The sequence below is a fragment of the Uloborus diversus genome, chromosome 7 (assembly GCF_026930045.1).
Source record: "Uloborus diversus isolate 005 chromosome 7, Udiv.v.3.1, whole genome shotgun sequence".
Lineage (NCBI taxonomy): Eukaryota > Metazoa > Arthropoda > Arachnida > Araneae > Uloboridae > Uloborus > Uloborus diversus.
Window position 1 is genome coordinate 129,977,876 of NC_072737.1, and position 69,423 is coordinate 130,047,298.

At 33.4% G+C, this 69,423-nt stretch overlaps 1 protein-coding gene across 1 annotated transcript; it reads left to right on the plus strand.

Annotated features, from left to right (window-relative positions):
* Positions 1-7,039: 7,039 nt before the first annotated feature.
* LOC129225892 (beta,beta-carotene 15,15'-dioxygenase-like) lies at positions 7,040-59,667 on the plus strand. The gene is made up of 11 exons (XM_054860422.1): positions 7,040-7,165; positions 32,252-32,388; positions 36,034-36,158; positions 37,135-37,276; positions 40,589-40,739; positions 42,409-42,620; positions 47,883-48,125; positions 50,162-50,270; positions 53,775-53,875; positions 55,778-55,892; positions 59,183-59,667. The coding sequence occupies exons 1-11, from the start codon at positions 7,105-7,107 to the stop codon at positions 59,338-59,340; spliced, it is 1,554 nt and encodes a 517-aa protein (XP_054716397.1). The 5' UTR covers positions 7,040-7,104; the 3' UTR covers positions 59,341-59,667.
* Positions 59,668-69,423: the final 9,756 nt, after the last annotated feature.

The following is a 69,423-nucleotide window of genomic DNA, read 5'->3' on the forward strand; positions in this document are numbered from 1 at the left end:
TTGCTAATCATACATTTGTAAAACAATTTGAAAACTTTGTACTGTCGCAAGAGTTTTTTTTTTTTTTTTTTTTTTTATAAAAACCTCGAGTGCAAACTCAGATAAGTGTGATGCAGTAGAGATGCAACTAATTTTATTGCTATACCGTCGAACGTCAATACAGGAAAACACCCCAATGCCTGATTGAAGTTGGCAACCTAACAAATGAAACCTATAATATATTACCCATCTACAGTGCAACTAATTCTAATATTGTTATAGACAGGTTATCGTTATAGACAGTTCGATTATTTATGCTGACATTTTGCTGGGACCATAGCAAATATCGTTATAGAGAGGTTTATTTTGTCATAGACACAGGTTTCACTGTATTTCCCCAAAAAATGAAGTTTCTTTTATATTAATGTCCTTAATTATTTTACATTGAATTCTACTCCGCAACTACCATAGTATGAATTGCATTCAATAACCTTTTTTTAATTTCATTAAGAGCAAATGTTCAATAATGTTCAAATGTATTGTTTGAGAACAGAATACTGCACGGCGTGTAAAACAATAATTCTTGTATTTCAAGATTAATGCTCTTAATGAAATTAAAAAAAAGTTATTGAATGTAATTCATACTATGGCAATTGCGGAGTAGAATGCAATGTAAAATAATTAACAACTTTAATACAAAATAAACTTAATTTTTTGCGGAAATACAGTGAAACCTGTGTATAACAATACTGTCTATGACAATAAACCTGCCTATAGCGATATTTTTTATGGTCCCAGCAAAATGTCAGCATAAATAATCAAACTGTCTATAACGATAGCCTGTCTATAACAATATATTTTAGGTCCAACAGTATCGTTGTAGACAGGTTTTACTGTATTCAGGTTTTGTTTGATGTGATATAAGAAGATTAAGGAAGTGTTGGTGCAACAAAAAAAATTGTCGGAAAATGGTTAAAAAAAAAAGTCATCAAATAACGTGTCATAGAAGTTTAGTTTCTATGATTGTTTCAATTCTCTATGTGACTGCTGTTACAGGGTCCTCTGCAAGCTTCAATACATTTTTGCTCAGTCGTAATTTGCACTGAGATAAAAAATTCTAATCACTCTTAAATTTAATCAACGGTATGCAGGAGCATTTTTTAAAAATTGATACCTATTCTCATAAATAGTTGTTAAATACAAGTGGAAAATTGAAATTGTTCTTGCAGCTATCTGCTAACTGTCGCATAGAAAGTGTAAATACGACAGTAGTTCCTGAAGAATGTTTTAGTATTTATCAGTGAACCACACAACCATTGTATATAACCAGCAATTGTGCAACTTTCAAATGTATATATGTGTTAAAAAATTTTACTCCATTGGAAATTTGTTAAAGAACTTTACGAAGCTTGGTTCATGCTACATTAAATGTCGTTTTAAATGATCAAAATTCGTACGAAGCTTGAAAATTTACAGTAAAGAATCTATTCAACACATTTGTGTTGTTATTCAACATTCCCCATGCCTGAATACTCATCCTAGAGGTTAACAAGAAAAAGAAAACTAAATATGTTCAAACTTTTTACGGAAAATATTGGTGTTCTAAATTGAATACAATAGAAGAACGGGGTACACAATGAAGAATGTCGTTTGTTTTCTGTTGTTGCCATTCAATGTGTAGTTGAAAGAAACGTTTGCGGCCTTCTTTGGTCCTTTTGTTTGAGGTCAAAGAAAGTTGGTTATCATCGCAGTTGCATGACGACTTTGCGTGTTAAGGTAGACACGTGCAGCCAGGAAGAGAAAACAAAGAAAAATCTTTTGATTTATTCGTTTTAAAATGTATAAAGAGATGGAAAACGGGATACTCTTTGTTGTTGCTTTTATTTATTTACTGTTAAACTGTGATTTCAATCACCTTTATGGTATTCAGCTTAGCACAAATATTTCAAGATTGGAGAGCGTTAAAAAAACTTGCTCTTTTGACGCTTTTGAAAACGATATTTGATTTCTTCCCGATACGTTAAGCATGCATTGTAATTCAATGCTTTTGAGAATTAATGAGATGGCGTGTTGTCGGTTGAAAATCATGATGTGGCGTATGGGCTTTTAAGGTATTTTACAGTCCTATTGGCGTCTCGCAAAGGTTGCGTTGGCAACATCTTTCGTTATGGGTTCTAACTAAAGAAAGCAGCACACGATCTTTTCACTTTCAGACAAAATCCTAATATTAAATTCTTAAATTACTTAAAACGGTGATCCTTTTACGACACCATAACTTCACTGCGAAAGATCACTTTGTAGTGGGAGTTTGCTCAATTCATTTGTACGGGTGCAGGGACGGATACCAGGGAGGGGCGATGGGGCGATTGCCCCTCCCTTGAGGGTCTCTCCACCTGTAATTTTTCGAAATTGAAGTTCAAAAAACGCAAATTTAGACGAGTTTCATTCATGCTTGGAGAAGGGAGGTTCGGGTTTGGGACCATATCTCGGAGCTGTTTTGGAATGTAAGTTCAAAACCTTTGTGATCAATATTTTAAAATCAGAACACCTAGTGAAAAGTAAGTAATAAAAATCAATCGCTCCTCCCTTGAAAAACTTCCAGATCCGACCTTGTAAGGATGAGACATTTTTTCTTTTATATTTGTACTTTTTTCTCAGAATTTTAAACTGTGGCTCCTACTTTTAATATGTTTCAATAAAGGAACCATTATGTATCATCATATAAGTTACCACTTTCTAAAATTTCTTGCTGAATTTAAAAAATAGTGATTTGTACATGTTGCCTCTGGCAATCAAGTTCAAGCAACACAAATCATAATTCTTTAAATGCAAATTTATTTTTGCCAGAAAAATTAATACTGTACATTATGATACATAATTGTTCCTAATATTCAAATACGTAAAAGTTAAATGCCACAGTTTAAGATTCTGTGAATAAAGAGCAAATATATGCGTGAAAACGTCACACCCGTGTAAAAATATTCACCAAGTTAGAATTTTTTTACGAAACTTGGTAACCGACAAAAAAAATATTGTTATGATTCCGTTTTAGGGAAAAAATATATCTACTTAATTATATAAGTATTGCAAACTAAAAACTTTGCTTATTTTAGTATTATTGCAAGCTAAAAATTTCTGCTCATTTCAGTACTGCAAACAAAAAAATCTGCTTATTTTTGTATATCTGCTTATTTTAGAAATGCAATGCAAACTAAAAATATCTATTTTTTTTGTTGCATTGAAAAAAAATCTAATTACCAGTTTTAAAACGTGTTCCAGATGCAAACAACATGTGGACGAATCCTGAGGACAATAGTAGTTTAGTTTTATTAAAAGAAAAATGCCAAAGATTTGAAATTTGGCAAAGTCCGTAAGTTGGAAGTTCTGGTCTAAAGGTATTCAAACTTCGAACTTACCTCTGTACTGAATTCGTAAACATTTTAACTTTTCGAATATTAAGGAATTTATATATTTTAAACAGTAATGAGCACAATTGATCTATGTGTATGCGTATTTGTATATGGATGAAAATATTTTTTACTCTGGTTTTTAGCTGAAAAAGTAAGGCATGATATCAAAGGAACTACAGATACAGAAGAATCTTGATAGATACTCTGTATGATTATTTTGCATAAAAAATTGCTCAAAAAGCATGTCAAAATCAAATAATTTCTCAGTAAAATTGATTGCAGCATCTGAAGAAGTAGTACTAGGAATCAAATAAAAGTTTGTGCGAGAGTGAACTCGGATAAGAACCATATAATTAGCAAATGAAAGATCTAGGGAAAAATTTTGTACTGACTACAAATACACAAGCTTAATTACATCCAGAAAATTTTACCAAAACAGATTTAGATGGAAGCATAGCATTTGGAAGAAAATCAAAACAATTAAAGAAGTAGATTGTAATTGTATTTGTTTGTTATATTAATCGTTGGTCTTCTCTATTCAACTCCTTCTGAGGATTCGCAGTTCAAATAAACCATAGAAGGTACATTAATCTCTGTCTAATGGCTGAGAATGAAAGTAGTAAAACCAAGACCGCTCCGCTTGCGTAGGGTTTGACCATTGAGAAAAGATAAAATGGAGGGAATGAAGACTTTCATTCTGGAAGGAAATACCCCAAGTCAACTTGATAGATTTTAATGCGAAGCAGTGGAAGAAATCAGATTTCTTTCGCTAGTCTCACGCAAAACGTGTCAACTATTCGTCGTAGTTGAGTCATGTGACTTGAGGTCTTCGCCTCAGCTTTTGCTAAGCCACTGATTGGACTTGCTTTCTCCATTTATTAATGCCTGCTCTAAAGGTTTGACCTGTCCAACGTGACATCTTAGAAGCGCAAAGTTGAAATGTCTTACCTCTTTGGCTACCTATTAAAACCAACACAAGGTTGGCGTACTCAAGGCCTGTAACTGCAAACATCATTTACTTATGACTTGGACACGTTTTTTGGGATTTTACGGAACTCCTTTTTCAATGCAGAAAAGTGAACTCTTGGATGTAAAGACATTCACTCCCAAAAGCATTCTATTTTGCATTGAAAAAGAGGTTCCTTGAAATTCCGAAAAACGTGTCCACAGTTTCCTAATTTTGTGCTACAAAACATTGGTTTTTACTTTTTACTTCTCAGCACAGAGGTTTTTATTAAAATGAAATCTTTCTTTTTTTAGAAACTCTATCTTTTCAATCCTCATATATATATATACCAGCGAAATCACTGATCGAGTAACGCTCCTGACGTCACCAACAAAGAAACTCGTTCCACGGCATGATAATTTGATACTACTTTTTAGTAATGTTTGACACGCAAGGAAATGCTTTATTTTGACAAGGCTGAACTGGATCCGATAATTTAACTGTTTTACTGGTATAACTGTCATTTCAGGAGTGTGAAGAAACGAAAAACTGGTCAACAATGAACGCTATCTACTATAGTTTAGGGTTAATCCAGTGGAGTTAGTGTTAAATTTTCAACCATCAAAATATCAACAAACAGGCAATTGCTTCGCTCAAATGTAAAATCAGTTTTCACTCGTCATACCTAAACGGGCGATTTATAGTAATTATTAAAACTGAAGTTAGTGCTTTTATCGATTTCAAAGTAAAAAGAACAAAACAAAAAAAAAAAAAACGATTTTTTTCTGAAAAATTGAAGTTTTTGCAATAAAAGATCAGAGCTAGGTTTCAAAGCAATGCTCTCTCTCTCTCTCTCTTTTTTTTTTTTTTTTTTGCAATGGTCTTTTTTTTTTTCTTTTTGACATTCAATGTTCTACAGTTGATTGCTCTGTTCTATAAATGGTTATGATTTTGCAACAATTCCTGTCTATCGTTTCACAGTTTTTATTCATAATAATGTATTTATTTGTTTATGCAGAAGCTTCACATACGTAAAGGACTGCGGTATGAAGCGCTTTGCCTTTCGGGTACAGGAAATATTTTCAGCACAAGAGAAAGAAAAAAACATCCAAGGTACTATCGGGAATCGAACCCACGACCTTCAGCTTAGAAACTGAAACTTCTATCACGAAGCCATGGAAACCCCTAATCACCCTATTATAATAGGTCAATATCTATAATAAGCATCATACAAAAATTACACAAAAAAAAAATCGTTATTTTATAAAGGTCAGAAAAAAATTCTATGCAGAAAAAAATTTCCGCAATTATATTCTTAAAAAACGGAAGATATTGCTAAAAATTTAACGACAAAAAAAAAACTGTTTATTTTACTGTTACGAAGAACTTGAACAATTGCACCGTGCCTCCGAGTAACTACACAGGAAAAATAAATATCCCTCCACACACACAAAAAAAAGTAATTCACAGGATACCGATAGGAATTGAGCCCATGATCAACTTTACTATGTTGAGGCAGCTGTCAGAACAAGCACTTTCCGCCGCTTGACCTCAGAGGTTCAATACTTACTTTAAAATGGGGGAGGGGAGAAAGAAAAAGAAAATGAGAAAAATATTCTTAATGAATTCACTTATATACTCGTACATTTGACATAAAAAATTGTTAAGCTAGTCACGGTTTGAAGAATAATCGTTCATAATAACCGCAACTAAATTGAAAGTAAAATTATGTTCCAAAAATATACAGAAATAAATAACAAAAAAAGAAAAAAAATCTATTAAAAAAAATAAGTTAATAAAAACACTATTTGTTACCTACGAAAAAAGCAGATGATAATACTTTTTAGGGCTCGCTTTCCCCTCCCAATTTAGCTCCCATGAATTTCATTCGTCATGAGGGACAAAAATCGTTCGCAGATGATCCAGGAAAGCTTCTGAAAATATTTTTCCAATCAGTGACCATAGATGATGTCACTCTCTATCTACCTAGCGAATGAAAGAAGCGAAAGTCACCCGGTGTATAGTAAAAAACAATAAGCTACCTTGATAGCTGAAAAAAAAAAAACATTTTAAAGAAATTATCAAAAATGAAAACTTCTGTAAAGGAGCCTCCGTGGCTGAGCGTTTTTATCATTTGTTATGGAGGTGAGGATCCCAAGTGCCTCACAGATCCCAAGTCACGTGACTCAACAACGACGAATGGATGATACGTTTACGTGAAGCTAACGAAAGAAACCTGATTTCTTCCAATGCTTTGTTTTAAAATCAATCACGTGACTTGGGATCATTGCTCCATGAATGAAAGTCTTCACTCCCTCCGTTTTATCTCTTCTCAATTGCAGCAAAAGCTTCTGTATGAAACCTAAAATTTAAATATATTCGTAAAAGCTTCCAAAACCAAAATTTGCTTTCGAAAAAAATAAATAAATGAATAAATTAAAAAAAAAATGAATAAATTTTAAAAAGTTTAAAAAAATGAAATAAATAAAAATAAATAAATAATTTAAAAAAATCATTGGGTTCATATGATATTAAATCACAGTGACTATTATACAAAAAATACATCACCCTTCGAAACATTTTTTTTTCGATCCGTCGTAACAAAAGGTCAGTTTTGCAATGTTTGGATGCTGGGAGAATGCGCGCGCGTGCGTCTTTCGACCTGGTTTTCCATTTGAAAGAGAGATTAGCACGTGTTACTATCACTTTCGCTCTCGGTCGAGGTCTCCTCTGCACACTTGCTGGTACCGTGCCGACAGAGACTGAGGGATGGAGAATCTCTTTAGGACCATCGAACACAACCCCCAGCCACAGAAGGCACAAATTACAGGTTAGCTTCTTTTGAATTATCAGATCATATTGCTTTTTATTTTGTCTTGCGGCATAGTTTTAATTAAATTTAAATTTTTGAAAATAAGCCAGTAATATTTGAAGGACTCGGGGCAAGAATGTGATATGCCACATGATAGAAATTTTCAGTAAGCCCATTTCCAACTTATAAAAAGTATTTATAGAAAGTTTTCAAATGTATTATTCATTCTGTTCTGCAATACTAAAACCAGATATGTTTTCCCCTAAATGACATCATCCGTTGTCATGTTTATTTCGATTTCAGTTAAGAGAAACAAAAACTGTAATCGAAAAGTCACTCCATGTGGCTTGTCGCATTTCTGCTCCGAGCTTTCATTTATATTTAAAACAGATAGCAGTGCATATTATGTTAATGCGCAGGTTTTTTCTATAAGCAATATTTTACATATTAAATAGCGAGAAAATTCATCCTGAAAAATATATATTCTAAATGGAAAAACATATATGCATTTCTAAAAATTTAAGGTTCGCAAAAGATAAAATGGGTGATTCTCAAAAAAAAAAAAAAAAAAATGTCCCGTGCGTAACGCTAAGTTTTTAATTTTTTCCAGCTAACCAAGCCTTCAAAAAATAATGCTGTTGGGGAATAATACATGCTTTAATATACTATCAAAGCATTCCAGTTAAAACCATATTTTGTTAGTAGTTAATTGAATAAAATAAAAAAAAAAACTTAGCGGTACGCACGGGACATTTTTTTCGAGAACCGGCCTCAATAATATTTGAAGGGCTCGGGGCAAGAATGTGATGATAGAATTTTTCACTAAGCCCATTTCCAACTTATAAAAAACACTTGCAAAATTTTTCAAAGGTATTATTCATTCTATATTCTGCAATACTAAAACCAGATATATTTTCCCCCAAACGACATTCCATTGTCATGTTTATTTCAATTTCTGTTATGAGAAACAAAAACTTTGATCGAAAAGTCACTCCATGTGGCTGGTCACGTTTCTGCTTCGAGCCCTTCATTTATATTTTAATCAGATTGCAGTACATGCGTTAATGCGCAGGTTTTTCTACAAGCAATATTTTTGATAATATCAAACGGCGAGAAATTCAGCCTGAAAAAAATTATATTATAAATGAAAACATTTCGAAATAAAATGTGAGGTTCCCAGAAGATAAAATATGCATTAATTCGAAACCCGTTTCTGGCGAGATGATTTTTTTTTTTTTGTAATTAAAGTGATGAGATAAATTGAGGTTACATACAACCCATCTATTTCACAAAATTAAAACGGAAAAGTTTGCAATGGTTTTTGTATTTATATAAATGATTGAAACAACACCGTAAGTGACACTTACATGAAAAAGCCACTTGTCGTTGTCAATGGATTTGTTTTTATTTTGATAAATATGACTGAAACAGTACCAGAAGTGACATACATTTACATGCAAAAACACATGTCGTTGTCAATGATTTGATTTTATAAATATGACTGAAACAGTACCATAAAGGACATACATTTAGATAAAAAGCTGCATGCCGTTGTCAATGGTTTTTATTTTGATAAATATGGCTGAAACAACGACAAACCATAAGTGACATACATTTACATGCAAAGCCAAATGCTGTTGTTGGCAGTTTTTCTTTTCATAGCAGTTTTTATTTGAAAATTTCAGGCCCACAGCATTTTTTATTTTTTGCAACCACAGTTTACCGTATAATATAGTTACAAAGCAGTTTGCACGAAACTTTAGTTAATAAACTGTTCATAATAGTCCTAATGTCACAATCTCAAAAAAAAAAAAAAAAAAAACGCACAAAGGCGATATTGACTTGACGACGGCGATATGTAAGCAATCTAAAACGGTTGAATGCAAAAGTCCAGTTCTTACTAGATGCAAGATACATCATTTGTTCAATTACTATGTAAATACGCGAGGGCAAACAAATTATTTATCGCTCTCTTTTCTCTTTAAGTCGCGTTGGTAGCGGATAGCTGTACTTGCTAATGAATATGCTGGTATAAAAAGTTTTTCTGCTCTTTCTAATGCCAAAGGGAAAAAAACAGATTTGGACGCGAGCTCTGCATTTAGCGAATTTAAAAGTGTAGTCGTGAAATATTGAGCACGTGCACTAATGGCATAGGTGCTTTCAGTAGTATGTGGCATCTCTACATAGTATAAAATGAAGTCTCCAAAAAAACGTCTGTTTATATCTGTAAAACTAAACGACCCGGGCGATTTCGTTGAAACTTTCACATTATCTTTTAGCATCGGAAAAATTTGAAGCCCGGTTCGGAAAAAAAAAAAAAAAAAACGATGAGTCGTTCTTTTTTATTCCAATTTAGGCCCAATTTTCACTTAAATTCCAAAATGTGGGGGTGAAAAATTACTTGCACATAGTAATATTGCATATCTTTGAAAAAGGTAGAATTTACCGCGTTCTACGCAATTTGTTTCAATGCTCCAACTTAATTACGGCGGAAGTTATTTGCGTTTATAACTCGAATTTTTTAGACTTAGCTGAAATTTAGGTACTAATTTCTTCATTAAATCTATCAATGAAAAGTGAAGGAATTGTCCCACAGTTTTCTTTTTGACACCATTTAAAAAGATTTTTTTTTCCAGAGTAAGTAAAGTTCAAAAAAATCTCATTTCCATTCAAATTGTTAACCATTTTCTTTCGCACTTTAATTCCTTAAACTTATTTTATTTTGTGTTTCCTTGGTTACGCTTTTTAAATCTTTCTCTATTTAATTTCTTAAAAGCATTTTAATATCAGCCGTCATTGTTTGGAAGGGAAATTTTGTATTAGGTTTTTATTCATTTATTTAAGCCTGATTGAAGAAAATACGTCACTTGACACAATTTTTATTTTCAAGGTGAACCGGGCAAAGTCGGGCAACGCAGCTAGGTTTTCAAAATAATTAGAATCAAAATTTCAGTTTTAGTGTACAAATGTAGTAGATTTAGAGTACAATGTGTTATTGTACAGGAATGAACGTTGAATTGCTTTTCTCGTCCATAACAGCTACTTTGAATGATTAAGGTGAAAAAACAACGTAAATAAAGCCCAAATATTGGAGAAAAAATATTTTTCTCCAATATTTGCTTTATTTACGTTGTTTTTTCACCTTAATCATATTGTAGCACAAAGCTTATATGATAATTTTTCATTTAGCTACTTTGAATATTTAATTTCCTTTCGAGAAGAAGGCAGAATTTTTTAAAAATCTGGGCATGACATTTACTGTATCGGACCTAGTTTATGGTCCTCAAAGGCTCTATTGGTGGAGGGGGCGATCAACAGAGATGTGCCCTTAAAGGTAGGTTTGCCAGATTTCTAAAATGTTCAACCGGAACACCAGAATGCCCCCCCCCCCCATCCGCCCAACTTCACTGGTGTTCAAAATTTTACACCTGTGTTTGCAGTGTTTATAGGGCAGTTTATTTTTAATGCTTTGAATAAATGCTTTCTTATTCTGAACCTAAAACAGGTGTTGTCAAAAAAGACAAGCAGACGAAATTTGAATATTTCACTTTAAAAAAAAAAAAATTTGCAATTCATTTTAGTTAGAAAAAACACTTTGAATGAACAACAAGAAATGGAACAGTATTTAGATGTTCTTTTTATTTTATAGGACTTCTTTAAATAGTCTTTTTTTTTTTTTTTTAATATTGTAAGTTTTCACAAGCGAATCCGGTATTAATTTTACAGATCCAATGTTACAAAAAAGTAATTATCTTTAAAAGTGGAGTTGATTTTTAAGTGGTTTCGTTGTCACTTTTCTGGAGCCCCGTTCTTGCGGAGGTTGTGCTTCTTGGCTTTTGAGGGAATTACGCCATCGTCCTTGGGGGAATGAGCACCCCTGGGCGGCTGGGCTCATATGCATTTAAAACGTTATCTTGCAGCATTCAAATCTGCCTGTGTAAGAAATTCCTCAGATGCAGATCTAATTTCAAAAGAAGAAATAGCGGGAAGTATAACGGAAAGAGACCCTGGGCTGAGTTGACCTTCAGAAGGCTCTTTTTTGATCTGCTAGTTTTATCGTCTCGTACTTCCGTGCAGAGCAAGTTGTAAATCTACCCCAATTCTCGAAAGAAGAGTGTGTGTGGGGAGGGGGGGGGATGTGAAAGGTAGTTATTGACATCTGACATTAGTTTCAGAACATGTCTTCTCTGTCCCGCGAGAAGCGCTGCGTTAAAGCACTCCGACGCAAATGGACTCAAGCCTGAAATTTTCGGGCGTTTATAGCGTCCGTATAAAGGAAATTGCATAATGTTCTGCAAAAACTTCAAAAAATATAAAATATTTTACTTGCAATACACTAAACATAAATGTTTAGTAGATATATGGAGAGAAATTGAATATCACACCGAAATCCACCTTTTAATCTTGGGTTAAAAAAACCATCTTAAAGTGAAGCGCATTAAGAACAGTTTGAATGCATGTATTTTGTAAAAACAAACGCTTTAACGCCTGAACAGCAAACATTCAACTAGGTTCACAAAATTTAACTGCATAAATTGTTTTTTTTTTTTTTTTGTAAAATTTTGTGAATTCTGAAATAATTTATAGACGTATTTTAGAAAATAACGAATCCTTGCTTTGCTGAGCAGCAAAATACTTTAATCGTCACTTTAAAAATCACTGGATTATGAAAGCATCGGCATTTTAAAATCAAACTAGGACAGAATAATTACAACACTAAAATATGTTAAAAATATCCTTTAATAAAATCGGTATCACCGTGTCATAAAATTTTGCTTTTGAAAAGCATATATTAAGAGTTGAAAAAGACTGTTATAATGTATTAACGATTACAGCAAATTTGATAAGTCTGTTATGTCATACGAAAGAAGTAAGGGGCCATTCATTAATTACGTAAGGGTCCCGAAGGGGAGGGGGTTTGTAAAATATCTACATACCCTTACTGGGGGGGGGGATTTCAATTCCATTCTTCCGTAATATTTTCAAAGTCGACATTTTATATTAGAAATCGCGCGGTTAAGTGGTTTGGCAAGAGATCCTATTTCATTTGAATCAAAAAGGTAAAAAACGTGTCAGGACGAGCTGTTTTTTACTTGTTTTACAAAGAATGAATGCTGTAAAATATGATAAAAGAATCGCACTATGTATGTCATTTTGTATTTTAATTAGTATCGCATCATATACAAAAAATGTCGATAACATTCAATCTAGATTCCAACTTTTTAGTAAATATTTTACCCAAAAAGTTTTTTAAAAATTTAATATCCATTCCAGTGATGTAAGATTCGTTATTTTATTACTTTGAAAAACAAAGTGGAATCTTATGTAAGAATAGGGGGGGGGGGGTGAAAAATCTTACGTCCATTACATGGAGGTAGGGGCGGTCGAAAATTGCCAAATTCATCCTTTATGAAATTAATGAATGTCCCCTTAAAGGAATCTGTCTCGTAAGATCGCAGTGCCAAATTTGAAAAAAAAAAGCTTGATTTCATACGAAGGCATTAGAGCAAAGAGTGTTGAAAGTTACAAAATTGAAAATGTCAACTGTAATTGTAAACACTTAAACTTTTAATGTGGAATTAATTTCTTTGAACCACTTGAAATTCAAAACATTTTCCGTTAAAGTGTAGGTATACCGGTTAAAAAATCAGTCGCAATATAAAAAAAATCTTCTCAGATCGACTGTGGTCTTGATAAGCGGCGTGCACCGTACTTTATCCTAAAATCTGGTTTTCCTAAATGTAAACAGACAATGAAAATATTTTTCAAGCAGTGACGATGTCGATATCAATTTAAAAATCTAATTTTTAAATTGATATCGACGGTCGAACGGTTAAATTGATTCGTCGGTCGAACTTTGAATTATTTAAAATGGTTGACATTTATGATTTCTGTTAAAGACAAGCGTTATCTTGTCTTTGAATAAATTGTCGACAGTTCGTAATGTTTTGAAAATCCTTAGAGGTATCTTTAGGAAAGATAAATAAATATTAAATAAATATTAGAGATCAAGCTTGATTTTTGCAACTTTTTCGATTTTTTTAAAAAAAAATTTAGATAGTTGCAAAGTTTGCTTTGCAAAATTTTGTGAGTTTGGTGACCAAATTATTTTTTCCCCCGAGTGTGAGTCGGAAATTTTTCCAAAACTTTTCAGCTCATTTTCTTAAACTGTAAAAAATTTCTAATGGTAGCAGTTTGGCGTTAAAACAAAGGAAAAACATCCCAAACTTGCAAAAATAATTTAAATAGCACTGAAGTTTATAGAGTTTAAAAAAGTTTTTACTTTCTGGGGTTTCTCAAGATTTTATGACCATAAGGGGTTTTAAACATGGAAAAATCCAAGGAACCTAATAGTGTGGAGATGTTAATAAAAAAGAGGATTGTTTTCTAAATGTAATTAGTTTTACTGTGTGCATAACATAGATCATTGAAACTGAAGCGAGATTTGAAATTAATTAAAAAATGGGATTGTTCTATTAAATTTCTTTTGCATTGTTTCAAAAGTAAATTGCTTTTATTTTCGTCCAATGCGAATTGAGAACTTCCTGATTGCTAAGTTATATTACAAGAGTTTTCATCCGGAGTGCAGCGATTTCAAATGGAAATGAGAAATATTTCCTGGGCCGCTGCATCTGACTACTTTAGCATTATAATAGGTTGAAACTTGGGACTACTCACATTAAGTATACATTATAATGCATTGATTTTATAAACTAGTTTTAAATTTTGGAGAAATGTATTGTGTTTTGCGTTTATGGAAATGATTCATTTAAAGTAAACAAAAAAGTCGAAATAAGATAATGCGAAAATTAATGTAATAACGCGTGTAGACACGAATGAAAAATCTCATATTATTCGGTATTTGAATGAAAATATTTGTTAATGGATGGGCTAAAATATTCAACCACAGCTGTTTAAAAAAAATCAAATGTATGTAATTAGTCTTACGCAGAGAGGAAAACCTCACAAGAATGTTATTTTGCGAGAAATGTATTGAATAGGTTTGGGAATACAACGTGTTTCGAAAAGAATGACACGATTTCAAAAAATCATAACTATTCTGATTTTAATCAGTTTCATTAAACTATCGTTAGAATAAGGAAAATTTCGAGTTTCACGGAGTTGCAGACAGGTAGCGTTAATTCTTTCTCCGCCAGCCATTTCAGTGTTTGTGAAAATGGCGACTGCACGACAAAAATCGTATTTTGTTCTACGTTTCGTGAAGTCCAAATCCGTAACAAGTGTTCAGAGTGATTTTCGTCGAGAATACCCTGATGTTGGACCACCTGCCCCAAAGAGCATTAGAAGATGGTATAAACACTTGAAAGACACGGGTTGTTTGTGTAAGCAGTCGATGCCGACATGCTTGCAAAAGTTTGAGACGAATTTGACCACTGTGTAGATATATGCCGTGCACCCAAAGGTGGACACAAGGAGCACCTTTAATTTTGTATGTAAAAAAACTATATCATAAATGTGATATAAAATTAATCTGAAGTGTCTTTTTCCCATAGTTTTCATAATATACGCATTTCAAATCGGGTAATTCTTTTTGAAACACCCTGTATTTTAAGATCCGGAAAATTTCAATGTCAGAAATTGAATTGCGCATAGAAAACAAACTTAAATACCACTGTAGTTATTGATTAATCATTATTGTTTGACAAAAAAAAACTGAAGTTATCTGTAAAAATGTTTGTATTTCTCTTATGGTTAGACAAGCGATTTAACTTCGTTAGCTATCATCCGAAGTAGAAGTTATCAAGGCTAGATTACGAACACATGGGTTTCCTAATTACGTAAGACCGATTTCAAACTGATAAATGCGGTGTTCTAAAACTAATTTTCTAAAGAACGTATCTGTGATTTATATTAAGACAATGGATTATTTTTGATTCGTTATTTTAGTTTTCTAAAGCAGTATTACAGTAAAAGTTAAATACATTTTGGTTAGGGCCTGTCCATAGATATCACACTTTTTCTAACATATTTGGCTCCCCTTCCCTTTTGTTACAAAGTGTCACACCTCACCTCCTCTTCCTCTTGTCATGTCACGACTTCTTATATAAGAGATATGATGATATATTGTTATTGAAAAAATGTGCTTCGCATTTCTTGCAACTCTCTCCCTTCCTTCCCTTAAGTCGCAAACTATCTCAATTTTACGAACCTTCTTCCACCTTAAAAGAGTGACATTATTTGTAGACGACCCCTTGCTGCAAAATTTGATTCTGCTTCAAAAATATTCCTATAATTTACTCATGATTATTTTATTTTTGAGTACTTCCGAATAAAGACTGCTCGAAAATATGCATTTTTATTCACGTCAGGTACGATGTTTCAAAATATGCTGAAATTTACTTTCAACCTACAAAATGGATATACAAAATTATTTAAACTAATTTGCTAACTAAAACACAATTTTTAGAGAAATAAATATGTGGAAGAAATTATTTTACACTTGCAATATATCCATCTAAAATAGTTATGAAATAGAATACGAATTTGGAAAAATATAGATTTTTTTCTTCAATTAAATATTTTCAATTTTAGCCGTAGATCAAATGAAGAGTTTTTGTTAAAAATCAGGCAAACTTTTAAATGGGCGAGACATTTTTTACTGCTGATATAGGGTGAATAATTAGGTCTTTTAAAATTTGGATTGTTGAACTATGATGCTGCAGTTCTAGGTTCATGGAAAAAACTAATTTTCAGGGTGTTGGAGCAAAGATATTGCACATTTATAGACATGAAAGTTTAATTTTCAACTATGCTTTGTATTTTTTGAAATAAACTGGAATACATTGATTTTACCGCACGCTTAGTTCTAGACATACTAAAAACTAGTAATGCTCATGCTAGCAAAATTTAATTGTTTTCAAGAAATACACACACACACGCACAAACAAAGCATTCAATTATATTAAATACTTATTTTTCTTAAAATACAATCAAACTTCAACTAATAGATTCGAACAACATAAAAAAAATAGATACCTGACAAACCGCTTTTGAAAGGTTCGTCTGAACAGTAACAAAAGCAAAATAGAAATATTCTATTGCTGTATTTTTTACATGTAGTTTGCCAAATTTAGCTTATAGTTTATAAATTTTAAATAATTTTCAGTAAGAATGGTCAAAATATTAATCATGGTCATGCCTGCTCACAACTAAATTGCTTTCTTTTACTTAACTTACGGGCCTATTAGCTTGAAAGGTTTTTAAGTATCGTAATAAATGGCAAAAATATAATGATACAAAAAAAAAGCTAAGGAAGGAGTACATACCAATATGATTGCGGTTTGATAAAAAAAAAACAACAATTTGATGGGGTCCTGAAGAAGAGAGTTAAACTAAAGGTAAACTTATGTTTGGATAACATTTAATGGGATTATTCTAAAGAGATGCAATTTTCAGAAACCCCTGATGGTGTTTCTAGAATATCAGTTACAAACTTGATATTGACAATACAAGACAAACCTGCCCATTTCTAGTTGGGTGCCTATAACTAGTCGTTTGCCAAAATGGAAAGAAAGATTTTAACTTCTAAACATGCGACAAAATCCTTTTTATGGTGTCTTGAGAGTCATAGGTTTTTGAACTTTTTGTGCATATATTTTACGCAAATTAAATGTTTATTTTACATGAATTCAAGAAAATATTGAATGCTTTTGCATCCAACTTTTTTGGAATTGAGAAAAGGGTTCCTCGTTAGTGCAATATAGTCCATAAAGTAAAGTTCGGGTTTTTTCTGACATTGTTAATATTTTAAATTATACGTGTCTCCAGGAATTCATTTAAATTAATATCACTATACATTCAAATGCATAAAAAAATTATAACATTGTTTTACATTACACCGAATAAAAAAGCACAAGAAAAATTGCCTTGTTGATCTTGAAGAATACTCGAGATCAAGCAATAGACATAAATGTGCATTTTGTGCAAAAAAAAAAAAAAAAGAAAATTCATAATGTATTAACAAATATTAAAAGATTCACAAGGAGACACGTGTACATAAAAGATTAATTTTTACACCCGAAGTGGTAAAAAAGGAAAAACATTTCACACAATCTTACATACACAGCTTAGCTGCAATGTCAGTTCATTAATGCATGATAGATTAAATATTCTGACAAACATGTCTTTCTGGCAGAATAAGAAGACGCTTGAACTGACAGTGTTTTCTATAAATACAAAAACTTCATTGTTCTCATTTCCTTGCTAAATTGTAGAAGCAAATATAACCTGGGATTTTCCTTTTCAAATTTATGTAACAATAAAGTTACTGACAAGTTAAGTAGAAATTGAAGGTCATTGTTTAAACTATTTGAATAGGAGATATTTAGCAGCATTTTTATTACGTGCTATCGTTTAATGGGATAAGAACACGCGTTTTGGAAGCTACTTTTGAGTTTGTAACTGAAATAAAAGTTTGAAAAACAAAATAATCGCTCTTGTTGACAGCAGAAGAATAGTGTATCAGGATTTCAGTGTCTTTCGAAATACGATTAACAATTATTCACCGTTATTTTTACACATTTTACATCAGTCTTGTTTTTTCTCTTTTTAAATTCAGACATAACTTTCCTTTCGAACTTCGTATGAGGTAGCAATTTTGTTTTGAGGCTGCTAGTGTCTAATCATGTAATTTTGATATTCAAAAAGGTTTTACTAGAATCATCCAAAATCTCGTTTGCTGCTGCCATTAAGAAACTTTTTGTCTTATCTTTCTTAAAACTGTTTCGATTTTACGAAGTTATTTCTCAGTTTAAGACAATGCCATAGTTTTGTCAATAATTAATCCAACTTGAAAGGTGAGGCACCACTTGTAAGATTCTTTTTTTACCGCTTAAGAAGGACAAAACACAAATATATCTTCACAAATACAATTTCGTAAACGAGATCCATATTCACTATGCAGTTGAAAGCAATTTTCATGCTAAAAATTTTTACAGTCTTAAAATGTTTTCAAATTTGCGTTTTTATATTTGCATATATATATTGCGGTAGTGACTTGCTGTGTCACCTGGCTTTGCACGGTTTACCTCGAAACTAAGTTATGTCAAGTAACGTGTGTTTAACAATGGGGCTTGAACAAACAAAAAAAAATATTTCCCCGACAGATTGCGGAAAAATAACTAAAAAGGAAAAAATTTCTTTTCCCCGATTACAGGAAAATCCTCAAAACAAAAGCCAGAATTCTCTTTGTTCATATTCGGAAAAAAAATGGCAGCAGATCTTGATTATTTTCTTCACGCTATCCTTATATTGCTCATTTTGAACAACAGTGCCACAATACGAAGAAATAAAATTTTACAGGGGAAGCGTTTGAAGTTGCTCTTTAGGAAATTTACATTAAGAAAAGTACGTTTGCTGTGCTTTCCTGTGGTTATTACTCGAACAAAAAAATCTTTTCTTGCCAAAATAAAGCATTTTTCCGCACGTCAAGTCTGAACTAGATCCGGTAACTTAACTGTTTAACTGATAACACTGTTATTTTAGAAGGAAAAGAAAAAGTGGTCAGCTATTAACGCTATCTACTGGAGTTTGGGTTAAAATGTCAACTAACAATATATCACTAAACAGGCAATTACTTCGTTCAAATGTAGAAGCAATTTTCACCCGTCATACCTTGAGGGGCGATTTTCTAGTAAATTTAAAGCATTTTTCAACAATGATTGTGATCAACAGTGAATATCTAAGGATTACTTACATTTTAGCATGCAATTAGTTGAAAACAGTTATAATTCACATTTTAATTACATTGGAACGAATTTTATCTGATACAGAAAAACCAAGGATTTCTATAAACATTTTCTTCTAATTATTGCGATCATTTTTTTTTTGCCCTCATATTAGAAAAATGCCATTTATTGGTACTAAAATAAAAATTCGAACGGTTTAGTACATTTTTGGCGTTTGAAAACTCCCCTACGTTCCTTCTCGTGCGCTGTATACAAATTCAAACACTTGCTTTGTGATTTTTATTTCTGTACATTATCAAAGAGGTTAGTTAATATGCTTTGAATTGTCTTATTGTCTCTTTCTAGCTTTACTGTTTTTCGAGAACTGCTCATGGCTCTAAAAACAGTCATTTGAGCCCCTGACTTCCAAAATAGTTTGAGGCTTTACTGCGTGTCAAAAGCCATCGACTATGTTGAGCGTGGTTCATCTTGAAATTCCTCACATTTGCTGATATCGTTTTCATATTTTTTTTTCTTCTGCTTTAGTTTGAATTTCAGCTACAAAAAAAATCTGAAGTGAATATAACATTAAGGTCAGCAAATATTTCTCAAACGCTCCTCTACTGCACAAATTTAAGTGCAAAACCACCTGTTCTCAGGATTTCTGGCTCATCACTAACTTTCGGTTCACTTCGGAAAATTAAAGGAATTTTTCCAAGAAAAGATAAAGTAAGCTGAAAGTCAATAGAAATTTTATAAATAAAAAATTACTGCTCACAGTAAGCGGGGTCAGGGGTGTTCACAGGGGGGGGGGGAAGGTACTTTAAATTTATTTAAATTTATTTTTAAATTCATTTTATTTTACTGTTTTTTAGCCTGTTCTACTTTATTTAGTTTGTGTCATTGGCGTAGCACAACTTTTCTAAAAAAATAATGATTATTAAAAATATATAAATTTTTTTAAAAAAATAAAAATATTAAAAAATGAAATAAAAGAGCTAAAAATAAAATTTGAACTTGGAGTGGGGGGGGAGCACCCCAGAGCGGGGTTTATTCGTTAGAAGCGAGTTATTCTCCCATTGACTTAACATTGTACCAACCAATTCTGATTTCTTCATTAAATCCGGGTTCGGGGGGGGGGGGGACGTTTAATCAATGCTTGTTTTACGAGTTTGACTGTATTATCACAAAAGAGAAATTGATCCAAAATATAACTCCGTGTTTCGCTATAATCTCTGCTAGTCATAGGAAAAGAATGAAGGACACAATGCACGTAACCATCCTTGTTCTTGATATTTTCTTGAATTAGAAAATGAAGGCTGATCTTTTTATTCTTTTAAGTGCAGAAAGTTTTAATGCAACTGAAACATTCCCGATTTTATTCTTAGTAGGTGCTTGTTCTATAAGCAGTTCCAACCTTGGAAATCTTAGGCAAATACTTTTATCGTCAATTAGTATCCGAGGATTTAGCATAATAGAGTTGCTGAAGTTCAAGACTACATTTTTTCCTCATAAAAGAAACTTCACAAGCGCTGAAGGAGAAAAGTAAATGTGGACTAATTAACGTATAAAAGCAAGTGAAGTGACCTCTTTCTCAAAAGATAATGAGGAATAAAACAATGAGCTAAAACTTCTCACTTAGACAATATATAGGCTCTTTTATTTTGCTTGTCCAGAAAGACTTTCGATATATCGCCAAGTGTCCGCCAAATTATAACACCACTTGCGTATGCATCGAAATTAATAACGATTTCCCCCCAAAAAGGGGCAAAAGACCCTTTTAGAAACACCCGAATGCAACCAAAAGAGGAGGGGCACAACTAGACCCCACTAGGAGTCTATGTACCAAATTTCAACTTTCTAGGACATACCGTCCTTGAGTTATGCGACGTACATACAGACGTCACGAGAAAAGTCGTTGTAATTAACTCGGGGAATGTCAAAATGGATATTTTGGGTGTTTATACGTTCTTTGGCACTTATCCGTGTGTAGTTGGATTGAAAAAAAAACTAAACATTAATTCGGGGGTGAGTAAAATGGAAATTAAGGCCGAATTTCGAGTAAATTTTTTTTGCGAACATAATACTTTTTTTTGTAAAAAGAAGTAAAAAATTAAATGAAAGTCTATCTATGATATCTTTAAACGCGTTTTTTACTCAAAACTTGAAAATGTCCCCTTACATCCCTTAGCTTCTCGCTGCCTCATTTGGCTCACTCTTTTCAACAACGTCATACTTCAAAATCGTGATTTTCAGGAGAGCGATTTTAAAAATTAAAAGCAAGATCATATAGTAAAACTATTTCAAGCCACTGATTGAACTTTTTCTTACTCATAAGGTCTTTTTTTGAAAAAAAATCTGGTGTTTCTTCTGCTGCAAGAAGAAATGTAAAAAGTGCAAGTTTAAAAAAAATGCATTTTGTTTATGACGTTTTGGCACTAAATTTCAAAGATACTATTTGGAATGTCTCAAAATGTCATTACTGTTACTAAATGTTCTCTTTACAATACCGATGCAAATAGTGCGTTTTTGATTAAACAATGAATGTTTTTTTGCTATGTGCAATTATAATCTTGCTCTAAACAACACAGATGTTTCATGCATAAGGGATTAAGCACAACCCAAAATGTGACCTTCTTGAAAAAAACATTCCGAAAATACTTGAAAATGCAAATGCGACACTTTTGCTCTCTAACGGCGAAATATTAAGTTATAGAAATGCGGGTCTTTCAGACATAGGCTACTCATTCATGGCAGTTCAAAAAAAAAAAAAAAAAGGCATAACTCAAAATCGCTAATTTTTTGAGGTACAAGCGTCCCTCGTGTAACACGGTACTTGTAAAACATGGTTTCGATATTACACAGTACGAATCTTGAATTTAATGCTTCATGTTTTGATACAGCATAAATGTTATATTTAAAAAAGATAGAATTTCTTGTTTAATGCATTCTGTCAATTTTTGGTAATAACTCGAATTCTTTACTTTGGTTTTATGAAACTTGGTTTCGATACAACACGGTACACTGTTTCGATACAACACGATAAATATTGACATGATTTTTACTAAATACATGATTAATTAGTGTAAAAAAGTTGTTTAAAAAAAGTCTTGTATAACACGGTTTCGGTACTACACGGAACGAATCATACAGGCTTCCCTCGTATAACACTGTTAACATTTTTTACAGGAGTGAGCGATATGCGGCAATTAAAAATACTTCAATCTGTTCAATTATTCTACGCAACTCATTTTCCATAACGTCTCAACACGGGGCAGTATTAAACTGAGTATGGATTGAATGTTTCACAGTGAAACCTGTAAAGTTGACCACCTGTCAAGCCGCTTTTGTCAGGCACGGAATTGTTGTCCACCTGTCTAAGTTGACCACTAAAGCATTTCATCACAAGTGCTCAACTTATATACAGTTTTTACTGTATGCCGAAAGAACTACAGAATGAGCATGGTGACCATGCTTTATCAGTAGATATACGGAAAAGCGTAGTTAACATTTCGATGCACCATTAGCAAATCCAAAAGTTCCCCTTTTGTGAGGGAGTGGGTGGTGGACAATAACGAGCCAGAATCATTTTTTCTGGAAGAGGAATAGCACATCTTACGTGCATATATATATGTATATATTGCCATACTGGGATAGGCGATATAGCAAAAAACAATGGCTCTGTGGTGCGAGGGATTTAACCTTTAAATCTATGTGCCAATGTGAAAAACAATAATGCAACACTTTATTAAGGTAAATTTTGAAGAGAAACATTCAAATTTTTACTGTAAATGCGATACATTAGTAACTGGGCGGTTTTCAAAATGGGGGAGAATTTTTGTCTTTAAACGTTCGAAATAATTTCGCAGTTTCTGGAATTTAAAATTTAGATATGTATGATTAGTTTTTACTCGTGACTTGAACCAAAGACATTGCTCACTTTAGTTAAAAACACTTTAAAACAACAAATTAATGTTTGAGATATCATTAGCATGATTGTTGACAAGAGTGCGAAAAATCCAAATTTTGCAAACAAAGTGAAAACACATCAAAGAATTGGATAATATTTTCCTCAAAAAAAGAAACTACTAATGAAATTGTTAGTCCCGGCTACTGACGATTAAAAAGTTTCTCCAGTTTTGCCCATTTCCTTACGCTACTTATGCAGTGTCAATGTCTGTTGTGTTAATTACTTTCCAATTAAGATTCATACTTTAAGTTCCGGTAGCGATTACAAAAACAGACTTTCGATTGAAGTGAAGTTGACCTCTGGAATAAGTTCGCTTTCATTTCCTGGTCCACTTTTTCAGAAGTAAACAGGCTGTCATTAACAAGCAAGTATTTTTTTCATATTAGCAATGAAGAGGTCGTCAAGCTTTCGGGGGAGGGGAGAATGAACACAAATTCCAGAATTTATGGAATTGGAACAAGAGTTGGGAGGAGGGACGAAACCCGAAATGTCCAATTTGCCGTTTCTGCGTTACACAGAATGTCAACAAATGTTTAATGAAACCATTATGTAAAACAGTATGAGTGTACCTAACAAATTCCAACCATATTGGCTTGTTTTGGAAAACTGAACAGGTTTTTGGCGCATTAATGAAACAATACGCCACTCTTGATACATTGAAACTGGTTTAAGTCACTGCGTGCTTGTTAGCTTCTTATTGCATTCAAAGTTTTCTAGATATTTCGCAATGGTTTATAATAATTCATGTAATATTTGAAGCCTCCCGTTCAAGATGGAGGCAGCTCCATATTTTAAAAGCTTGCAGAAATCACAAGTACGTTTTCAAAAGTTTTTTAAAAGGATTTTGTTTAAAATTTAAGAATGTTAGTGTTTGCCTCTATGAAACCAATTACAAGAATATTTTAAAGTATATAATGCAACCCATGTATAATTTTTTTGTGTTTGAGCTGTATCGTTCTGACTCCAAACATCTAAAACGAATACATTTTATGTTTTTAAAAATTTTCGAAAATGTATCTTCCTAATAAGAAAATAATGCAGATCTTTTGATAAAAAGTTACTTTGGTTTCAGAATTATTGGTGGTTTATTGAAGAGTTTAGCGGTGTTCTTCTGCGTCGTACTGTTAGGCTTCTTACATAATAATAAAAAAAATGTTTATATATATATTATATCAATAAAACACAAAGGTGGCAAAAATGGAGCTGACTTCTTCGTACCCCGAGGTCTTCATTTGTTTCATTGATTATAACAAAATATCGATAGTTTTTTCTGGTTTTATTATGATTCTATCTTGCCTTAACTCATTTGTTATTCAGGGATGTATTGGGGCCAGAATAAACCGGAACACCGTTCCAGCACATTATTGCTAGTTTTACTCTGTTCAAATATGAAATCTTCCTAAAGACATTTAAAATAAATAGAAACACCTTTTCAAACCATATTATAAACAACGTTGTTTAGAAATGCTTAAACCGAATTTGTTTACGGAGAAAAATAGAATGTCTTACTTAGCCGCTTATCCATTTTTTAGCATGACGTCATTTTTCATTTCAATATTCTTTAGTCAAAATAATGAGCATTATTTTGATGTATAAATGTTCAAAGAAAAAAAATATTGAAATTTCACACAATTTTGTGTGTAAGATTTAAACCTCTTATGACCCCCCCCCCCCTCTCAAACGATAGCTGATCAAAGCATGCCAACAACGACTGTTTAATTTATGCACCCCACCCCCTTCCATTCCTGCGTTCCAGTGAGGAAAAAAATCTCGACAGCACATGATATCTTATATAAATCTTAATAACTGGAACAATCTTACTTATGTTTCATTTGCAATTAAAACCACAAAGCTCTGTCTGGGGGGAAAAAAAACCCCGGAAAGACGCGGTCGCACGTCGGAAAAAGAGAGCAGAGCTGATATTCTGTTGCATCATGTTTGGAAAGAGTCCAACAATTATTCATATGGCTTCTCTGTCAGATTTAATCCCTAGTCTTTCAAATGTTTTCGCTATTGATTTTGTTCACATGACTATTCATGAATGAACATTGAGATGATGAAATAAGTCAGCGATTCTCAACCGGCGGACCGGTACCGGTCCGCAGAAACATTTGACCGGTCCTCAGGTAATTTTACTTCTAAACTTAAAAAAAAATCTACCAAAAAAAGTGAAAACACCATGTTAATCCTATACTATATCTTTTACGTGAATTTTATGAATATTTTTAGTAGTTCTCTGATTTTTTAACAATGCTTATTTTTTTATGTATAATGGGGTTGTTTCCATCAAAGGTACTAATTTTAGTCACTGAAGTTGATAGAATGGAAAAAAAAAAAAGAACATGGAGCATTTTCCAAACGTTTAATTTTTAGTTTAATGTCCAATTTTTGAAAAAATGGCGTTGGTCTTTCTGACGTCACAGCCGATTCACTTTGGCGCCTACTCCTCTGGTGCGGTTGAATGCTTAAGCTTGCTGTCTACAGCGGTTGCCACGACACGATAATTCAAAACCGAATTAAATGTTGTCCTCCATGCTTGCTATCAACCATATCGTTGCCAGTACATGTGAGTAAAGAAGCAAATTAAACATTCCGCTCTGCGCTAATTGCATCAGTGAATGGCATTTCATCACTTGCGATGTCATAGCCAAAAGCGTAAAAAATGAAATTGAATCTGCGAAGCGATTAAAATAATTGCTAAAAAATATTAAAATTTGTCAAATTATTAAAAGAAAAGTCCTATGTTTTTAAGCATGCTCTTTCAGAAAAAAAGTGGTTTTTAAATTTCGGAAGAGACACCATTACCAGGGCCGCAGAGAGCCAAGACGGGCCCCTTGTCAGTTATATCGCCGGACCCCTCGCGAACCCTCTCGGAAAAAAGGGGGGAAAAGGAGAAAAAACGGGAGAGACAAAAAAAGTGTAACTATTTAAACAGTAAATAACAAAATAGTAAATTTCGCTTAATCTTTACGTTTTTTTCTTATTCGGAGTCCCCCCCCCCCCTTAATTTTTTTTCTTTTCTTTCTTTTTTCGCGACAGTATTGCCGTGCCCCCCCCCCCCCCCAAGGCCCGGACCCCTGGTTTGACTTAGGCTGGCATGGCCTCTCAACGGGGCCTGCCCATTACATTGCCATAATTACTTATTTTATTCTTAACATTCAAATATTTTGTAACTGTACTTTAACAACAAGAAATGTTTTATTTATTTTATGCAGTTACTATTAATTTGTAAAAAAAAAAAACCCTCAGCCGATCCCAAAATTTTATTTCAAATGTTTAACGGTCCCCGAGAGGAAAGTTTTTTTTCCCGCAAACAAAAAAGAGGAAGGGAAAAACCTGACCGGTTTGAAAAAAAAATCATGTTTTAGCTGTCTACGTGAGTTTTTTTACACACACTAAAAAAAAAAAAATCACTGGTCCAAAAGTTAAAGCTTTTGCCGGTCCACGGGTCAAAGGTTGAGAAAAGCTAAAATAATCAATTTTTGGAGTTCAGTGATGGGAGAAGCAGAGGGTTCTCTTGAGTAATTCATATACAGCCGAATATTCGTGAGTGAAAGTAAATATTCTTGAATTTCGCAGTTGCGAAGTGCAATTCTCAAAAGAAGTCCATTGTGCTGTATTCAATGAATTTAAACATGGTTGAATGTACACATAGAATTTCGTCAATCCGACCCCCGTTTATCCGAATCTCTTTTTTATCCGGATCAAATATGCAGAATTAAAAAAATTAAATTACAAGAACGGAACTATAAATACGCCGAAAATTTGCATTTAATGTTGATTAAATGCACAACTCCTGCATAGAACGTACAATAAAGTATAATACTAATCTAAAGCAAAATATGGCGTTGGAGCGTCAATCCGACACTACTGCAACTGAACTATCACGGGACGCGGGAGAGTCTCGTCCCGCCAAGGAAACCTAACATCAGCAGCCAATTAAAGCAAATCCACCGCCAAAGACGAAAGAAAATAAAAGCGATCAAGAACAAGTTCACACGACAGAACAAGTTGGGGTTTTTGGGCTTTTCACCCCTTTGTATCTCAGCCCCATGAAGACTCCCCGGAGTTGAATTTTGGTATATTCAATCTCTAGTGGCCCCTGACGAAGGAAAACCAAAATACAATCCCCTGGACCATCAGGGGGAGGAGGTATTAAAGTTATAAAATCGCTGTTCAAAAAAGCTTTCGCTTTCTTTGACAGGGCTACAGCCCAGACGAAATAATAGATCCTTTAAATTGTCTTATCTGGTTTGGCGGGAAGCATTTTTACTCACCAAGCAACCACCTCAACTAGAAAAGCTTCCCGCCAAACAAAATATACAATTTAAAGGATCTATCCATATTTTTGAGGAGTTGAAGGTGGGAGGAGGATCTAACTGAAATAGGTGTGATGAAAGAAGAGAACAGGGAGGATGATAGTTTGGCAGATACTTGGCGGGCAAACTAGATATCATGACTTTTTAAGGCTGAGGTTTTTTTTTTTGGTTTAGGATGAGTGCTTTCTTTTTGTGGGGAAGAGTTAAAGGTTTTCTTGGCAGGGAAATTTTTACAACAGGTTTGGTTTTGCTGACTTTTGCTTTAGTGAGATAAATGATAAAGCATTTGAAAGTCCGATGTAGTTTTATTACAAAGCATTGTTCCTTGCAGGAATTAAAGAACGTCTGCTTACAAAGGGTAACACAAAATAACTTGGACACTACACATGATAAATCATAACTTTAATGCTAATGAAAATATTACGACCTAACTTCAAAATATGAGTACATTATTTCGTCTGCGCCGGGTTCGTTGACGCCGTTTAATTATGCAAGAAGGTCTCGGAGACAAGGTTCTGTACCATACCTCATTAAACTTTGGTATCCCTAAAGAAATCCTTATGCAAGGAATGGGATAAAATACCAGTAAGTGGGTTGCGGCGCATAGCCGAAAAATTTGTGACACGTTTAAAGTTTTTGTATTAAGGCTAAAGGCAGCCACTTTGTAAATACATTAGACGAAATAATATATTCATATTAATTTTAAAGTTTGATCTTAATATTTTCACTAGCACTAAAATTTCAATGTTTTATGTGTGTCCAAGTTAATTCTTGTCTTCCTGTATAATTAGTTTTGCTTATTTTCCAAATCATCCGAATTTTTTTGATCATCCGAATCGCCTTTGGAAACGCTTTAAATCCCGGGATTACAGGAAAAGCCTCAAAGTAAAACCCTGACTTTTATTTGTTTATAGTCGAGAAAAAAGTCAATAGATCCTAATGATTTTCTTCACGCTATAAATTATAATAAAAGCATGGTTACAGAAAGTTGAGATGAAGCACTGAATAATTTGAATAAAGGAAAGCCCTCGAAAAATGATTTTATGTCGAAATCGAAGGGTCATAATTAATAATTTTAAATTTATCTCCGCTAATTATCGGAGGATTATGTTAAATAGCCAAACATAGACTAGAAGATTGCGAATTCATCGATACCTGGTTCGATGGTCAGTTCACTATCGTTCGGGAGAAGTAATTTAGACCTAGGTACATACGCTCAGTTTTTAATTATATAAGATTAAACAAAAACATTATTTTTATAGACTATTTAAATTTTTGCAGATACAAAAAAAAGCAATCTACGGGTTTTAGTGGGAGCCGACGAGCAAGGGGCGGAGCCCCCTATTAAAATAAACAAATAGATAAAAAGTTTGCTTTTTTGTAATTCCACTAAGTTTTAGCGTAAAAAAAAATTAAAATACAAAAAGTTCAAATTACTGTATTTTTGAGATTTGTTTTAGAAAATACAGTATTGATAACTATAAGCATGTAAATTAGTCACTTTTTTTGATACAAAGATAATCGGCGTTTTCTTTTCTTAGTAAAAATTCAATAGTTAGCTGATAAGAACAAGTTTAACAATAGATATTCAATTCGTAGAAAAGTCAAATTATCGATATTCACATTGGCAAATATGCTTATTTTTTCATAAACTTTTAAAATATTAAATTTTCATATTTGACAGCAGGTTATCAAGTTTAACTAGGTAGAATACAGGAGAAATTATCAGTTTGCTTGCTGCAAGTTTATGGAAAACGGTACTTCACTGTTTTTTCACGGTTTTTTTCACTCATGTCGCCACCACTTCAGTGTTAATTTATAATTAATATATCATTTGGGGTGGGGACCCTAAATGTGCACGAACCTAACGTCATCACAGTTGGCTCCAAATTTCGTTTTTAGACATTTCTGAGGAAAGACCTTAAAGCCTTCTTTTTTCAGTGGCGAAAAGCTTAAAATGAGCAACAGTTACAAAAAAGATTTCGGGTGGGAAACCCCCCTCCGAACTCTCTTTTATGACGTTGTCCGTCAAACAACGGCTGAAGTCGCGTTTTTAGGACGTCATTTTCTAAAACTTTCCAAAGGAGACGGGGAAATTAACGATGGATCCAGAAATGTTTCAAAGTGGGTGCGGTTTTATTTTTGACTCACACCTTACTACGTATCTGATTTATACATGCTTGAAAGAGGGGGGAGGCCACCACAGCATTTTTATCTGAAGCAAAATAAAGTAAAAAAAATAAAATAGTGAAGGAGGTCCCTGGACATATTCCTTTCTTTTTCGTTTGAAAGAGGTATCCCAAAATTGAGTTTTTGGAACTTCAATTTCGTATAATTTCGTTGGGATGTTTTGAAATTCTCTCCTCCTAGCATCATTGAAGTTAGTATAAAATTGAATTTTATAGACTTCTGTTTCGAAAAATTACGAGAGGAAAGTCGCCGAACCCATTCTTTCCCCTAGAACAACCGGAGCTGTCTACAATTGCGTTTTTAAGACTTAAGTTTTGCTACGTGGCTATGAGAAGTCCCCCTCCCCTATTATCGCTGAAGATAGTCTAAAACTGCCTTTTTGAAACTTCAATGGCGAAAAGTTTCCGGGAGGAAGATTCAAACCACCTCCCTTTCCTTATTATGATTCCTTTATTATCCCTTTCCTTATTCCTTAATGTCATTAAAAACAACTTACACTAGCGTTTCAGGACTTCAATTGCCAAAAATTGCCGGTGCAAGGTCCTTCAAGGGAGAGGCGATCGCCCCCCCCCCCCCTCTCTTGCATCCATCCCTGCAGGAAAACTATCTGACAACATTTTTGTAGAAACTTATGCCGTCAAGGATAGCTTACAGTTGCGTTTTTTTAAAATTCGGCATCGGAAAATTTATAGAGAGCTTGCGTACGTTCCCTATTCCCTTTAACGTCATCACAGACTAAAATTTTCAAGTTTGAAAATATTTCGGAAAGAAAATCCAGTCTTTGTTGGAGTTAGAGGAGGCCCTTACACCACTATATACAGCCTACATTTACGTGCTTTTCAGTTTAGTTGAAAAGCTTTCGTGACAGTGCCGCTGAACCTTCCCCAATATCTTCACGTATCCAAGGATAACCTAAAATTTCTTTTTTAAGACTTAAATTTCGGAAAATTTTCTTGCGAACTCTCAATCCTCCTAACGTCACCAAAGAAAGCATAAAACGGATTTTAATTCTGGAAAAAAAATCTGGAGGGAGCTCAAAGCTTTTTTTCCATAAACCATTACCAAAAATTGCCTAAAATTCCGAACTTTGACTTAACTTTTGGAATTTTCCGGTGGAGCTCTGAATTTCTTTTTTTTCCTTCTGCAATAAGGAATTTTTTTTCATTATTAAAATCTTATTAAAACACTTTTGACTCTTTTTCCTATCAAAAGGGCGCAAGTTGAGGAACCGCCCCGGGCGACAGAAAGCGTAGCTACGCCACTGAATGTACGTAAAAAATGAAGTTTTTTCGAAGCTTTTTTAGTATAAAAATATTTATTTCCTTACGAAAAACGCACAAATCTACCGAGTAAAATTTGCATATATAAAACAAGTGTAAAACATATATAAAAATAAAAGTTTTTTCTTTTTTCATAGCTCATGTTGATCTCCGTAATTGGTTCAAAATCCGTAACATTGCGCCATATAACTGTATAGATTTTTAAATTGTATTGGAAAAAAAGAAAGTTATGTAATAGTAACTATCGCTGATAGGTAACAATAGTGGCATGTCTCAAGGGAGGGGGGAGAAGGAGTAAATGGCAAAATATAGGTTTTTTTCGTGATACTACTTTTAACTGGTACATTCTCCAATCGGTATGCTTCCCTAGGAAAGTAAACAGGAGTATCTGCAAATTTTTCATTTTTTTCCCTTGCATTTTTGTCATAAATTATACTTTAGCGTTACTGTTCAAACTTGTGTATTGGGTTTCTTCTGAAAATAAATCGCAAAAAGAACGTCAAATATTTTACTATAGTTGAGGGGAATCAAAACTGGTTTCTACAAATATCTCCTTCTTTTTGTTGATAAAGCGTGCCACTGATGCGCCACTATTCATCATATCGGGTTATACGAAACCACACACCTGAGTTATGTAAACTTTGTGCCAGTTAAAGGTGGATCCAGCTTCTGGTTTTGCAGGGATTCACTTCCAGAGAGGAAGGTGGGGGTCATAATTGTTATTTTTAGGCATAACTAGGGTGCTGGTGGGGGGGGGGGTATTTCTCGAAATGTCCCCAAAATGCAGTTGTAGGCCATCTTTGGTCATTTAAACTGGCATCAGGCACGGATCTAACGCAGGTCATGACACCATGTTCCCCCGTCTCTGACTACGCGTCTGGTGCTAGTAGTGTGGCAAGAAAGAACATTAACTTCAGGTTTTAAGTCATTAAATATTTTTGACAATATGCTTTTAATGCCACCTGTGAGCGATGTCATAGATAACGACTTTAAGATCACTCGGAAGAATTAGATGTTTCTAACTTTTGAAAAGTTATAAACTAAAAATTGACTGTGAATACAACGAAGCATACTCGCTGATTCTGAAGAATCTGATTTAATGGATTAACAGGCCATATTTGTCAGTAGATTCGAACCTCTGCCAGACACTCTAACCGCTCATTGAAGCCTTTATCAACCGATAGGAATGCTTTATTCGGCGATTCGAGTCAGTCTGGTGAATAAAGGCTGTACGAATCTTCTGGTATCAGCTTTCAACTTAGTTATATTGCTACAAGAGCCGGACCAAGAAAATTTCGGAAATACAACTATCATTGTCTGGGAGGGGGGAGAAAAGCAAAACAGTAGATCAAAAACAATGATTGTGTGCATTTGAAAATTTTTCATATCTATAAAGAGGATTGATTTAAGTACTTTTTGTTTCTTGTTGCATATTTTAAAGTGATTTACAATGAAGTAATTTCTTTTTCTGCCGGTCAGCAAATTCCATGTTTACTTAACGGTACCATCTTTCTGCTTCATATCTGAACTAAAAATTTAAAGACAATTCGAATGATATGTAACAATTCTTTATCATTGTTTCTTAAAACAACTATTAATGTAAAGAAAATTCTCCAATATCTTGATTGTAATATGTGTTTTTCCATCTTGAAATGCAGGTAGCTTTCCAGAATGGGTAGAAGGTCAGTTATTTCGACTTGGACCAGCAAAATGGGATTTGGATGACGGTTTTTCAATGAATCATTGGCTGGATGGATGTGCCTTGATGTACAAATTCACCATCAAAAAGGGTCATGTAAGTAAATGCACTTCTTATTGTGTTTATTAAATTCAGGCCATGTTTAAAACCCTCACTTTACCATAAACTATGCCATTAATATTTTGTAATACATATTACTTGACATTTAAGTGCCTCTGGGTCAGACTAGCGTAAATCCAAAACTGTCGATTTCAGGTTATTAGTGCATTGTATGTAGTTATTCCATAGCTATGCCTACGTAAACGCAGAAAAAAATGCCTTCATAATTTTTTTCTGGTGTTATAAGTGCGGTACCAACTTTTGTAAGCTCCAGTCAAAAGTTCTTGCGCCCAAGTAGTGCAGGTTAGAGTGCAGGTGTGACTTACGTTAGTCTGATTTTGAGGTATATATTTTATCTTTAGTGGTTTTATTTTGCTCCGAGTTTAATTTTATTTCGGATTTTGATATGCATGTATTATTTCTGCTTGTAATTACGCGATTCGTAACTTGACAGTTTTCATATACCAACATAAACGTAGAGTGGAACCAAATTATAATTAACTTAAACAGGTTGTAGGGATACATTTATCAACAAATGGAAATGAGTTCCTAAAAATGGTTCAGAAATTAAGTGGGGTATAGGGGTGTTTAGAATGATACACAAATTAAATTGCATAAAGGTTCTTCCACCGTGGAAGAATATTTGTTACATAAATTAATGCATTAGGGTCACTCTAAGAAACGAGGCAGAGACTATAAAACAAATTTTATTCGATATTCTTCAAAAATACTGACCGAAATTGTTTAAACACTTATTCCTCTGGAAATTAGTCGCAAAATTCAGTGTTCATAAGTCTTTTAGCAGCTGGAACAAATTACGCACGCACACCTTTACTTCATCCTCCGAATGAAATCGTTGTCTCTGAAGTGCCTTCTTGAGCTCCTCAAAGTGGTGGGATCATATGAAGGAATGAGAAGCAAAAGGATGTAAGTGGATATTTTCAACTTTTGAGCAAAATGTGTTTAAAGTTGTTGATCTAGGTAGGCTTCTATTGAAAAGTTTTGTTAAACCATGATGCGTAACAGAACCTACCAGGGCTACTATTACTGTCTCTTGCCCAAAGACAGAAGTTCACTTACCATTTGTACCGGTTATCTCCTAGTTTTTAATTTTGCCACTTACATCCCTTTGCTTCTCATTGTTTCATATGGGGATAGATCTTGACTATAAGGGGGTGGTGCAAGATTTCCCACTTAAATTTCCGCAAAAGTTCGTTTTTTGCACTGATTGTGTGTGGTTCCGGTAAACTTTCATGTACTGTCATCCTGTTGCATGATAACGCTAGACCACGGACAGGCAATGAAACTGAGGAACGTTTGCGGAAATTCAAGTGGGAGGTTTTGCAACCCCCCTCTTATAGTCCAAATATATCCTCATATTATCCCACATCTTTCAGGAGCTCAGGAAGGTACTTCGGGGACAACGATTTCATTCGGAGGATGAAGTAAAGGAGTGCGTGCGCAGTTGGTTTTAGCTGCAGCTGCCAAAAGACTTTTATGAGCACGGAATTTTGCGACTAATTTAACAGAGGGATAAGTGTTTAAATAAGTTCGGTCAGTACTTTTGAAGAATGTCGAATCAAGTCTGTTTTATAGCCTCTGCCTTGTTTTTATTGACTGACTTTCATAATATGATCTCTTAACAATTACTCAGATTCAGAACAATTAGTACCATTTCTTTATCAGAACATACGTATAAGATTTGTTTAGTATCAAAACCAGTTCAATTCACTTTTCTAAAATTTAATGGGACAGAGATTGAATTGCATATGTTTCTTGTCTAAAAACAAACAAACTTAAACAGATCAGATTGAGCTGTAAAAAAAAAAAAAGACAGCAGTTTTCAACCAATATTGGTATATTGCTGGATGTGTTCCAAATCGCGTTTTAGCATAATATCTACCGAGACGCACTAACTTACGGGAAAAAGCAACTAATGAAAATTCATGGATTACGCTGGTTTTGATGCAAAAGATTTCATGTCTCTCAGTTAGAATATATTTAACTGATCGCGTTATCAAAACAAATGAATGCCATGAAATGATTAGAATCACCAGAACGCTTTAGAACTTCAAATTTAGAAAAATTTAACCCTTCGACTGCTCAATTCTATTAAGTTAGAAATTGCGATTTGTATGATACAGCTTGTAACCAAGTTCAAGGAAAAGTTCTACTTTATTCTTCAAACCAATATCGAATTTCATTAAGATTTTTTCCAATTTTTTGAGTTACTAATAGCACACTTTCGGTGGAATAGTTTCTTTTGTAAGTTACGAAGTTATGTTTCAAAATGGACGAGCGATCAGTGTAAATACTTCATAAAATGCTTTACTGATATTTAAACTATGAAATGGCGGTGTAAAATTTCAAAATTACGACATGCACGTGGAAATGAGCAAATTTCATTACTTCTATGCTGCCTGTGGAAATTGCGGGATGAACAGCGAGAGGGTTCCAAGTAATAACAGTATATTTTTACTTGAAACATTGCGATTAGCAGTGGAGCCTTCAATTCCTTATGATCATTCCTTATTCATTTCTTTCATTTTCCACACGTTCTTTAGAGCTTTTTAGTTACATTTTAAATGTCTCAAGATCAGCTATTAATACCTCGACTTCGAGTTCAGTTATCAAGTTTCTTCTGTAATTTTTAAGGGTTCAAGTAAGTTTAAGAGCGATCCTGATATTCTAAAAAGTTTAATCAAAAGACTAAATTTTGCTCATTAAGTAACACTGCATCCAAATCTGCTCCATTATTTTTTTTTAAATTTCAATATTTATCCATTAACATTTTATTGAGAAAAATAGCGAAGTCTTAACAATATCATCTAAACTCGCTTTTAAAGTAAAATTTTCAACTTGTTCAATAATACCTTGTATTTGTTAGTCAGTAGAGTTGAAAACTATAAAAATCTGAACTTTCATAGAGGCTGCTAATAATTTTATCTTTAAATTGCTATTGTATCTATAACACGCACATTATTTAAGAACTACTTAAAGTCGAGAGGTCACTTCCGAACTCCGTTTGAAAGTTAGTTCCTTTCACCTGCCAGCGAATTGCCATTAAACAAAATTTTTTCCCTTCGTTCTGGTCTCTTAACTGATTTTTCTGATGTAACAAAGTCCGAAACAATGGGGTTGTTTAGAAAATTTTAAGTTTTTTTAATGAAGGAGCATGCTTAAAAGCATAGGATCTGACCATTTTTTAAATAATATGACTAAGTTTACGCTTCTGCCAATGACATCACAAATGATGAAACATTCACTGTTGCCATTCAAAAGAGCACTATTTAATTCTCATCTTTACTCACGTGTACTGGCAACGATAGGGTTGATAGCAAGCGTAGAGCGCAATATTTAATTCGCTTGATTATCATAACGTGGAAACGTGATTGACAGATGCGGCACAGAGTACATCATTTGTGACGTCATAAAGACCACGCGTTATTTTCAAAATCGGACATTTAAAAAAATGAATTAAAAATAAAGCGTTGCTGAAAATAAGTTTTTTTTTTCTCGCCCCAAGTTATTATTTTGCTTATTCTATCCATTTCAGTGACTAAAAGTAGCACTTTTTATTGAAGGAAACAACCGCATTGCTATTAAAAAAAAATGAAATTGATACTCAGGTTTATGTTTTAGGTGGACGTTATGTCTCGGTTCCTGGACACCGTCGCCTTCCAGAAACTCACCCAAGTCAAAAGGCCCGTTTATACAGAATTTGGAACTAAGTCATTCCCAGATCCTTGCAAAAACGTGTTCTCTAGGTATTCCTCTAAAAACTATTTCAGTATTAAACTGTCGTAAAATATTGACATGTTATTGATTCTGTGTTTATCCATTCAAACCATCTCCTAGTTGGTCACATTTGTGATAGTTGTCATATCGTTGCTTCAGAGCAACAGTAAGATTTAATCCCAGGAATAACAGTAGGATATTGTAGCGGAATATGGGGCTAAGTGAAATGGTGAAATATTTGCTTGTTTTTCAGCACCACATAATCTGGTAATATTTCAAGTACGTAGTAACACATGTAGTGCATCCCAGTCAGGAAAAATTACCTCTGAAGATCAAAGCATATATCACAAGAAATTTTCAAAAATTGATACTCAAATTGTAATGTTTTGTTGCACGTTAAAAATTATTTTTGGTATTATTGAATGATGAAGTTCTTGTTAATATTTTAAATATTCAGACCTACTAATATTCAATGACATATATATTTAGTTACTATCCAACTTATTTGTATTTTAATTATCTTGTGCAATTAGTCAAGTGCGTGTGGGGCAAAGTGAAATAGTTTATTTCGTTTACTTATTCAATCATTTACTAAATTACTTACGTATTCATTTATTAGTTGATTCACTTACCTTCCTTCATTTAATAATCCACTTATTTATTTGTTCATCCTTTCATTTATTTGATCAAATATTTTTCGCAATCAAATAAAGATTTCATTAGAAAAATATTTGATTTTCCACTTTGCCCCCATGGAAAAAAAGTGAAATCTCCACTTTTTGAAAGCGCAAATTTACTGCAAAAAATAACGTTTTCAAGCACGTTTTATTACAAAATAGTGTTCTTTATGCAATATAATTTTCAAAACAGAATTCCAATTTGTTCATTTCGAAAAATCTAAGGCATCGCAAGTATTGCACTTTGTCCCACATTCCCCTACTGTTGCTTTCAGGCGACAATATTTCCAAAATAAAATATTTATTTACGTCTGTAATTTTATCCAAGGTACTTTTCGCAACTGGTTCCTTTGGAGTTGACTGACAACGTCATTGGAAACGTATATACAGTAGATGACGAACTTTACGCCAGTTCAGAAACAAGTCTGCTGTGGAAAATAAACCAAAAAGATCTGAAGTGTGTGAAGAGGGTAAGTTTTGTAATTTTTAAATATTTTGATTATTTTTAAACGATTATGATACGGTTGAAATTATAGTACATATTTGAGAACATATTTCACACGCATTTTTCTAGACAGCAAGGAAGCAATTTTTAATGAGAGTTTTGAGCTTGACACCAAGCAGTATTAATAAAGAAAACTTTGTTGTGACTGGCAATTTGACTTAAATTTCTGCTTTATTAACCCTAGCGTCAATGACCAAACTTTTCCCGTACTCTCAATAACCGGATATCCATTTTGAAGATGTAGGGCAGGAAAATATTTTTTTTTCTGGCGCCTCTTCTGTTTAAATGGTATTTTTTCTTCCACCCTCATCTTGGGAAATGTGTATATTCTGTTTTTACTGAATAGCCGTATGACTTATTGTTTTTTCTGCATTTTATGCTTACGTTTCAATCTGAATGGTCTATTAGAAAAATGGTTTTTCTCCAGTGTTATTGTAATACTGGATGTATTAGGTTGTGCGCTTTGGTATTTCATAGTGAATCCGTAATATTTTAATTATTTGTTCCAGTGATGTTCAACTTACGGCCTGCGAACCATATGGGGAAGCACATGTGGCCCGTTGCATCGACCAATATTACTTGTAATTTTTATCCTCACTTTCATTTGCTCAACCTTTGCCGCTATGGCGTCTGACCTTCGTAGGTATACTCAAGAAAAAGAAAAAAAGACAGGCCATATCTAACTGAAATATTATCTACATCACGAGAGACACAAAGTTCCCAATTCGGTATCACTGACGATGTAACAATATGTTCGTACATCAATAAAAAAAAACCGTACTGTTGCTTTTCTCCTCACATCATAACAGACGCAACTCTGGAGCAACCAAAAAAAAAAAAAAAAAAAAATACGGTGTTGATACAATTGATCAAATGTTTCGATAATTTCGAAGTATTTGATCGAAAGGTGATTAACGATGGGTGATATATTTAAATATACATTAATGCATATGAGTGTACTTAATTTCATTTAAAATCTTAATTATATCTGTAAATGTAATTTGAATAAATGCCAATAATACGGTAAGTTTCTTTGCGTCTAAGATCTGCAGTGTGACTCGTATGTAATATGCAATGTTTTCAAGTGTTTATTTATTTTTTCACAGCGTGAAACATTTTTCGGACATGGAATGGTTTTGCCCGTCCCCTCCCCCTAAAAAGTGAAAAAATGTAAAACGAAGTTATATAAAAAAAATCTGCTTGTTATGGTGTTTTTGATATTTAAGGGTGGGGGGGGGGGACTCGCTTGAGGGTGTCCCAACTTGCTACAAATGTTCATGATTTTGAACTATACTCTTCTCTAACCTTTCAGAGGAACATTAATGGTGACTACAACGCTATTTTCCCTATCAAATATAAATAATTGCTACGAAACTGCCGAAAACTGAAAACTAGGGGGCACAATATCAAGGGGGGTAGAGTGATGGGGAAAACGATGGTCATTTTTGAATCAAAGGCTTATTTTACATGAGAATCATAAAGAATGATCTTAGAAGCGTTTTCAAGGGGTATTTTTTGATGGCCAGTGTAATGGGTATTCGGTTAAAAAATTTTAAATGCTGAAAAACTCCCCCCAAAAACGTTTCTAAAAACATGGTTACAACTTTAGTTCAGATTCAACTAAATAACAAGTATTGAAAGCAATTTTACTAAAAGTTAAAGGGTAAAATTTATGATAAAAGTTGCAAAAGGTACCCGATCATTGACACTAGGGTTAACGTTCGCTTTATTATTTGTTGATTTAAATGTTTTTTAATCCCAATCTTCCCTAATTATTTCCTGTTTAAAATATTTATGTGAACAGAATGTTAAAGAACAATATATTTAACCACTTAACACATTTGCTTTTGTCTGAGATTGACGAAAGCTATAGGCAAACACTTTTTATACCATTTTCTTCAAAATAACGATTACTTCACCTCTATCTTTACGGTCACAATCTCCCATACAATTAAAATTGTAAAACAATACCTGAGATACTTAACTTTTGGGCTAATCCTCATAATATAATAGCCGATGATCGAGTAACGCGCGTGTTTCAACGATGAAACTCGCGCCACGGCATTAAAATTTGATAATATGTTTTGGTAATGTTTAACATGCAGGGGAAGGCTTTATTATGACACGGCTGAACTCGATCCGGTAACTTAACGGATTTACTGGTAAGACTGTCATTTCAGGGGAACGAAAAAATGGTCAATGAACGCTCCCTACTGGAGTTTTGGGTTAATCCACTGGAGTTAGGGTTAAAATTTCAACCATCAAAATATCAGCAAACAGGAAATGGCTTCGTTACAATGTAAAAGAAAAGCAATTTTCTCCCGTCATACCTTGACGGGCGACTTTCTAGTAATTAATAAAATCATTTTTTGCCAGTTTTTCTGACCAGAAATTCGTGCCTTGAGTTAAGACATATAAGGTGGATTTTTGTGTTCAATTTTCTATACTTTCAAAATAAGTTTTTGAATTTGGGACTGAAATATCAATTTGTGTTACAACTTTTACATGTAAAGCCGCAATATTGCACCACACAAGCTACACTGATCAACAAAGGAATAACGCTTCATTGGGAAATATAATGAATTTCGATGTGACTTCAAAGCCAGCGATAACAGTAGATAGCTAAAAGCTTTAAAGCAGTGCCATGGGTTTCATATGAGAAGCTAAGAATTTGATACCGTAAAATAAAGTTGGCATTTAATCTGCGAGCACTTTTATTGAAAGTTAAATTTTCTGGATTTGGATCCTCGGTTACTAGCTCTGCGCTGCTGGACCAGTTTTTTTTTAGCAGTAAACTTGTTTTGTTTGTTAATTTGTTTATTTTACTGAAAAAAATAAATTTTAAGAGGGCGCAACATCAAAAACATTTATCAGCAAGGCTGTCTTTTGTAAGTTTTTCAAACACTTTACTTCCCTCCTCCCTTCCAAATATTACTAAGCTTGTTCTAGTTTACGTTGTGTATAGATAAAATTCTAAGTGCTTCATAAATTCATTTAATGATATGAATGAAATTATAATGTATATCAATAATTGGTTTTAGGTTAAAACTTCATTACTTATATCATAGTAGTTGACAACACTATAAAGTTACATTATATATCACAAATCTTTTTCAGTTTATAAGTGGATTTTTAAGTTCTTTACATTTCAAAACAGTTATTGACTTTTCCTAAAAGATTTATTGTTTAAATAATGATGAAGAATATTATCTAATAAATAAACCTTGATTTTTTTTGTACAATCTAATCTTGTATTTTGATATAATTTCACTTCCAGACCGATTTGAAGGAGATTTTGTCGGTAAATCTGGCCAGTTCTCACCCTCATAAATGCTTAGATGGTGCTATTTACAATCTGGGAGCAAGTTTTATGTCTGGTCTAAAGTATCATATTATGAAGCTTCCTCCATCTCAAGAAATTAGTCAAGGTAGGTTAAAAATTTATAACGCAATGCAACTATTCTGTGGCTTTATTGTATCACAGACAAACTGCTCCACTTTTTTCTTGAAATTTCCCTTTCGTCATTAAAAACAGTCTATGGTAGGCTTTTGAACTCACATAGTATAGTTAAATGTAAATTTTGAAGTCTATACAGTCGACTCCCGCTACAACGCGATTCGACTTACGCGAAATGGCTATAACGCGATGTTCTTCCCCAGTAAAGAATTTTAGACCTAAAAACACGAATTATTCGCAAGGAAGATGAAAATTTTCGGAAGAGAATCGTGGTGCGTAAGTATCAACTTTGTTATTGGTTACTAAAAATATTTTTTCGCAAATAAACCTTCATCCCGTTTAGCATCACTGACAGCGGAAGTTCTCGCAGCGTACTAGTCTGAACATCGCTTTGTTAGTGCATACAAATCTACTCCTCATTTTCCATTTATTTTTTTCGTTCTAAATGCAAAAGTTAAATGTAATAACACATATGATCGCTCTTTTGTAACACGACAATTGGGTATGAGTCACTCTTCCATACGCACAATTAAAGAAACCTAGAAGAGGGGTGTTGACATAGATGGAAACGTTATAAAAGAATTAGCGATGCAACTGTATTTAAAAAATGTATTCGAATGATGGTTTGATCAGGCAGCATATATCATCATGATCTTCATTTTTTAAGTTACAAATATCATAACTGGATATACTGTACAGTACAAAATAGTGCATTATTTTATTAGTATACTGTGCGTGCCGTATTAGTTTATTTTATGTCCCTCTTTCCCACTGATCATTGATTTCGCATCGTAACAGTATTTTACGTCGAATAAAACAGCTTTTAAAAAAATACAGATAAAAATTCCGCTCGACGTAAGAAATGGTAATGTATAGTTAGGGAATGGTTTAAAACAGATTGAGGTGGTGTTTACAATTGTCTAAAATAATTGGGTATGTTTATAAAAGTTTTTACGCGTACCTTTTTCCACAACGCTAAATTTCGACTTACGCGATCGGTCTTGGAACGCATCCCTCGCGTAAGTCGGGAGTCGACTGTAAATAGGACAAGAAATAAACGTTCTAATCCAACCGTCAGGAGTTGGTACGTGGTTTGGTCCTTTTCAGAAGAGTTCAATTTCATGAAGGTGCGTTAGAAAAAGGAAAACTGAAGAGCATAATGGGAAAATAGAGTTACTTTGAAGAACTGTAGAGCAATCTTTTTTTTCGCGAACAAAAAGCTGTTTTTTTTGCAGCTTGAAAAGTTCATTAGTAAAGAATCCCGTAAGGAAAAATATTAGACGTAATTGGTCAATTTTTCAAATCAGAGAAACCTTTTGAGTATCAATCTTTACAATTACGTACGTTAAGTCTTAATAATATACATATGCCATCTTCAATCAATAAACTACAAATTGGTAATGAAGTGTTGTCGCTAAACTTGCAGCAGTTCTTATTGAAATAAATGATGCAATAAAATAAGTACTGCAGACGATAATTTTGTTTTATAAACTTCGTAAAAGATGCATTCAAAAAGCACAAAAATGTCTCTAAATTCATTAACAGTCGTTCTACACTTTGCCTGTGCTTCATTTAAGAAAATTTTCATACACGTTCCGATTTTGTTTGATGTACTTTAGAACAACTATTTATTTTTATAGATGGCAAAGTAGGCTTTGAACGTTCCTCCATTTTGACAACAATAAGCTCGAATCACAAAACCAGCTTCAGTTACTATCATAGCTTTGGCCTCACCGAACACTACGTACTGTTCTTAGAACAGCCACTTCTAGTCAATACTGTGCGGATGGCAGCTTCTGGCATTAAAGGGTATTCCCTCAAAGAATGCTTTGACTGGTGTCCGAAGGAAAAGGCAAGTTAATTTATTTCATACTAAGAACTTCTTTCCAAATATTAATGTTGACGATTTAAGGAATGTTAATGTTTTTGGTTAACGTGTGATAATGTAAACCAAAAACATTATGGTTTTACATTATTATGTTATTGGAGAATAACAATAGTTTGTGACTGTAATCGTGAAAATCATCATGAATTTAATGTGTTCCAGTCACGCAAGCATTACTATATGTAAATTCATGAAATCTCTGAATGAGCTGCGCGGATACACTATATGACCAAAAGTGTTGTGTATTTTCAAAAATTCACATTTTTACGGATTTCACAAGAAATAAGGCCAATAACTCCGCAATTTTTTTTCACAAGGTATACTCCAGTTGTCATTTTCCAAGAAAAAATAAGGTTGCATTTCACTTACAGGACCCGCTGCAAATTGAGAAAACAAAAAATTGGTTTTTGATCATCCTTCATTGTAAATAGCTGCAAATAAGCTATAAATTTCCGAAATAAGTTAATGAACTATGTAGAATTTATTTTCATATTTTCGCGATATTGTCTTATATCCACGGAGATATAAGCTTTTCTTTCAAAAGTAAAAATTTTATTTGTATGTTTTCGGCTCATAACACGCAGTTTTCTATCAAACGTTACGAAAGTTTCAGAATGTTTGACAGCATATCATAGAAACATAACAAAATTTGAAGTTAAAAGATTGAAAATTTAATGAAATATGAACGTTTAAAGCAATTGCGTTTTCACTGCGCATGCGAGAAAGATAGAAATTTATAACCTTCATAATTCAAAGTTCAGATAGATTCTACAACTCATAACAAAATTCCAGCTCGATATCTTTAAAATTTAAAAAGCTATCGGCGATCTAATTAGCCGAATTTCAATAATTCTTGGATAGGTGACGAATCGTAAGGGGTCGTTCGCAAACCTGCAACACTTTACTGTTATCGTGCAGAATGATTCATGATAAAAACGGATTATTTGCGAACGAACCCTCTCGATTCGTCGCCTATCCAAGAATTATTGAAATTCGGTTTTGGTTAGAACACTGATAACTATTTGTTTTAAAGATATCCAGCTAGAATTTTGGTATGAGTTGTGCAGGTTCAATCTGAGCGTTGGATTGTGAAAGTTATAAATTGCTATCTATCGCGCATGCGTAATGAAAAATTTAATTGCTTTAAACATTCATATTTCATCAAATTTTCAATCTTTCAGCTGTAACTTTTATCATTATGTTTCTCTTGTATGCTGTCAAATATTCTGAAAGTTTTGTAATGTTTGACGGAAAACTCGGCGTGTTATGAGCCGAAAACCTTCACATAAAATTTGTATTTTTGAAAGAAATGCTTATATCCTTGTGGGTATTGGAGAATTTCACGAAAATACAAAAATAAATTCTACGTAGTTAACTTATTTCTGAAATTTATCTTATTCCCAGCTGTTTACAGTGAAGGATCATCAAAAACCTTTTATTTTCTCCGTTTGTTGGTCCCTTAAATGATTAGTAGATTCAATTTTTATTGGAAAATGACATCTAGAGTTTTTCTTTTTATGTGAAAAAGAAAAACAGCAATTGGCCACTTATTTCTTAAAGTCCGTAAAAATATGAATTTTTGAAAGTGTCCCAAAACACATTCATTTCCAACTTTGCGTCGCTGGAATAAATTTAAGTCGGGATTTATTTCTCGATTATAGTCTGAAAGTGATGTAGGCCCTATAGTTTCGCATCATTCTGAACTTGGAGAAAACTCGAACGTAGGACATCCATGAGTTTTCTCAAAGGTCACAATGACATCTCACTGGAGTGCGAGACTATTACACACTTCGAAACTATAATGGTGAATGGTATCACGAATTTAATGCATTCCAGTAAACGCAAAAGTTGAAGTTTGTAATAATTTATCTGTAGAACTCACTGAATATGCTGCCCACAATCTGATACATATGCATCTAATCCCCAAAACAAGTGACTTAGACATTTTTTTTTTCGTTCTTTATTTATGCATTGTCTCAGGGGTGGTAAATTTGTATGTAACCGAGATGAACTTTATAAGTTGATAAACAGTCGCGATGTAGCCTCGAAACTTTTGTTTTACCTTGAGAAAAGAATAGAAATGAATGGCTATTAGGTATACTTTTTCTGTAATACACAAAAGAAAACTAATTTAACAATCACTATGCAAATGATCCAAACTGTTCAATGAGGGAAATGCGAATGTCAATCCATGAGCCTTTTCCATTGGAACAGTGGTCCCCACTTTTGTCCACAGTAACTCTCGGGGGAAAAATACCTGCAAAAAAAATCATGCCAACGAAAGAAAACGCCAGATTTAACAAGAAATTCACAAGATGAAATCCCATATAAGCAGGTCATCCCCCACATTTTACAGATGTACTTACATAATGCTCATATATACATAATAATATGCATGAAATTTAACTTAAGCTTTAAATATATTTTATTAACCTGCGTTGTTATGTATTATCTGTCTTTGGAACTTGTAAAAACTTTCACATTTAGTATCAGTAACAAGGAGCCTGCTCCTTTCACCTAGAAATTTGGAACATTAAAGTGATATTTTACATGATAGCAAAAAGGAGTTTAGAAAAATTCTTGTTTCTTATGAGTTTTCATATAGTTTACTTTCAACTGACTGTTTTATAACGGCTTAGGTTAAACTTTAACTCTGTTTCACATTTCTGGGTTTTAAAAATAGTTAAAATACCCTACCTGAATTCTTTTGGAACGATTCATTAGATTAAGTCTGAAATGATTGGAAAAATAGGCAGGTGCATCACCTCGGACAAAAAAAATAATGAGAATCTCTGCATTAAAAGTTCATACCGTGATGTACAGGGCGTCCTAGGGAATTACGGCACCCGAGACTAATATTTTTTGGCGCCCCCCTCCGCATAAAAATGAAGTAAATTATAAACGTTTCATTACAGTGTAAGATTAATGCATTATCATAATATGAAAAGTAAGCCTTCTTTTGAAAACTCCAAAATCGCGCTACAAAACTGTGGCGAGGGTGTAATAGACACTTACTAAACATTTTCAGGTTTGGATTTTTTTACATGCAATTTAAAATTAGTGTATCTTATGACAGGATTTAAAGCAAATACGATAGCATTTCAAAAACTTGTTTTTTCAACAAAACAAGGGAGTTCCGTCTAGAACTAAACGAGCCTACTTTCCCGTATATCAATATCGACTTCCTAGCATCTGATCAATATTCTCAATTACCTAAATTTGCAAATTATTTCAAACGTAACTTTTTAATATTTTAACCTTTATTTATTGAGAAAATTTGCCTCACTCATCTGAAGAAATAGATGTGTAAAAAATAAACGAACAAATAAAGTAGTAGTCCCTTTCAAACAAAGCAGCTAATTTATTTTTGCATTAAAAAAAATTCTACCCGCTTTCAAAAAGGAAAACAAAAGAATGAAAAATAAGCTCATTAAAATATGCCAGAAATTTTTTTTTGCCCTGTTGCCAAAAAATAATTAAAAAATAATAATAAATGTACTTTCAAAATGGATAAAAAGCAGCAGGTCTAACTTAAAGAAATAATTTTTATTAAAAAAAAAAAAACAGACCCCTTCCCCTTTTTCCCACCTCCCAAAATCTTGTGAACCCAAAAGACAGATTTAGGTTCATATCGTCAGTACTTAGACCTAGTGGTGATTGGGACTTCCTCTTTTTCCAAAGTACTGAACCCCATTATCTTACCCTGTGTTTGAGATACGTTTGAGATAATCAAGGGGCCATCAATTTCATAACCGCCCTTACTTTTTTGACCTCTCGACGGAATGCTCATTTGCGTCTAGGCAAAATCTAAATCTCGTTCATAGTTTTTTTTTTTTTTTTTTGTCTTTAGACTTTAGCCCACTTCAAATTTCTTAATAACGCAAATAGTTTAACGTTAAATACAAAAGTAGTTGTTTCTAAAAATTGTCTGGATTTCCTGTTTTATCTTTACAGAAATAAAAGTAAGGTTTCTAAGAAACTCTGGAAGGAAGTCTGTGGCAGGCCTGCGTCCAGGAGACCCCATAGCACCTACTGCGTTGAAATTTCGTACAAAATTACTTCGTGCCCCGGGAGTGTGCACCTTGGATTTTATTTTTTAAAATTCGAATGTTTTTTGTAATTTTTTTAAGCTCAAATTTCGCGTAAATTTACTATTACTGCCTATTAAAGAGGTGAAAAGTTACTTGCACATATTAATAGTATACATCTTTGGAAAGGATAGAATTTTCCGCGTTCTACGCAATTTGTTTCAATGCTCTAACTTAAATACGGCGAGAGTTATTTGCGTTTTTAGCTCTAACTGTTTTAGACTTGCCTAAAATTTAGGCACTACTTGCTTTATTAAATCTATCGGTAAAAAACGAAGGAATTGTTCCAGTTTTCTTTTTGACACTACTGGAAAGAGCGACTTTTTATTCCAAATCTAACTCGACCTATGGTCGAAAATCTAAGATTCTATCTCCAAAGGAAAAAGTTACAAGCTAATAAAAATAAAGTTCGAATAATCTCACATCCATTAAAATTATTGATGTTTTATTTGGCGTTGCCATAGTTACGTCTTTTCTCTTTTTGATTCGCATGTTTCTTATTCACAAATTTAAGGGTTTCGATTTTAACGGAAAATCTTAGGCTCAACTCAATTCAAGCCCCGAGCTAAAGAGCAAAATATATTACTAGAGACCACGAATATAAAAGCGTCTTTTCAAACGTACAAAACTGCAGTTTTCCAATGCTCAGGAGCTTATTTTGAAACCCGGGGAAGGGGTGCTCTTTATTCCAAAGGGAGAGCTCATAATGCGTTTTCAATCTGTTTTTCTAATTAACGATTTAAATCTTTTTGAATCGAAATTACGAAGCAATCTTTGGGGGTTGGTGAGCGTCAGCGAGCAGGGGGCAGAGCCCTCTGCTTGCAACTGTCCAAACTTTTTGAATTTAAGTGTTTAAATTTAATTGTGTTTAATAAGTTAATTGTGTTTAAAAAGTTTCATAAATGCACACCACACCGGTTCTGAGAAAAAGAGCAATGAGAGACGTTACAAAACCCTTTTCCTGCATTTAAGAGTTATTTGTTGCATTTATGATACAATCTTATTAGTTTTATGTTTATTTTCGTTTTCACGTGAGAAAGAGATACTGCTTTTTATCTTTTTCTCTCTTGCACTAATTACCTATGTTATGAGAATTTTGCTATATTTCAAGCTTGCCAGCTGAAATGTTGATCTTTTTCAGACGCGTTTTCATCTGATTGACAGAGTATCAGGCCAGGAGTTGAAAGTCAAGTTCCAATCGGAGGCTTTCTTTTTCTTCCATCACGTCAACACTTACGAAGATGATGGCCACATAGTAGCAGACATCATGGCATTTCCAGGACCGGAAGTCATGGATAAATTCTACCTCAACAAGCTAAGACTAGGGCAGTTTGACACCACATGCCAACCCGTCCTAACACGCTATGTGCTTCCACTGAAAACTGTGAGAATTTGGAATTTTTGATTTTATGCGAAAACCTAGGTGGTGTTCCTTTCGTTTCTTCTCATTCGTTATGGTTTGTGCTTGGCAGTGGCACACAGAAGGGAAGGGTCCAGGGGGTCAGGACCCCTTTCATAGCTTCTGCATTTCCCCCCTCCCAATTGATTATGATTCTATGTATCTTGAATGTAAAATATTTCCAATTCAAGATTACAATTTCAGTTTTTGTAAATGAAAAAAAAAAAAACTCTTAGTAGATTTTTTTAATGTGCGCTTTTCCTTTAACGAATTTCACCAGAGAGATTGTCTCGACTTCACAAGGCTACAAACATACTTAAGAAGTACTATGTACGTAATGAACGTTTAATGTGTTCTTGCATTGCTGAATTCAAACAATGTCACTCTGAGAAAGTTATAAATAAAATCGAAAAAAGAACAAGAAAACTAGATTTTATTCTACGATATTTTTTAAGCCTATAAAGGTCTGACTGGTGACCGTAAATGAATACGGTGTAATAATCATGCTTTTAGTTTTGTAATCAGATTGAAATGAGTTTTTTTTTTTTTTGGTCTTTAGACTTGGTACCTCTTATACTTTAATTTGCTTCGCTGTTTTCATTTTTTGAAAAAAAGTAAATGCATAAACTCTTTTTTTATGTGTTCTGGTAATTTAAGTATCTTATATATTTTTTATTAATTGGTGCTAATTATTTATTCAATAACTTTTTACTGTTTTTTGTTCTCGAGAATCGATAAAATCAAGTGAATATGTTTGACGGAATATTGGTGGTATGATATGAAAATCGAACTTAACTCTGGACCCTCCCCTTGCAAAATTTCTGTGTGTGCCACTGGTGCTTGGCATTAGAAAACACTTTACTCCTCTAGAAACACAACCGTTATGAGAATACAAGTCGTAGTCGGTAATTATTGTGTAGAGAAAAAAAAAGGCTAGTGAAATATATCTCCCCCCCTTAACCGAAATTTTGAAAAGAGTGAATTGGAATGATTCTTAAACATTAATTATTTTTAAACTTTAATTTTATTACCGATGTTAAGTTTACCGTGCTATTCGTAACAAAATTAAGTAGATTAGGTATCTTGTGTTTAAGTCTTCCTATAGATTTTGTGTGAGGAGGAGAGAATGCCGATTTGAGCCAAACTTTGATTGCATTTTCACTAGTTAGTTGGCTTGTTAGTACACGGTTCTCTTCAAAATTTGAACTTCCAACTGGTGAATTGTATTTAAATTTGGAAGCTTTTGTAGTGATTCTTTGGTTCTTGAAATGTATTTTTTGCTTTAACAGGTTGCCACTTGCTTTTAGGAATAAAAATATCCAATCTAAGTCTTAGTTATTGATCACGACATTTGGCCCAAACGTTTTGCTAATGACTAGTGCTTTGCACAATTGCTTTCTGGCAAAAATTTTCGCTATTTATTTTTCAAGTGTTAATCAAGTACTAATTGTCTCAGATAACAAAAAAATAAATTGAATTGAAATAGAATTTAATTATTTTCACGATTTCGAGTGATATATAGATGGCTCAATTGCTAAATCGATTAACTCCACTTTAAAAAAATCCCCATTTCAGCTTTAATAGTGCTTTTTCAGTGTTTAGCATGCTAATTTATATTAAAATTTTGGTTCAGTATATTTCTGGCCATGTGATGGCAGAAAATGTAACACGAGGGCCTATTTATTCCTATGGATTGCACAATCTTCTTCATAACTATTCCCTACTTTTTGTTTTATGGAGTTAATGGATTTGGCAAGTGACGCATTCATAAAGTAATTCTTAGCAATTCCGTAATCCTTTCAAAATAGTTCTGCGTTTACGGTAAAATATCGTAATTTAATATTAAACTTGATACACTTTAAGCATCAAATATAACTCAATATATATAAAGCTATTTTTCACGCAATAACGTTATTCTGGAATGGGGCATTTGTCCCGAGAGACCTCTCTTCGTTATTGCTCACATTGTATGCAAGTTTAAATCGAAGAGTTTTTAAAAATTGCTTTTTATTGACTTTCAGGATGGTAAAAAAGGCACTAACTTAGTGACTTTAAAGAATACTCGTGCTACTGCTGTAAAACAAGACAATGGAGTAGTTATCTTAGAGGGAGAAACAATAGGAGACCAAGGTAAATGTTTTCTTTTCAGAAAATAGTGGAAGTTAAAAAAACATTGGAATTCAAAATTATGAATGCTCTAGCATGTAATGTATTGAATCATATGAAAGGAATTTAAGTTTTAACATCTAAAATTCAATTTCTAATTTTGTATTGCATATAGCCAATTTTACTAAATTTTATGGGTAGCGCGTCACTTTTATGGAAATCAATACAAAATGGGAATAGTATGATTTAAATATATGCTTGTATTAATAAATCTTTCATTAACTTTTCAATCTCGAAGGTAAATCTTATTTATACCATTATTTTTTACCTTTCTGTAATGGAAAATGAACTATTACATTACACCGTGGAACAGTAATTTCGTAGTCCTAAGTCTGAGACTTGTTTTCAACTAACTTTTGGCCTCTGAATCCAAAAATAATCGCCGTTTTTGTCTATCACGTCAACTTTTCAAGCTACAGGATGCCCTAAAAAGTCATTCAAATTAGGTAAAATAAAAACTAACCAAATGCACTGTTTACAACGAATAATTTTTTTCATACAAAGGCTATAATAGTTACCGCAAGTAAAATTATGTATTTATACATATTAGAGTAAAATGTTCGCTTATAGTTTCTTCTGCAGTGTTTAATCTGAACATTCTTGCTTAATGCTCCAGCAAGAGTCAGTTATCATATATGCATAAAATCTACATTGATATCGGGTCTCTATGACATTCAAATCTTGTTGGAATCTCTTACCCTGTTCATCACGGACTGAACCAAGATTTTTCAGGAAGTTTGCAAAAGGGCTATGTACGAGTAAAAAAAATGCAATTTGATGCTCATGTGGGAACCAAGCATTTGGTAGCTCTCCACAAGTTGTTGGACAATTTCGGCGTAATTCTGGGCTCGTATATTTCCAAGAAAATCTTGAACAATGTTTTTGAATGCCTACCAAGCATTCTTTTGAATTTCTAAATTGGTCCGAGGAAAGTTTCATCCTTAATAAGCTGCCGAATCTGCGGACTATCAAAAACACCAGCCTACATCTTTTCAAATGACAGACTAGGAAATGCGGAAATGAGATACTTAGAACAATGTGCTTCCTATGATCCATGCAGGCGCGGATCTGCGTAACCGCAGACCCCACAAAAAGTATGGGGGGGGGCACGGCCTAAAAAACCCCAACGGCCCAAGAAATTGACAAAAGAAGTTGAAAAAAACTAGCACTAAGACTTATTAACGTAGCAAATATACACTGCTGGCCTCTGGGAAAGGGCCCTACAGGCTTTGTTGCAGGGTTGCCCAAAATTTATAGATCCGGGCCTTGATCCATGCTCAATTCCGCGGAGGGTTGTCACATTCTCTTAAGGTGTAGAGAAAAAAACTTGACATGATAGCAGAAAACTAAATAAAATTTTGAAATCAGCACGCCTAATTTACTATAAAACAGCTCGAAAACCAAACTCAACAGAAATTATTTTTCAAATTGTTCCCCCGTGTTATTTATTCAGGGTTGTCAGGCGGCGAGAGACTGCGCCAATGATTTTTTCCTTGAGGGTTTTTTGGAGTCTTTCTCCATTAAAGGAGTCTCGTTCTTGGTAAAAATGTTCGGCAGTCAACCAAAATTCAGCTTAATTGTCGTACTTGCAAATCTTAGGAAAATACACTGGAAGATGGTCTCTGATATTTTTCCTTTTTTATCATTACGAGACACATCATTTTTTACCACTTTACTAAGTAAATTGATTACGAATATGTGGTACCATGTAATTTGTGAAATAGATCTTGAACAGAAAAGTAGGAGTTTAGAACAGTAGATGCAAAAGTATAATTTATTTAGAACTTATTGAAACATACGAATGGGTTTAAAAAATAAGATAACAAGACCTCTGACGGGTGTGCAGAATCTCTGTATGCATAAAAATAGCACTGAAGATTGAGAAGATGATCAGGGCTTTCAAACAGTACCAATGGATATGGCTGGGGGTCCACTAACAGGGCTAGTTGTCAGTTAGAAGATGGCTACATTGACGAACACATGTCCCGCCAATGAAACAAGAAGTGCGATAAGATTTTTGCGTTGGGAGGTATTGGACCACCCTCCTTACAATCTCAAATTAGCACCAGTGATTTTAATCTCTTTGGACCTAAAAAAAAACAAACAAACTTGAGAGGTCAGCAGTTCAGAACAGATTCTGCGGTTCAGCAATCCATCTTGATGTGGTTTCATTCTTGGTCGGAGATCTCTTCTACACCGGACCCACAAGTGTTCGTTAACAGTCCAATGAGATGGAAGTCACTTGGTGCATGGTCGGGACTGTAAGAAGAGTAGTCCAATACTTTCCAACGCAAAAAACTTATAACAAATCTTGTTCCATTAGCAGAACATGTGTCGTCAATGTAGCCATCTTCTGATATTTTGTCTTGTCAGTGGACACCCAATTCTCTCCACCGGTACCATTTAAAAGCTCTGATAATCTTCGTTATCTTCAGCATGATTTTTTTACTCTTACATAGAATCTGCACATCCGTCAGAACTGTTCTTACCTACCTTTTTAAAATCTTAAGTACTTTACAATTTGATGAATCCAGTCTTAAGAAAGTTCACTTTCCTAAATAGTAATTTAGACGTTTAAGTCTGTATTTATGCATTTCATTTAAAAAGTATGATCAGAGAGATACCCTGACGTAAAGCTTTTCTCTATTTAAACAATTTATTTGCTATTGACTAGCTTTTCCAAAACTTATTTTTATACATATTTTAATGTATTTAGATTTCTTAATTTTGAGTGATAAGGAATTAAATTTCAGTTATTTTTCTATTTCAACTAAAAAAGATTTGAATTTTCGTGAAATGTTTGTTTCTCTCCAACATTTAAGGAGAGTAAAGTAAGAAATAACGCTAAAGCACAAATTGCAGATTACTGCAGACACGTGTTTCGGCGTTACAAAGAACGCCTTTTTCAATGCAAAAGAAATGAGCTTCTGGATGAAAAGACATCGGACAAAAGCCAGTTCTAAATTCCTATTTTTCTGTTCAAGATCTTCTATTTCACGAGTTATATGGTACCACGTAATCGTAATTAATTTACTTAGAGTAAAGTGGTAAAAAGTGGTGTGTCTCGTAATGATCAAAGAAGGAAAATCTCGGTGACCATATTCCAGCGCAAGACCCTTTTGTCGGATGTCTTCATCAATAAGCTCATTTCTTTTCATTGAAAAAGGCGTTCATTGTAAAGCCGAAACACGTGTCTGCAGTAATCTGCAATTTGTGTTTTTTGACGTTGTTATTTCTTACTTTAATTTTCAGCACTAAGGTATTTATCTTATTCAAGATGTACTTTAACGAACTTTCAGAACAAAACCATTTTCTCACGACTATAGTTTGAATAATTTAAGTTGGTTTCAAAATATTTTTTTAAAAAATAAAATTAGGAAATGTAACACATTATTTTCATTGAATGTATTTCTTAAGGCAAGTATAGTGATATGCGGGCAACATTTGAAAATTCTCTTCTTTTTTCAGGTTACGAAATGCCAACAATCAATTACTCTATGTTCAACACCAGGAAGTACAGATATGTTTATGGAAGTGGAGTATTTGAAACGGGGAAATACAAAAACTCGGTAAATTTTTTCCAACTCTTCTATTGATGTTGGTACGGCAGTAAATAAGTAATGTTGGTATTGAAATTTATAATGTATAAGCAATATGTTAGTTAAGTCTTTTTGCATTTGTAAACAATTTCTCTTTGTAAGAAGTTTAAAACATCTAATAATTTTTTCACACAGATATTCAATTAAAATTTTCACTTTAAGTGGATACAAATGGAGATATAATTTGTTTTAGAGTGTATTATCATATACTAGTATGTTTCAATATTGGAAAAAAAAACCCAATTCTTCCTGGTGATTTATATTGAAAAGATGTGCAGCGGGTATGAATATATGTGCTAAAATTAGTTTATTCAAAATGTTTTTTTTTTTCGGATGTAACGCAAGAGAATTTGTAGCATCTCTTGCGCAATAAAATAATAAAATTTCAACGTTTTTCCATCCCATATTCAAACTGTAACGCCAGCCAGTTGACTAGAAAATTCTAAATTTGCCTCTTTTTTTTTTCTTTCGTTGAAACGCTTGAGATTTTCTACTTTTTCGTTCTTTGTAAATTGTCTCCAATTTCTGTAAATAAGTATTGAATTTAAGTTGTTACTTTGAAATTTGTTTAAAGCACTTGGTCCTTGTACAGTTCGATTTCTCACTACTTGATATCATTAGAAATAACTCTGAAAGCTCGAAAACCTTTATAAAAGAAGCATTTTATGATCAAAACACCATATTGATGCTCGAATTCACAGTAAAAGTCGAATACGGATTTAGAGTACGGATTAAGTATACTCGAAATTTAGCTGGTAGTTCACTAAAATTTTTGCGCTTGGAAATCTTTTTCTAACGGCGCACAGTGGGGGAAAACGCCAAAAAACGGTTTAAAATGTCCCCCCCTGTGTATTCAACTAATTGAGGACTAATAAATTAGCACAGCTCTTAGGGAATCAGTTTTAATTTTAGAGCCCTTCGTCCACTACAAAGCGAAAGGGAGCCTTTAGACGTTGAAGAACCATTAGAAAGGGAATTAAAAAAAAAAAAAATAAGCAGCCTATACATTTTTTTCTTATAAAAGGCGGGTATATTTAATTTCTTTCGTGTTCAACGATAGTAACAGGAGGAAATAATGAATACTTGAATATTCAAGCAGAAAGTTGGTTTTGATCAGCACCTAAAACTAGGAAAATCGAGGTTTTTTTTTAACTCTACGAAAAATTTACTCTTATGTATTATTTGAAATTAATATTAATTGTTCATCAATGGTATGTATGAAGACCCTGAAAGGGAATTAACTGCTTAAACCTGCGAACTTTTGCGCATAAGGCAGCACACTACCCTAAATAACGTATGTTCTGTTTTTCGTCTTTGTTAAATCATCACAGCCATGGCTAGTCCCTGTGTTAATAATGCAATATGAAGGTCTTTTTTTTTTTTGGATTCGATAGAAGTCCTATAATGTCGTAATATTATTAAACACAAATTAGGTTTTTAACTTTTAATATAAAATGCGTTTACGAATAATATTCATATTACTTAGAATTGAATTATTTTTATAATTGAAGCGCTCGGGGCAAGAATGAGATGTGGCACATGATGTGAATTTTTCAGTAGGCCAACTTCCAATTTATAAAAAAAAATATTTGTAGAAGTTTTCAAAGGTATTTTAAATTCTATATTTTTCCAAACGAAAATCAAATATTTTTCTCCAAATGACATAATTCATTGTCATGTTTATTTCAATTTCTTTTTTGAGAACCACAACTTTTGATCGAAAAGTCGCTCCTGGTGGCTTATCACATTTCTGCCCCGAGCCCTTCAATTGTTTCATTTCAGTTGCTTTAATTGAACTGTAAAATAGTCTAATAAGTTTTGCTCAATAATTTAGCCATTTTGAGTGCTGATACTTTAAATTTTTACACACAGCTTATTAAACTGGACAACATTACTGGAGATATGATTGTCTGGAAGGAGAAGGAAACTATGTACCCCGGAGAACTAATATACGTGCCACGTCCTGGGTCTACCGAAGAAGATGACGGTTTGTATAAAGTGTCTGATAGTTAACCGATTTAAACACTGACAGTGTTGTGTGTTAACAGAGTTTGTGTCGACATTTAGTAAGATGAGCTCAGACCTTGAAATAGTTCATTCCATCCTGAAGCGATAAGCGAGAAAGACTTTGTATTGGGGCGTATTTAAGTTAGAATACTGTCTAAGTACAGTCGAACCTCCATATATAGAACTTCCACACATTGAAATTTTCTAAATATCGAAATCCCAGTAAATTTCTATGTTCATTACATAGAAAATTTTTTTCTATATATCGAAAAACATTCTATATATCGAATTTTTTTTTTCGAGACATTAGTAGGTTTTTTTTCGCTTTAGACTGTTTTTTTAATGAAAACTAAAGGTTAGGGGAGAAAATTATGTTCACTAAAGATTGTTACGAAACTCATAAGGAATCTGGGGTTGAGGGGTGTGTAGATAGGTTTTTGTTTCGTTCTGGAGTTCTTAAATTCCCTCAAGCTTATCTCAAATATCTTAGTTGTAACCAGTAACATTATCAAATCAGTTTCAAGTTGGCATCCATGTTGCCAGTAACTATTACCATAAAAATCAAATGTTACTGTAAAATTTTAAGTTTCCTCGGTACTCCACAGCAACCAATTGGAGCTGGGATCGCTTATTTCTCAAGTAAAAATTACCGTAAAAATCAGCGATGCTGTAAGTCCGCTATTTTACAGTAACAATTACCAGAAAATCTTCCTGAATTTTTAACTGTGTGTTGATTATCATTCCCAGTCGTTTTAGCTGCAGTTAAAATTATTCAAGTTAAGTAGATTGATTTTTTACTTTTCTCTCGATTACATTCCCAAAACAAATTCTCTAATGTTGCGGATTAAGCTAAATTGCTGAAGAATCAAGATGTATGAAAGCGCAAAAATGTTATTTTTTAAATTAACTTTCATTCAATGCTCGTATAAATTAGAAATTAGGTTTCATACACGAAAATTAGCTTTAATTTTAATGTTTTAGGATAAAATAAGATCATTTCTATGTATCGAAATTTCTATACATCGAATTTTTTCCTGCACTTTGCTACTTTGATCTATGGAAGTCCGATTGTACTATTGAAACAGTGTCCTAGCTCAGTTCCGCAGCACAATAACAAGTACTCCTTTCGCGTATCTACTCACGAGGAAAGAAATATAAATTCTTTTTAGGTCAGAGTTTAACTTACAAAAGCAATCGGTAAGTCATTTATTCAACTATTTACATTAAACCTAACTAGAATAGCCATGTAATTCGGATATAGCTGAAAAGTAATTCTTTTGAATTCGTCCAGCAGGGACGAACCTTTCCAACTTTTACAAAACAGACCGTTATTATAATATGACCCAAACTATATTTTCAGAAAGCCACTTTGTCAAGAGCGTTTTGATATTTAGTTAAAGTGGAAATCTGTTGCTATTCACTACGCAAAACGCGTGAGGCAAGAATACTACGTATAAAACATTCCTTCTTAAATAAAGATGATTAAAAATAGCAAATAGAAAGGATTCAAATAACTAACTTCCTTATTAGACTAAAAAAGTTACATAGTACCTGCTCTCAATTCTAAATGCCTTCTCCCGCACTAACAACGATTATTTTTTCAAAATTTCAGACTTATATATTTTTATAATTTTGATGCGTACTCCAAATTTTTTTTATCGCATCAGAATATTCTTCCAAGTGTGCCCCTTTCGTGGTTTTAGAAAGATAAAGATGATATTCAATTTCACGCTAGGTACTAAAGCTTGACCACGGAGAGATGGCGACAGAACAGGAAGCGTGAACGACTACATTTTCGTAATGCAGTGAACTCCCGACTATCCGTGAGTCGATTAACAATCAGGATCATGTATTTTGGCAGAAAAAAGTCAATACCAATGGCTGTTTTTGTCAAATTTTAAAGTTTAAACTCTATTGTTTTTCCTTTACTTATTTATTGTGCTTTCTTCATCGTAGTAAACACTTGTTCTATAGTGATAAGTTCTGTTGTGCAAAAATACAAAACATGTTTACTGCACTTAATGTTTTCATTGTTTGTAGAAAGTATTATGCATTAATACAGCTAGGTTTCTTAGTAAGGACAATTTTTACCTTATTTGTCCCACATTTAGTCCATTTTAACTAGATCTAAATCAAATTTTCAAAGGAGTAATCCTCCAGTAATTGACCACTGGAGCACAAAAATAGGCATAGTAGTGCAAGAAAAAATACGTAGATATTCTTTATCCACATGAAATACACCACCAGCTCAGTCATTCCAGCAGAAGACTGCAGTTTCGTGCTTATTAGCACACAACAGCCGGCATAGGAAGTGACTGAAATGGAGATGGAAAACCTGTTAAGGAAGCAAAGAGTGCTTAACTGGTAGCTAATTTAGCTACCAGAAGCTAAGCCTTAGATGCCAGAAGAAGAGCTTGGCTTGGCACTCTTGTTTTCCTTAAGAGGCTTTCCACGTTCAGCTCATTCACTTCCTATTCCGTGCTGATGAGTGCGAATAAGCGCGAAACTGCAGTCCTCGGATGGAATGACTGAGTTGGCGGTGTATTTAATGTATTTCTGGCCTTAGTCCCGGTAACTTACTGAAAGTATTAGCATATTTGTTGCAACCCATGATATCGCATCAATTACCATTTCCTTTAATGAGTAAATATTGGGGCCAATGTGCAACTACTCAGTCATTGACAAACACTCACAGCTAAAGAACACACCGAGTGTTTTCTTTCATAGCCACCATTTTTAGTTTCCAACGCTAGTGTTACTTAGAAGGAATAAAACTTCAATTTTTTTTTTTTTTCGTTTTTATCTCATGAATTTTGACATCTTGAATTCAAATTATGTTTTTCGCAATCACGAGTGTGTGTATGTAGGCGTGTGTGGGGGGGGCATGTGTGTGTGTAGGGGGTATGTGTATATGTGCAGGCATGAGTGTGTCGGTAGTTGTGTGTAGGTGCGTGTATGTGTTAGTGTGTAGGTGTGTGTATGCGTGTAAGTGTAGGATATTGACGCAACCTGGAGACTTTGCTCGCTAGAGGGGCAGCATCGTGAGGTGGCCGGTCGATGATGGTGCTGCAGAGGGTGCTGGTGGGAAAATAAAATCATAGAACATAAAAACAGTCAAATGAAAGCAATAAGCAATCGTGATTTCTCAAAAAAAAAAAATCTCCGTATCAGCGCAAGCTTTTATTTTCAGCCTATACTTTTCGTTTGCTTATAGATTATTTCTTTGCTACGTATCTTATAATTAATCTGTAACTGATATCTGTTTTTCAGGGGTTTTGTTGTGTGTCGTCCTAGATGTTGAACCAGATTCTCCTGATTTTCTTATGGTCTTGGATGCAAAAACCTTCAAAGAACTTGGTCGTGCCGTTGTGCCTAATAGCATTCAACTTCCACCCACTGTCCATGGATGCTTTCTTTTCGACAAATAGTCACCCATTGTCTTTAAATAGTTCCGTGTTTATGTTTGTACAGTTTGTGTTTCAGTTCAGATCTAAAATATTTTTCAAACTTTTTCTCAAATTGTCTTTTAAAGAATGTCTTCTATTTGTAAATATATTCCTGCCATTCACAATAGTTTTTTAAACATAGTTAAAAACTTTTACAAAATACTCTTTTTAAGAAATAAATGTTATTCTTAATTTTCATTTAATGATATTTTTCAAAATATTACAGAATTTTTATTGTACAGTGTGTAAATATGAAATATTGTGTCTTTGTTTTACTATTTATACGTATTATGTCTAAATATTAATAAAGATGAGCTATTCTCATAAAAATGAGTAATATTGTCCTTTTATTTACAGTCGTTAATTTCTTCTGCACGAAAACTGCATTTTCATTAACGAAGTTCAGTTCTTGCTCCTGTTATATTTGTTCATAAAGTTAAAACAATTTAGTTCATTTAATATTTTGAGTTTTAAGAAAAGTGAGTTGAAACAATTCAATGGATTTAATAACGTAATTGATATAAAAAGTAATCTAGAACAATAGCTGATACCCGCAGTAGCAAAATTTAAGTAGGTACATTTATAGTAATTTGAGTTAAATTTTTAAATTTAATCGTACTTGCTGTTATTCATAAAACATGAATACTGAATGAAAGCAGATTAAATAACGTCACATCATACCAATCTATAACCGTTGATTTATGCGAGCAACATACTGCTAAGTAATTATAAGTAGTTACATTGAAAAAGTGCAATATAGTCAGGGGTGCCCCCATAAAAGCAAGGGCGCACCCCGTAAATATCGCAAAGACCCCCGAAATCACGAGAACCCATCCCCCCCAAAATGCGAAAAATACCCCTCAAAGAACCCCCTAAGAATTTCAATGGCCATGACCCTCCTAGGTGGGCACCCTTGACATAGTAAAAAGTAAAGCGAAAGTTGCAGTAATTTTTCGATATCCTTCGAATTCACAAAAGCAAGACAGAAAGAATAAATAGTTTTGTACCTTTTACGTTGCGCCTTCCTAAAAACCTTCTGGCAACTTGTTTGTTTTCTTTCGGTCTATTTTTTTCGTGAACAGTGTAGTACGTGGAATAATTTAACAAAAAAAAAAAAAAAAACGCAGAAAAGGATCTGTTTAATAGTTTTTTTTTTACACTACTGTCTGAGAGCGGATTGTTTGGAAAGACGAACACCTGGCTAACACGTGGAAATGAAGGCATCTATTAGTTTTTAGGATGTCAACTTTTGCAAATATGTTAGCCTCTAAATTAAGCAGTCTCATTCAAATGAGCGGAACACGCGAATCGAATTTTTACTCCCCCCCCCCCTTATTCAGATAGATTCGTCTTGACTGGACGTTTGCCAATTCCATACAATCCATGGTTAGACAGTACTAACAAATACAGGATAATTCAAAATAAATTATGGCTTTTGGCGGTTCAAACTTGTATATTTAAGAACAAAATTGGTAAAAAAAACTGTTTTTTACATGCCTAATTTATTCTATATAACCTCCTGCTGGATATTACACCTGTTCTATAACTCCTGCTATGCACGTTGTAGAATGCACAGTCGCGGAAGCAATTGCTGCATAGAGCTTTGAAGTTAGTCAAGATTACAAGGAAAAAAGGTTAAACTGTCTCCTTTACATATCCTCACAGAAAAAAACAAGTGATTAATTCCCCCCCTCCCAATTCACCCAAACCTTAGTGCTTAATCGCCCACTACCATCTCTTGCTCGCTATTTCAACTTGCTGAATAATACATATTAAGAGGTGCACATAACTTTCAGATGCATCTAATGGTAGCCAATTGAAACTTCACAACTCTGTCTTTCATTCAAGCTCCCTTCATAGAGCTGCATATCCAATGTTCCCAAAACGGTAGCTTTATCAAACCACACAATTCTTTTTCAATCATCTTGTAACAATTGCAGATTGAAACTAACAACTCGCTCTTCATTCAAGCTCCCTCACTAGCTGCAGATCCTAAGTTCACAAATCGGTAGCTTTATATGAAACCCCAAATTTCTTTTTCAACCGCCCTGTATTTTGACGGTGTAGTTCAGTATCATTGCACTACTAAAAACTGGTAATTACCAGTGATAATGCATAATCGCCAAAGAACTTGGTAAATGTGAAAAATAATTCAATATTTATCAAGTTTACCGGTTTACTTATACAATCCTCGACTTGTGATGGCGAATATAATAAATTTGAATCGTTCCATGGAGTAACAAGGATTTCGAAAAAAGTAAATATTTTCAACCGTAGAAAAAATTCATTAATTATTAAAAGAAAGGCTATAAAATCTTAGATTACTTCAATTACAGCAGCACCACTTTTATTATTTTTTATCGAGTTATATTTATGTATTGAACTAATCAATAAAGAGTGATAAGTTAATCAGATTGAAAGCATTTTACGGTCGATAAGCTAGTCTCAATTTTGAATGTGCTTTGTTTGCTTGTTGCAATAGAAATTTAATTTCAATGCTCTTTTGAAGAAATTCAAGAAATGCAAATCAGTCGATAGAGTATCGACCGCTCGTGTGTCATGAGACGATACGTTACAAATAATTTATTCCCCCCCCCATCAAGAAATAATCTTTTGTAATCAATGCAACCTAACAAAATATTTTGACATCTTGTTAGTTCATGTTTATAACTTTGATACAAATAAAATCATCTAGTTACTCCTTGTGTATAGTAAAAGGAGACCAGTTGTTCTTGTCATGTGCCAGCTAGGTTGGCAATTTGGGGTGCGCTGCATCACTTTTCCAACTGTACCGTAATTTGGTGTGAAGTTCGAAATCTACAGTACGCACATGCCATAGGGACCCGTTTATAGGGTAGACAACCATTCACAGCATAACAATACATTCCCACATAGAAAGGACAAGGATAGGAAAAATAAATTAAGTCCGTGCCCGAGCCGGGATTCAAGTATCGACTTTTCTGTGGCAGTCAGGCTCAAGAAACCAGTATGAATGCTAAATGCAAGGACTTAACTTTACCTTATAGGTGCATCTTTTTTTTGTTTTACTCTAGTCTAGTTTTTCCAACTTCGGAGAAGTATATTACGAAAAATTTATTGTACATAACCAACGTTTTTGTTTTATTTGCTGGAATATTTGTTAACGTCGTGTATTCTGCATTTTTAAGAGCATATTCAATGGCATTTGTTAACTTAATCCTCATAGTAATATCTGCAGCACATCGACATAGCCTTTGCATGCGTTTGAAGGATTTAATGTCGATTTCTTCTCGTTTAAGTGTTGTCTCTCAATGGCAAAATGTTAAATATCCGAAGACAATGCTGTTTTTCATTTTCTTGTCTATTGTTACGAATGTTGCAAACATGTCACTTAATGTCACGTCTTTCTTGACTCGTCATCACACGTTTCGAAAATTCTTTGACGTTAGTTTTTGGACGGAAAGAATAATTATAGTGCTTTGCCGTACAATTTATTTCCAATGCTTAGTAGTACCAATAAATACGTTTCAGATGTTATATTCGTTGATTTGTTACTGTCAATATAAGTCGATAGTGAATATGCAAACTCAAAGCAAATTTGAAAACATATCTTATCAAAGTTATCTTTCATTTTTCAATGCCACATCGGAAGCAATAGCACTACTGGACGAAATATTGTCGTATTTAATGTTTACTTCGATATTATTCAACGCTTCGACGATATATTTTACTCTTTCTCTCGTTAATCATCCTGATTTATATGAAAATTTTCTACTGCTTTTAATAATTTTTGTATCTTGTGTATCTACTGTCCCAGCTTTTTTTCTTATGACTGTTAACGCTTCATTGCTGAATGAAGAAATCAATAAAATTCGTTCAAACGCACTTCAACTATTAGAAAATAAACATGGTATTTCTATTAATCAAGTTTTCGCTGTATACAGGAAGACAGCTGCTAACTTAACCATATGGAAAATTGTTCGTGTTAACCGCAGTGTGATCCTCGTGATCCTTGGTTCAATACTTACTTACTGCTTGCTAGTTGATGGTATGCTCCGACGTAACTGATTTATTTCTTTGAGTAAACATGAATACTCGGCAGTGTACTTTGCCTCTGGGAGTCTTTGTACTAGCAGCATTACTAGCACATTATATGAGGCAGGGAGAAGCAAAGGAATGTAAGCGACAAAATTAAATATTTGAAATTTAAATGCGCTTGACTCGAAACTTTAAAACGTCCACTTGCATCCCTTTGCTTCGCACTGCTTTATATGTGAATCATATGGCCGCTTTCTTCTAATCAGTGAACACAGCTATGTCAATGATTTACGATAAGAAAGAACCACACTACTCGTCTCTAAAATTGCTGCACCAAAAAGGAGACGTGCTGCACATTTAAAATTTACGCAACAGGAAGAAGGTGCTGTGATATGCAAATGATTAGGTTTTCAACCTACAGTGCTGGCCAAATTATTACACTAAGATTGTTTTAAAAGCAAATTATTGATTACATAACTATAGATACATTAACGAACAGTGAAATAATTATCTAATATTTAGTATGCATTCACTTGTTATTGATGAGCATTTTAAGTCTTTTTGGCATACTTTTCACAAGATTTGCACCATTTCTTAACTTTTTAAAAAAGGAGGTAAACAATTGTTTATACTCACTCTTATATGTACTTACATACACTAATTACCTAAAACTAACTTTAAATATAACAGAACACACTAATAAAAAGAACTAGTGAACTGTTTAAGCTGATTGAGGTTATGTTCTTGGTAGGTAGATAAACAAAGAACATAAACAAAGCAGATAGTGCTGCCACCTGCAAACATTAAATTATGCTAAAATAACGTAATAATCAGTGTACAGTATGTACTGTACTTCAACAGTAAAATAAATAGTTTTTTAGTACAAATAGTGTACAAAAAAAAAAAAAAACTCTTTAGGCTAATAATTTGGCCAACACTGTATCTATGTAAAATAGGCAGTGGTAGCCTAACTACAATGCATTTAATCAAATGAATTGAGTAGCAGGTTTCTCACAGCCAAACTGCATTTGAGCATTGTGTACGAGGGGAAAAGTTAATGCAATAAATCTTGCATGAAGGACAAATGCCAACCAGTACGTTTTAGATTTTGACATTGCTTGAATTGTGGTTTATCCATTGAAGAGAGATAAAATGGAAGGAATGAAGGTTTTCATTCGTAAAGCAAAGACACCAGGTCACGCGACAGATTTTAAAGCAAAGCATTGGAAAAAATCAGGTTTCTTTCGCAAGTCTATTCGTCGTTGTTGAGTCACGTGACTTAGGCTCTTGGTCTCAGCTTTTACTTAGCCAAATATTGGACTTGCTCCCTTGCATCGCAGTATTGCTGCTGGTGTCCTTAAAGATCACACGGCTGTCTCAAATATAGAAACGCTGTGAGAGGAGAGTCCTTGAAAAGACTTGCTGTACTTCAGATTTCCGCAGAACACATTCTCACTGAAGAATCCATATTAGTAGTGGAAGGTAACTAGGAGAATCAAATGAGGGTTCATTTTCATTTTGCATTAAAGAATTAAAGATGTCATGCTGTATGCAGGGGGGCACATGAAGTAGAAAATGTATAACCATGTATGACTTTCTGTACGCTTCTTGTAATTTCGCATTATTTTTCCTGAATTATAAAAAACATGCATTAAAAATTATGCCGAGGCAAGTGTGACACTGTCAAAACATGATTCTTAACTTCATCTTAACTTGTCCCACGTGACGCCATTTTAAACCAGATTTATTAGTCCCCGTAATGTTGTAATTATTAGCAAATGAAATACATAGAATAACAGCTTAAAATATGGGGTATTTGAATAAACGTTATGAAAGTTATTATGCCTTAATATCCTTAGTAACAATGACAGTTCCAACAGATTACAATTTTTACTTTTGCAATAGGAAACACGACAAATATTTGTATCTTGAAAACAGCCCAACGCTCTACTTCCAAACATATACGGCACACTCAGACAATCAACCTGTACAATCACATGAAATGGCAGATGTTGAAACTTATCAACTCCGTCAGGAAGCTCGATGGCCCAACTTGCCCCAGTCTCCCCTAAATCACATTAAAATGTTTTCCCTTCGTCTGCTCAAAAAACCTTTCACGCAGTTCAATTTTTGGCAAATAATCGAAAAAGTTTCAATTATTTAAAATTTTAATCTGTTGCCATCTTTTTTTTGTTAACAAACAAAATGAGTGTGTTGTTTTTAAACCAATGCTTTTAAAATGTTTCTCAATTTTCTATCTTTCATTCTGCTTTAGTGAAGGTATTTTGATAATTGGGAAATAAGAGTTGTTGTGAAATTTTTGATTGAGTAACTTGAATCTGGTAGCCCGATTGGTTTATGATAACCCTCTGTAGATAATCCCTACTCTTTGTTTTTGTATGCAAAGGGAAAATATTTCTCTCGCAGGCACTGGTGTGAAAAATTTAACGCCAATGAATAAATGTCATCTATTTCCCAAAGATCGAAATCTTCCCTCTTTTTCGAATAGCAGAATGTTGTATTAGCGATCACATGAGCGGTAATACGTACGTTATTCAAAATATACATACAGAAGAAAGTTTCGTGATGGCCACAACATACTATTTGCTTTTTACGTAATTTTGTTATTTTAAAATTCAACTTCTGATTTATTTCAGTCCCCATTAAAAATTCTTAAAAGATTTGATTAATTCTTCTTTGATACGCAGAATTCAGATTTTCTATACAGATTTTTTTTTTTGTAGCGGTTGCTAAAATCATTCCTTTTTCTTTTTTTTTCTTTTTACTTAATTTTAAATTTCACTTAGTACCACTGATTTTTTTTCGACTACCGTAAAGCCGTACAACTTTAGACCAGTGTTGCAACTTTAGACCATTGAAGGAATCTCGTAGTATGTGCCATGTAGTGGTCGTTGGAGTAAAACTAAAGTCTTTAAAAAAATCAGTAGGTTCGCAAGTGTTGTCCAGCGAAATTCATGTTGTTTACCCCAAGCTCCAGTGTTATCATTCTCGTGTCAACATTCATTTGTGTTGGGAGGGTTTTTTTTAAATTTTTGCTTTAGCTCTCTAAGTCTCCTTCAAAACCTATATTTGCCGATTGAATTGTCCGAATGTAAATGTATTATTTTATTACTTAGGTATCTAAGATGATTTTGATTTATCGGCGAATCCTGATGTTGCTTTGTTTCCTTGTCGTTTCGAAGTAAACAAAATAGGGGAATTCGAGTTGCAACTTTAGACCACCCATTTTTACTATCGTTTGTCGATATATTGTGAACAATTTTGTATCGTCTTGAGCAGTTCTTAGTTTTCGGGTTTTCTTTGGTTTTAGACTTGAACCTAGGGAAAAGAAAGAAGATGGGCGGCCATCCTTACCTCAACTATTTGCCTGAACTGATGGAAAAGGTGATGCAAGAAATTAGGAGCAACCAAATTTCAACAAGGAAGGCGAAAAAGGGTACATTTTGGTGTTGGTCGCATTCCCCCGATGTCATTTGGTACAAAAAAAAATATTGCGACACCGAAGAAACTACTCAATTGGGACAAAATTTTTATCAAACCCCTGTAAAAAAAATGACAAACAAAAATGCCCTTGTAAAAAATAAATAAATAAATAAAATCCAGGAGTAAGTACCTACTAATTGCTTTTCATACTATATAACATTCATATTTATATATGTAAATAATAATATATTGTATTTTTCACTTGATTTTATTTAAGAAAACCTGAAATTGACTCAAAAAGTATTAAAAAAATTATAAATCGGAAAAAGTAAGTACAAATTTTTTTCTTTTTAATTTTTGCAGTGTATACGGGATTGGAACAGAACAATCTATGCATTGTAACTTTAGACGGAAGTGGTTTAGCGGTGCATATCAAGGAAAATATGAGGTGGTCTAAAGTTGTCACCACCATGTGCAAACTTTATACCACTATACAAAGAATCCCCCCCTCTTTTTGTGCAATTTAGAATTTTTTTTCGAAGCGTCACTCTACAGCTGAGATGTATAGTAGTGTATGGTTAAATTCTCAACCTTTTTTGGCAAAGAATAATGAAAGTATGAAGAAAATTACACATAAAGTGGTAAAGTTTTACGGTACTCTTAATTCAAAACTGAAATCCTTTGCTAAGGAAAATGTCAAAATACTTGTATTTTCTTCATTAAAAAGAAAGAATACAAAAAAAGCATTATGAAGTGCATGTTTTTGCTTTATTTACAATGATTTTCCAAAAAGGTAAAGGTTCTTTTTTGACATATCATACAAATCCGACTTTTAAAAGTGCTGAAATGCATGTATTTCAGCTCCAAAGTAGGGAATGTAGGGCAAAGTGAAACTGTTAAGATAACTTATTTTCTTAAAGATAAACAAGTTGGAAATGTTTGCTGAAAATTACGGTACATAAAAAAAAACAATATACTTCATAGTAAAACTAGCATTGAAGAATTGTTATTATTTTTTATTTTTTTTGGCAATCAATTTGTCATTCTAAAAGAAGGTGGGAAACTTTCACTTCTTTTTTTTTCATTGGGGAAAGTTAAAAATAAAGTAATTTTCTAATGAAATATTTTCTTTTAGATTATTAAGGATATTTTTGATCAAGTAAATGAGTAAATAAAAAAATGAATGAATAAATGAAAAGAAAATGAAACAATAAACGAATAAATAAAAAAAATAAGGAAGAAAAACAAAATTAGGTAACAAAATAGTGAATGAATAAGAAAATAAGTGAATGCATGAACAAATAATGGTATTATTAAATGAAGGGTGCAAATAAAATAATAAATCAAAACGTAAGTGATTTGATAAAAGTATGAATAACTAAATGGCATGAACTATTTCACGTCGCAACTTCCCTTTGCTCCGCATGCACTTGACCAACTGTAAAAAGTTTTTAAAACATAAATAAAATAAATCAATACCTTATACTTTATATTAGTTGACCTCAATTAATATTTAAAACGTTAATAAGAATTACTTTATCATTCAATAATGACGAAAATAATTTTTGAATTATAATAAAATATTAGTGTCAGTTTTTGAAAGTTGCTCGTATTATCATATTCTTTCTATTTTAGAGGTAATTTTCTTTTTGACTGGAATCGACTACATGTGTCACAAAATATTTAAAATATTACAAGATAGGTGGCACTAAAAGTAGAGTAAATATTTCACAATTTCACTTTGCCTCGCTATTTCACTTTGCTCCACATTCCCCTACCACCCATTTTTATATCTTTAGCTATTTGGTATTTATTATGTTCTCGAACAACATAGAGTAAGTAAGTATAGAACCTAAAAGAACAATAATGGTACTTCTCTTTACTTGAACTATCTTCCATATTGTTAAAGTACCATTTTTGTTATAATTGAGACAGTGAATAATCATTTGACTGTCTTGCGAAGTTAGCAGTTCTTTTATATGAATACTGTCAAGAGTTTCATTCAGTAATGTTGCATTTATTGTCATGCACAGTAAATTTGAAAGGCTGACAAAAAGTGAAATGACGACCAGAAGCAACCATAATTTGTCGTAAGAGTTAAAATTGCTAATAATGGTGAGCGAGAAATAAAACTCTGAAGCATTGTATAATACAGAAATGAATAATAAAAACGATAACTTTGAATCAATTTTCGAAACGGAATAACTACCCAAAATATTTCTACCATAAGTTGAATCAGTAAAATGTGGAATAGACATACGTAGATCATAGCAAATGAATGAGTAGTATATTGAAAATATGTTTATTGGTAACACAAAGGATGCAAAATATAACGTGCAATGTAGGATTGTAAATCCTTTTTCCAGCCATGTTTCAGTCTCTGTTACGTGATAAATGCCTTTTGAGATGGAATATCTTAGTAAAACTTTGTAAAAGCTGATTGCGGATACGATAACGCATAAAACCATATTCAAGTATCCCCACAAATGCAGTAAAATTGACTTTCGCAATCGAAAATTATCAATATCTTGTATTTTGGAAACTATATCAACTAAGTCTTGCAATCTAAAGCAAAGAATGTATCGGTGCAGCCCTGATATTGCT

What these genes read in the sequence shown, in the direction of transcription:
- LOC129225892 (XM_054860422.1), top strand. Translation starts at nt 7,105, where the DNA reads ATGGAGAATCTCTTTAGGACCATCGAACACAACCCCCAGCCACAGAAG. An exon ending in ATCTCAAGAAATTAGTCAAG is followed by an intron (nt 40,740 to 42,408) that starts GTAGGTTAAAAA and finishes TTATTTTTATAG; the next exon opens with ATGGCAAAGTAGGCTTTGAA. An exon ending in ATGTGCTTCCACTGAAAACT is followed by an intron (nt 48,126 to 50,161) that starts GTGAGAATTTGG and finishes ATTGACTTTCAG; the next exon opens with GATGGTAAAAAAGGCACTAA.